Source organism: Delphinus delphis, chromosome 1 (genome assembly GCF_949987515.2).
Source record: "Delphinus delphis chromosome 1, mDelDel1.2, whole genome shotgun sequence".
NCBI classification, from domain to species: domain Eukaryota; kingdom Metazoa; phylum Chordata; class Mammalia; order Artiodactyla; family Delphinidae; genus Delphinus; species Delphinus delphis.
Window position 1 is genome coordinate 82,509,679 of NC_082683.1, and position 60,948 is coordinate 82,570,626.

Consider the following 60,948-nt stretch of genomic DNA (forward strand, 5'->3'; position numbering starts at 1 on the left):
GCTCGAACACAGTGCTCGACTCCTTGGCGTCCGTGAAGATGGTGGTCTTGTGGCGCCGGATCATGAGGAACACGTCCTGGGGGCAGCGGGCCGGCGTGAGCGTGGAGCCCGGGCCCCACCTCACGGCCCATCGCCCTCGCCGCCCCCGGCCCCGGCCTACTTGGCATTTCCTAACTTTCTGGTTTGTTTCCTGGTTCCACCTCTTACCAGTTGTGTGGCCTTGAAAAAGTAACTTTTCAAATTCTCAGTTTGCCTATCTGTCAAATGAAGGTAAAGGCACCAAACAGGTAGAGTTCTTTTGAGGATTCAGTGAGTCAGCCTTGGGTGGGCGCTAAGCCTGGGCCAGCAGAGAGTGGCCGTCAGTCGTTAGCCGCTTCTCCTCCCTCTTCTACTCTACCCTCTCAGCCTTTTTTTTTTTTTTTTTTTGCGATACGCGGGCCTCTCACTGTTGTGGCCTCTCCCGTTGCAGAGCACAGGCTCCGGACGTGCAAGCTCAGCGGCCATGGCTCACGGGCCCAGCCGCTCCGCGACATGTGGGATCTTCCCTGACCGGGGCACGAACCCGTGTCCCCTGCATCGGCAGGCGGACTCTCAAGCACTGTGCCACCAGGGAAGCGCCACCAGGGAAGCCCCCTCTCAGCCTTTTTGATGGGACAAAATTGAGATTCTTTGGTTCCAGGTTTCAGGGCTCTCTCTTACTTCATTTTTGTTCTTAAGCCTATTCTTTACATAAGTATGAAAGAGAGAAAGTGAAATAAGTTGAGAAAACAATCTCTAAGGAACTCTCACTATTCGAATAGTCCTATTGGGACATCTGAAAGACCTCGGGTTCCTTTTCTCTGTGGCTGTTATACTCGTAAAAGTTATGCACACGTGCTATTTTGAATGTGTCCCTCTTCCCCACTTCCTGGGGCCCAACCAGCCCGTGGGACTTCCTACTGCAGGTGCAGCTCCTCAGACCCTGCCCAGTCTCAGAGGATTGGCCCCAGGGCAGGAGACAGGGACAGGGCTGTGAGATTCTGTTAGCCCAAGGCCCTGCACGTCTGTCTAAAACCATATTTTGAGGTTTACTTTGAATACAGCCCAGGACTCCAAAAAGCCCTGCTACTGTGCTCCTAGAGTGCTTCTTTGCTCAGGTATAAATTGCAGTGGAAAAGAAACCGGAGTCACCAACGCAGCTCTTTCTTCACAGTAATCCAGCAAAGCTGGGACATGGGGCTTCGTATAGCAGATCCTAGGGACCCCATCCTTTCTAGGCGATGGGGCTGCTGAATCACCACCAGTGGAGTGTGATTTTTAAGTTTTTTTTCACTAAATCTTTAATAGATTAATAGAAAAAGAAAATTTTTCTCCAGGACTTTTCCTATGACCAGGATCTAGAACAGAGAAAATAGATTTGGTCTATGTTGAATTGAGATGTTTGCCCTTGACCTCATGTATTGTATTGGTCCAATTAAATATGATAACCATATATTATTTTTACCATGATTTAAACACCAAACGAATAACTGGCTATGTAGGTTTTCAAAAGAAGTCTTTGGGCACCATCCAGTGACTATTTTGGCTACAATATAAACAAAACCCAAACGGCCCGCTTAAGTTTTCAAAAGAAGTCTCTGGCACCCTCTTGTGGTGCATCACACAACTGGGAAAACAACAGCTTTGGGATAATGCCTCTTGCCTCAGAATTGTGCAGACATTTGCTCTCCTGTCATAACTGTCAGTGATTCCCTGAAGAAACACAGTGCAGCCAAACTTTTTAATTTGTGTCCATTTGAACTGCAATACAAGACATACCAACAAAGTCCTGCTTTAACTTCAAAAATGGAAATAATGAGAATCACGCCAACGTTTTGACATTTGTTAAGAAGCGTAACATTTTAAAGCTGGCCTGCCAAAGAAAATGTAAACTACCTTCAGGCCATTGTCATGCGCTGGTACCACTCTGACCAGTAAACAGAAGTGCCCACCGTTCTGGTAACCTTACTGAGTGATTTCTAATCGTTTTATATGTGTTAATAGTTAATTTTCACTAAGAGGTAAGTCTCCCCTTTAATCCTCATCTCCAAGGAGAAAACCGAAGCACAGAGAGGCAACTGCCAAAGGCCAATGCCAGGCCTGGGACGTGAGACACAGGCATGTGCCGGCCTCCACTCCTGCTTCCTACTACCTCGAACTCTGCTGAGACTCGGGGCATGATTTCAGTGACTACTGTCATCCTGTTTTAATCTTCACTGTTTTTATAGCCCTTTAGCAATGTCACCTAAGTACTTGTTAAACTAAACATATCTTAGTGTTAGCCCAAAAAGTACCCGAGGAATTCCCCTTTTTGAAATGGACTTCAGATTGATAAAATTTGAAGTGCTGTCTAAGCTATATTGATAAAGTGTCGTTTTAACCTCAGAAATGGAAATAAAGGAACTTGCTCCACATTTTCTGCATTTGTTAAGAACCACAAAATTTTAAACCTGGCCAGCCAAGGAACTGGCATAATATCTGTGCTGTTAATATAGGACAGACTCCACAGGACTTCCCAGCTTCAGCACTGTTGACGTTTGGGGCCTGATCATTCTTTGTGGTTGAGGGCTTTCCTGTGCATTACAATAGTTAGCAGCATCCCTGGTCTCTACCCAATAGATGCCAGTTGCAACAGTCAAAATGTCTCCATTTTGGGAGGAGGGCAGCGGAAAGGCTCAAATCTTCCTCAGTTGAGCTCCACTGAGACAGAGTACACTCTGAAAATGTTGATACAAAATGGAGAAAATAAAAGCGTCATTAGAGCTGGTATAACTTTAATTTTCCCAAATGGTCCTGAGGCAGGGGAAGAAGAATGGAAACAATGAAAAAAATGCCACTGGCCCAGCTGCAAGATCGGCCCCCAGAAAAATGCCACAAATCTATCATGTTTATACCATCTGCAGACTGAGAATGCACCAACCCCCTTTCATTGCATGCTGTGGAAATATCAATCTTGAGTATGTAAGACTTTCATGAGTGCATTGCTGCATCATAAAATGTCACTGTTATGTTTCCAGAAATTCTGAAGAAGACACTCTCATGATTTCCTGACCTTCAGGTTCTCTTTGGGCTCTACCTTTCGACTTAATCTAATATGTCATCTGGTTTTCTCTGCACATTTCTTCTTGAGATATTCTCAGGTAATGATCGTAATTCTTCTCCGTGTTGGTATTAGCTCAAAGATTTAGATCTCCTCCTTCCACATATAGAATCTTCTAAGAGCTTCCAAGGATAACCTCTTCTGTTCCACCATTCTCTATGAATGTCTCAATATCCTAACTTTAATATTTCAACATTTCACCCCCTTCTGCTACCACTTTTAGCCTCTACCTTTTTTTCCATCATCGATATTTTATTCAACCATTCATCACTCATTTGATGATTATATTGCAGGCACAGTGTTAAATGCCAGGGATACAAAATTATTAAGCTGCCCCTTAAGGAGCCCACCTGCCATCTAGTACTAAAGAGGAAACAGAAAAATGACAATGCATTGTATGTAGCAAGTGATAGGATGCAGATGTCAGTGAAGGGCTCCAGAAACCTAGAAAAAGAAATAATTCTGTCTTAAGGTAGTCCAAGAAGATTTCTTGGAGAAGGTAGCAATTAATCTGGGTATAGAGGGATGAATAGGAGTTTGCTAGGCAAAGAGCCCCCCAGGCAGAATGAATAACGTACACAGAGATCGGATCTGCGAATGAGTCTGAATAGTTTCTATTCTCGCTTTCTAGATACTCCTCCCAAAGATGGGAGGCTTTTCCCTCCCCCTACGTGTGGATGCACTCCTTGTCAGAAGGACTGCCACCACATCACTGAAGTCAGTTTCTCTAGCCACACTACTATTCTTGCTCCCGGCTCTGCCACTTTCCCCCCACTGCTTCCTCACCCCACTTCTCTCTCCCTTTCTGTTCATATCCCGTTGCCAGAACATGTCATTTCCACCTCTGTCTCGTCCACCCCTCATCTCTTGTCTTATGACCGTTATTGATATTCAGACACAACTTACCTCTGTCCTAGAATTGGGCAAAAGCCTCCTGACGGGCCCTTGGCTTGTAGTCTCTCCCCTTTCCAATCTACCTAATCCTAAACTACAATTTAGGGAAACAGTTTAGATTTTGGATCACTTGCTCACGCCCCAGCTTCAGGGCAGGCAGGGAAAACAAGTGTCTAGTATTTGCAGACATTAATGACAGATGAACTCTGCAGCCAGGAACAAGTAGAGATGGCAGTGACCTAGCAACCAACGGTCTGGCAACCATGGCTTAAAAATCAGGCCCTGGGACTTCCTGGTGGTCCAGCGGTAAAGAAATCCACCTTCCAATACAGGGGACGCAGGTTCGATCCCTGGTCAGGGAACCAAGATCCCACATGCCGTGGGGCAACTAAGCCCGCGCGCCTCAAAGAGAGCCTGTGTGCCTCAAACTACAGAGTCCAGGCACCCTGGACCCCACGTGCCACAACTAGAGAGAGAGAAAAAAAACCCATATACCACAACTAGAGAGAAAAAAAAAACCCCACATGCCACAACTAGAGAGAAGCCCACGTGCCGCAACTAGAGAGAAACCCGAGCAGACCGTGCCGTAACGAAAAGATCCCACATGCCTCAACAAAGATCCCGTGTGCCGCAACTAAGACCTGACGCAGGCAAAAAAAATAAGGAAAATAAATAAATTACATAAATAAATATTAAAAAAAAAATCAGGCCCCAAGCCTTGAAGACATGGTTCATTTCCTCCCTACTTCCCATTCTCAGTCTTTGCCATGGTCCACCAGGCCCCACATGTTTGACCCTCACTCCTGTGCTCCTCGGATGTGACAAGCACTCTCCCACCTCAGGCTTTCTGTGCTTACTTAGCGCTTCCTCCCTGATTTCTTCTAAATCACTTCTCAAATGGTCACCTGGTGGCTGGAAAGCTCAGGTGCTGGGAACACGGGAGCCTCGCTGGGGGGAGGGCAAGAGGGCCCGATGGGGTGGCAGGCAGGATGGGAGGGTTATTGGTTATTGGGGCTAACAGGCTGTAGAATGTTCCAGAAATTTGGATAAGTCTCAAAGAAAGGAAGCACGCCTATAGCAAATCAGGTGGGTGGGCTGGGAGCTCCCCCTTCGGACGGTCCCCTCATTGGGGGGGCTTCAGGAGTGCGGCCGGGCCTTGGGGTCACCCCTCGGCTGCCAGGAGAGGAGAGTCCACGTGCTGCTTTGTGGCTCCCAGTGTAGGGTCTGGGCCCCCCTCCAGAAACTCGGAATCACTGTGTCTCCAGAGGAAGCAAACTGGAGGCCATACCACCCACTGACGACGTGGTTACCAAAAGAAACAAAACGCTAATTGAATCGGCCTCCTCTGATGATTAGAAATTAGATTTCACACGTGGTTCCAAATTTCTAGCTGGGAAACAAGTGGCTCTACCCTCCGGAGCCCTGGGGCCTCTCAGCAGCGGTCAGCTGAAGCCCAGTCGAGGCCGCCTGTCAGGCCGACGCCTTTGCCACAGTCCCCACCCCTCCCCAGCGCCTGCCACCCAGTTGGCTGCCTTCAGCAGGTGCATTCTTAAATGGCCCTTGGCTCCTGAATGGGTAGATGGATGAAGGAGGGCAGAAAGGGACAGAAATGAGGCCAGAGATATTTTATTTATTTTATTTTTTCTTTTTGAAAAAAGGCTGCAATCTTTTTAAAGTAAGTTATTTATTTACTTATTTATTTATTTTTGACTGTGTTGCGTCTTCCTTGCTGCGCAGGGGCTTTCTCTAGTTGCGGCGAGCGGGGGCTACTCTACGTTGTGGTACGCAGGCTTCTCATTGCAGTGGCTTCTCGCTGCGGAGCACGGGCTCTAGGCTTGCGGGCTTCAGCAGTTGTGGCACATGGCTCAATAGTTGTGGCACACAGGCTCAATAGTTGTGGCTCGCGGGCTCTAGAGCGCAGGCTCAGTAGTTGTGGCGCACGGGCTTAGTTGCCCCGCGGCACGTGGGATCTTCCTGGACCAGGGCTCGAACCCATGTCCCCTGCATTGGCAGGTGGACTCTTAACCACTGTGCCACCAGGGAAGTCCCAAGGCCAAAGATATTTTAGAATTTAGAATAAGAAAAGGTGTCATTTCAAACAGTGGGACAGGAGGGATATCTGAAGAATGGTTGAGGTGGAGCAGCCCCTCGGAGAGCTGACAGCCGCAGAAGCTGGCCCATGGGAGGGCCCAGCATGTGCACAGGGCAGCAGGGGCTCCTTTTCCGTTCAGCCACCTCAGTGCACGGCCCCCACAATGTCACCTTTCCTGAGAGGTCTCCCCAACTACCCTCTAGAGAATAGCAGTCCCGCATCATTGTCCAGAGTTCTTACCCTACCTACTTATTTATGTATTTGTTTATTTTCTGTCTCCCCTCCCTGACAGCAGGGACTTTATCCATTTTGTCCTCTGCAGTGTTGCCAGGGCCTGGAAGAAGATCTGGCACACAGTCCTGACTGAATAAACACAAGCTGAATACCTGATAGAAGAGTCAAGTTCCCTTTCCTCTCTCCCTAGCATGCTCTATATGTCCCAGCTATGGGATATGAGTGAGACTTTCCTACCTCTAGGTGCTGAGGAAAGGGAGGATTTGACTGGCTTGGAAGCCCCTCCTCTTGGCAGCAGGCATTGGCTCAGAAGTGGGCACCTCCACAAAGCAAACAGGGCAGACAGTGGTTGGGTCATGGCTGGGAAGGCGGCCCAAGTTAGTCTGATCCAGCCAAAGCCCCTTCGGCTTTGTGCTTAAGGAACGGGAAGCTCCCCGTTCTCTGCGTGGGCATGACTTGCCTTGATAAGAGTGGAATGGCTGCGGGTACTTTGTTAACAGGAGAAACCCCTGCCTGAGGACCAGATCCGAAGCTGAGCCGAGACCATGATAGACAAGCAGAGCCAGAGCCCGTACCTCGATGTAAACCTCTCCTTCCAATCCTGTCAGATCTTTACAATTTCTGGACTCTTTGTTTTGTAAACTAATGAATTCCATTATTGTTTAACTCAGCTCGAGGTCACATTTTCTTTTTTGTGTAATCTAAAGCATCTTAACTAATACACTGTCCTTAAAACACTACCATGCCATGATGATGTTTTGAGAAGGACATTGATAAATTAGAATATTTATTACCAAATGAATGAATTCACCCATCAAGTATTATGGAGTACAACTACTTTAGAGAGTCACCTAATGATAAAGGATATAAAACCTATCTCATTTGAGGGAAAATGGTAAGAAACAGGGAGTGGTTAGCCTCAAGATGAGAAGACTTAGAAGGACCATGATGGATGTCTTCATAACATGTGTAGTCGAATGTATTTGAAGGGGGTGACACATTGAGACGTGGATTTAGCTCAGACCTGCTGGAATACAAGATATCTTAATTCTCTTTCAGATGCCAATCCCTTCTTCTAAGACACCAAGAGAAAATATAGTCACCGAGAACAAAGCAAGGAGAAACAAAACCTTGCAGTTAGCTTGGACTTCACCTCTAGACCACCGGTGTTTTCTCTCAAAAGAGAAGAGCTCTTATCTAAAGTAGCCTGGCCTGGAGAGGCTAAGATCAAGACAGGACAGAAGGCCTCCTCTGGTTCCTTCCACTATAAAGCCCAAACCCTTGTTCTGAGTCTTATTACTCCAACAGGAAGAGAGGATTCGCATGCCCATCCAAGCCAGGTGGGGAGCCCAATGCAGGAGTAAAAAAGGCTTATCTTGATCTACGTCTTATCCTCCCCCTTTCCCTTTTTGAGCCTTCAGATGGCTCACAGCCTTGATCAATAGTACAACTGCAACCTCATGAGGGGCCTTGAGCCAGGGGTACCCAGCTAAGCTATGCAGGGATTCCTGCCCCACACAAACTGTGAGAAGATAAATTTTTGCTGCTTTTAAGCTGCTAAGTTTCTGATGTTTCAGAAAATAATTTGTTACACAGCAATAGATAACCAGCACAAATGAGTACATAAAATTCCCTTATATAAATTCAGGTTATTTCCAACTTTTCCCACTTGCAATATGGCATTGAATATCTTTGTATATATAGTCTTATGAATTCCTGAAAGTAACTGTGTAGGATAAATCATTAGACATGGAATTGTTTACTCCTATTTTGAAGTACAATAGTGTCAAATTATCCCCCCAAAATGTTGTACACCAATTCATACTCCAAATAAAATGCCTCTGAGAGTGTTCTTTGCCCCATAACCTTGCCATTACCAAGTCTTACAGATCTTTACCATTTACCAATTTGAAAGGGAAAAAAATATCATGTATTGATTGCTAACCCCACGCTGACCCCCGGCCCAGGGCCTCACATACCTTTTTCCATTTGATCCCTACAGTAACTCTATGATATAGGTGCTATTATTACTCCATTTATTACCCCAATAATCAAAACAAGACCTGATCAAGATTCCATAACAAAGTAGCAGACCAGGTAGTCTCAGGAAGTCTGACTTCAGAATCTGAGCTTTTAATGACTGGTGAGATTGAGCCTACATCATGTGGCCAATAGGCCCTTAATATTTATTTCTTTTTCTGTGTATTTCATTTTCACATTCTTTCCTTCAGTGATGAATATCTTCTGCTTGCCACTCTTCCCCTTCTCCATTCTGCTCTCACCCTAGAAATTTGACCTCCATGGGTTTCATCAACATGGCCCTGGTGCCCTCTGGCTCCCTGCTGGGTTCAGCCGTGGAGAGGTTGGCAGGAGATTGGAGGTGGGAAGGGAATAGAGTCAAAGTGTTTACTCCCTTGGCCCTCTACTGGGAGGTTGCCTCTGACGGGTTGTGTCTTCAGAACAGAGTTCATTGCTTTGTGGGTACTCTGGAGAGAGGAAGATGATCTCCATGGCCTGGGCACGCAGGGCCGGAGCACAGAGAGAAATCACAGGGCCGTGTACAATATAAGGCTACAAAAATTACCTCAGCTAGGGAGTAGGCAGGGGGACTAGGTGGAGGCAGTTAATTCTTTAAATCAGCTTTATTGAAGTATAATTTATGTACAATGCAAGTCTCCCTGGGGGAAGAGGGAATGGGGAGTTACTGCTTAATGGGGACAGTGTCTTTTCAGAGTAAAGAAAAACTTTTTGTGATGGTTGTGCAACACTGTGAAGATAAGTAATGCCACTGAGCTGTACATTTAATGGTTAAAATGGTAAGTTTTACGCTATATATTTTACCACAGTAAAAAAAAAGTCACCAATTTTAAGTATACAATTTGATGAGTTTTGACAAAGGTATACGGTCTTTTAACCACTATCTTAATCAAAAAATAGAAAATATTCATCACCCCCAAAAGTTTCCTTTGCCCCTTAGGAGTAAATCGCCTTCCCTCATGGCAAACACCATCTACTTTTTGTCACTATAAGTTTGCCTTTTCTAAAATTTCCTGTAGATGTAATCATAAAGTATGTAGTTCTTTTATGTCTTGCTTCTTTCATTTAACATACTGCTGTTGAAATCCATCCATCCATCATATGGATGAAATCCATCCACGGCATCCATTGCCGTGTGAAGCACGAGTTTGTTTCTTTTTATCGCCAAGTGGTATTTCATCGTATGGATGTTCCACACTTTGTTTATCCATTTCCCAGTGGATGAATGTTTGGATTGTTTGTCGAGTTGTTTTAAATACCAGCATGGATTAAGTGCTAAGCTCCTGAGGAAAGAATTTTCGCCGTCACACAGGATGAGATGTAAATGCTGACCACCTATGGTTATGAATCAAGGTCCGTAGACAAATCCTTTGCATTTCTTATGACAGCTTAACATCTTGAACCTGCAATCACGGCCTGCAAATGATTGCCAAATCTCAGATTTTCCAGTTCCCTAGTTCCCAGATTTTATTCTATGAGCCATGCTCCACGTGGGCAGCTCTGTGGCTGGGGGTCTATGTTGACAGGCTCTAAGAACACTGTGTAGCAGCAAAGACGTTCTCCTGTTGGGACTTTCTACATTACTTCCCTAGTAATTTCGTGAAGATCCAAGGAGAAGTGCGCCAATAAAAGTTTACACCATATTATATGTGACATAATAAATTTTGTTTTATATAATGTGATATATAATTATATCACTTACCTACATACCTGATGCTCTTATTCTTACATAAGAAAAAATTTCATTGTATGTTCACAAAGCTATCATCATTTGTTCAAAATTACTTTTTTTTCCTATTCCTTCCCACTCACAGACTCCATAAATGACTCCCTGCCCTGGCTTTGGTGTCTCAAGAAATGTCTTCAGACTCTACCTGCAGGTACCTGGCCTTTAGGGGTCCTTGGCTGGGATCTGGTTTTAGAGTTTTGCTGTGACACCTCACCCTAGTTCCCACCTCCAGCCAGTCCTATGAACTAGACATTTTAGACTGAACTTTTTTTTGCAGAGTGGCCTGGGATGAGAGGAAGTCCAGTAAGCTCCTTGCCTGTTCTGGCCCTTTGGCCCCAGGTGCCAAATGGCAAACCTGGCTCCCTGACCCTGTCCACCTCGTAGATTTTCTTCAGCTCTCTGTTGAGAAGCTTGTGGCTTTTAATGGAAGACTCCTCAGCTTGGACTTTGTCTTCCAGTGGCCCCAGAAAGGTCTTAAGTACCCAGTGATGAAATGTCCAAGATCCCACAGCCTCCTGCTATGGCCCTACGCTGGCCAAAGGGAGAACCCATCCACCCTGGCCTGGGCTGCTCCTGTGAAAAGTCACCAGCAACATCTTTAGTTTTCTTTCTCCTACAGATATGCTCAAATCAGGACTCACAAGATTCGAGGCTGGAAGGAAGGATAGTGCAGGGTTGGTGACCATGACGGAAATCTGTTGTTTTCCTCGGCCCAGTATCACTCACTCCCTTCTTTTGGTAGTGACACTCCCATTCTTTAGGGAACTGTTCCCTCCTTATTTCTCTGTATGGTTCTGGTATAGGAACCAGTCCAAATGCCCTACCCCACACCCAAGCCCCACATGCAGAGCAGTGACCCAGCCTGGCCGTTCAGAGCTGTTCCCGTGATTCTTTCTCTTCCCTCACTCATAATGGAGATGTTAGATGTGATCCCAGAATTCCTAGCAACCGTGTCCCCCACAGTATGGAGAAGATTGAGAAAATGAATCTTATGAGCAGGGAAATGTCCTGATATTTCTTTGGGCACTCCCCCTTCACAATGAATGCAGTCTTGGTTCAATTATCTGTTAAGATCCCTACTCTCACCTGCCCAAGACATGGGTATATGATCCAGTAGAGGCCAATCAGACTCTCTCACAGGAAAATTAGAATCTTGAGCTGTGTGACACAAGAATTTAAATGTTGGAGCTGGGCCATCCTAACAGAAACACCCTGGAGAGACTGTCCATTAGTTCCTAGAGCTAAATCCCTAGATTTGCCCTGCTTTCTGACCTCCCAAAGACCCAGCTGTTCAACTTTTTTCTTCATTTCTCTGAGCTATTACATAATTTTGTAATAAATTATCCTTTTTACTTACATTAACCAAAGTAGATTTCTGCCATTTGCAACCCCAAAACCTTTAAACTAATAAATCTTGTGTTGCCTGTTGCCTCCATCTATTAATGTCTCCCCCAGTTACCACCATTGTGGGCTCCATGCCATCTACTATTATCCCATCACCAATCTGTGACAAACAGGGTTGGAAAATAGACGATGTCTCACAAGAGATCTAGGGGGAATGCTGTGACTCAGAGAACTAGTTGCTAAAGCTCATTTTTGGGAAGCACTTCTCCATGGATCTTCCATGTTTCTGTACTTCTTGCAAGCACAAGGACTGATTATTGTTGTTACGGATTATCCTTTTCAGGATGTTTGTATAACAAACAATTTTGGAAGATAGAGACAGTGCATGTTTGCTTTTGTCCATTATAAGAGGTCTGGGTGCCGTAAACTCAGGGTTTCTCTCTTGTAACACAATCTGTCACGTGTATAGGTAACATCTGACCTTCTTTGAATTGCCGTGGGAGCTGGGGCTTGCAAAACTGGCACAAGTGCTGAGATCTGGTGACTGCTAGTGCTGAGTAGCAAAATCCTTTGTCTATGATCCAGTCTTGTGTGTTCTCCCAGCATCCATGAAATTGTGGCAGGCTGGCTTAGATGGTAAGGATGGTAAAATCTCAGACTCTTCACAGTTCTTGACAGTCTTAGTGACCACAAGGGGTTGTAGAGAGAGATGTGAATGAGGAAGGATGAGAACCTCATAGGCCACTTGATATTGAGGAAGTCCCTGGGAATTAGGAGTGAACATGTTGACCAAATTTTATGATCAGTCAGGCATTTAATAATTCTCCAATGCTTTTGTTTTTTGTTTTGGTTTTTTGCCAATTATAAGGAGGAATTGAAGTGTTGCAGGCTGAGTACTGGGAAGTAGGTTAAAGGTCAACTGTGTGAAACAGTGCCTGGGGTGTTGCTAACTCTCCTCTGTGCAGGAGACTTTCTCATCATTCTGGTGGTCAGTTTCAGGTCTGCCCCCACTGTGATAATTAGGACTGATATTCACCCTGGACGGCAACAGCCTGACGGTTTTATGGCTGTCACTCCTACAGTCTCTCCTACCAACCTTAGACCCATTCAGACAAGAGCAAAGTGTCTCAGGGTGTTTTGCAGCTGGTCCTGGATGCTATAATGGAGCTGTGGCTCTTTGGGGGGAAACTCCCTTGGGAATCCATAGATGAGTCATTAACTAACATTTGAGTTCTTCCTGCCTGGGATTGGGTTTCTAATGCTGATGCAGGTGACCTATTGGAGAATGAGAAACTGACACAAAGAATTCTACATATATTCTTTCTGTCAATTCTCAGGCCTGGAAAATTTACATTGGAACTACATGAAGACAAAGGGATATTTTTTTAAAATGGGGCAGCAAATACCTCAGGTTGAAGTAGTCTCTTTAAAAAAACAAAATTGCCACTGTATGAGCCAAGCCCAAGTCAGCAGAAGGAAGCAAATCCAGTGACACCAGCCAGAAAAGAACATGGCCATGGCTGCTGAGCCAGAGGGTTCCCAAAGCCAAAGTAGGCAGTGTGGGACTCGAGGGACATTGTTCCAGCTAATGATTAAGAACTCTCCAGACAATAGGGGCTTCTTAGACAATGGGTGAATTTCCAGGATGTCCGGCCCCCTTCCGAGAAGGAGGGAGATAACAAAATGTAAAAAAGGTGTCTGTCAAAGACCAATCAGGCAGCTGGGGACAAGTTCCCTCTCTGGTCCGAGCCTAAGCCGGGACCAATCAGCAGGAGAACACAACCAAATCTATAATTTACATACGGGGAAGTGGGAACCTATAAAACTGACATATTCGCGCCCAAAAGGGTTCCTTCTTCGACCTCCTGCGTGAGGACCAAGGAACCCCGGTGCACCGGCCTTCAATAAACCTCTTGCGTTTTGCATCGACTTCCGACTCTTGTTGTTTCCTGGGCGAGTCGAAACTCCTAGGAGACCGCGCAGGTCTAACATTTGGGGGCTCGTCCGGGATTCCACTCGCCCCGGACCACAAGAACATCGGGAGTTGGAGGTACCAGGTAAGCTCGAGCTTGATTGTCTGTCTGTCCCTTGTTCTTTGTGGGCCATTATTGGAGGAAAGCCGTAAGAATCGGCTTATTATGGAATCTGTATCGGACCTCTGGCTAGGCAGACGTGCTAATAGCCGGCGTCCATGAGCCCTAGGGGACGCCCTGGTGGCTCATCTGGAAGGAGAGGCAAACTCTGTCTCCCCTTCACTCGGTTTCGGCAGTTCCCTTGGTGATAACTGCCATCTGAAGAAGTTTCGGTTTTGAAGCGAGCTCGCGGTGGCCCATGCGTATATGTGTTTCGTGGAGTTTTAACTGTTTCTGTATTGTGGTCTATTCTTCTTCTCTGACGGACGACAATGGGACAAACTATGACGACGACTCTTTCCCTTACCCTAAGCCATTGGACCGAAGTTCGGGCCAGAGCCCATAATTTTTCGGTAGAGGTAAAGAAAGGAAAGTGGCAGACTTTGTGTGCCTCTGAATGGCCAACATTTCAGATAGGATGGCCCCCCGAAGGATCCTTTTTATTAGACAAGATTAAGCTGCTGAAGTCTAAGATATTTAATATAGATCCCCACGGACATCCAGACCAAGTACCATATGTCTTGGTCTGGGAAGATTTAATTCTCTCCCCACCTCCGTGGGTCCGGCCCTTTGTTTCCTCAACAGGTACGTCCGCGCACACATCAGCAGCGTCGGAGATATTAGCCTTAAAGAAAAACCCCAACACGGAGAAGCTACCCGACGCCCCGGATCCACCAAAGGCGATTTATCCTGACCCGCAGTCCGATTTGCTTCTTTTGGATTCCCCACCCCCTTATCCTCCGGCCCCAAATCCCCTACCACCTAGAGGACCCCCAGCTCCACTGCCCTCGGCACCAAGGGAACCATCCATGATGGAAGAAGAAAGGGGTCCCTCAGCGGACACTAGGAGCCGGAGGGCTATCTCCCCGGACTCCACTGCCCTACCTCTTAGAGAATATGGCCCCCCCGACGGCCAAGGGAACAGACCTCTCCAATATTGGCCCTTTTCCTCTGCAGATCTTTATAATTGAAAAATGCATAACCCAACTTTTTCCGAAAATCCACAGGCCCTTACCGCTTTAATAGAATCTCTTGTTTTCTCCCACCAGCCCACATGGGATGATTGTCAGCAGCTGCTCCAGACTCTCCTAACGACTGAGGAGAGGCAACGGGTTCTTTTAGAAGCCAGAAAAAATGTATTAGGCACCAATGGGCAACCTACCCAGCTGCCTAACGAGATTGATGCTGGTTTCCCACTCGTCAGGCCAAACTGGGATTTCAATGCCCCGGAAGGTAGGGAGCGCCTGAAAATGTATCGCCAGGCTCTGGTGGCGGGTCTCCATGGAGCGGCCAGACGGCCCACTAATTTGGTTAAGGTAAGGGAAGTCACTCAGGGGCCCCAGGAATCTCCAACTGTGTTCCTGGAACGTTTAATGGAAGCCTTTAGACGCTTTAACCCTTATGATCCAACTTCGGAGGAACATAGGGCTACTATAGCAATGGCTTTCATAGATCAAGCGGCCCCTGATATTAAGAAGAAATTACAGAGGCTAGATGGCTTGCAGGGATTTTCGCTTCAGGAGTTAGTAAAAGAGGCAGATAAAGTATATAACAAAAGAGAAACAGAGGAAGAGAAGGAAAAAAGAAAGCAGAAAGAGCAGGAAGCCCGTGAAATAAGACGGGATAAGAGACAGGAGAGGAATTTAAGTAAGATACTGGCCACTGTGGTTGGAGGAAGAAATATAGGGGATAGGAATAGGCAGGAAGGGCGAACGGCAGACAGAAGGCGGCCATTAGACAAGGACCAATGTGCCTACTGTAAAGAAAAAGGACATTGGGCGAGAGAATGCCCTAAGAAAAAGAGTGGAGGAAGGCCAACCAGAAACAAAATCTTAACATTGGAAGAAGAAGACTAGGAAAGTCAGGGCTCGAACCCTCTCCCCGAGCCCCGGGTAACTCTTAAAGTGGAGGGGGAACCTGTTCAATTTTTGGTGGATACCGGAGCCCAGCACTCCGTCCTTCTCCACTCAAAAGGTCCTATCTCAGCTAGAAGGTCATGGGTACAAGGAGCCACTGGGAATAAACAATATTCATGGACCACACGAAGGACAGTAGATCTTGGGATTGGACGAGTAACCCATTCATTTTTGATTATTCCAGAATGCCCCTATCCTTTGCTGGGAAGAGATTTACTCTCCAAAGTAGGGGCTCAAATCCACTTTCAGCCAGAAGGTCCCGCCATAACTGATAATAAAGGAAGGTTACTTCAAATATTGACTATGAAATTAGAAGATGAATATAAATTATACGAGCAGCCTTCATCCTCACGAGTTAATGTTACAGATTGGGTAACTCGGTTCCCTCAAGCCTGGGCAGAAACTGCCGGAATGGGGATGGCCAAAAATCGGCCCCCGGTGCTAGTGGAACTCAAGGCAACTGCCACCCCAATAACGGTCCGTCAATACCCCATGAGTAGAGAAGCCAAAGACGGTATCCGTCCCCATATACAGAGGCTACTAGACTTGGGCATCTTAATAAGATGTCAATCAGCATGGAACACCCCTCTCCTGCCGGTAAAGAAACCAGGAACAAATGATTATCGGCCGGTGCAGGATCTACGAGAGGTAAACAAACGGGTGGCAGACCTCCACCCCACAGTTCCAAACCCTTACAACCTCCTGAGCACTCTTCCACCTCAACATACGTGGTATACTGTTTTGGACCTTAAAGATGCTTTTTTCTGTTTAAGACTCTCTCCCCTGAGCCAACCCTACTTTGCCTTCGAATGGAAAGATCCAACATCGGGAATGTCTGGTCAGCTGACATGGACACGGCTACCTCAGGGATTTAAGAACTCCCCGACCATCTTTGATGAAGCCCTCCATCAGGATTTGGCATTATATAGAGAATCAAATCCCCAGGTAACATTACTCCAATACGTTGATGATATTTTATTAGCTGCTGAGACCCAGGAAGATTGTATCAAGGGTACTGAAAAACTGTTAACGGAACTTGGAACCCTGGGATATAGAGCCTCAGCCAAGAAAGCACAAATATGCCAACAACAGGTCAGTTACCTGGGGTATCTATTAAAAGGGGGGCAAAGATGGCTCACGGAGAGCAGAAAGGATACGGTGGCCCAAATTCCGGCTCCCAAAAACGCCAGGCAGGTTAGAGAATTTTTGGGGACGGCCGGATTCTGTAGACTATGGATTCCAGGGTTTGCTGAGCTGGCAGCCCCATTGTACCCCCTAACCAAAAACAGCACTCCTTTCGTTTGGGGCGATAAGGAACAACGGGCTTTTGACCAAATCAAACGAGCTTTACTTTCAGCTCCAGCCCTAGGACTGCCAGATGTAACCAAACCTTTTCATTTATATGTGGCCAAAAATAAGGGCATTGCAAAAGGAGTATTGACTCAGAAATTGGGTCCCTGGAATCGCCCAGTTGCTTATTTGTCAAAAAAATTGGACCCTGTGGCATCAGGATGGCCCACCTGTTTAAAGATAATCGCTGCAGTGGCCGTTCTAGTCAAAGATGCTGACAAACTAACTTTAGGACAAAATCTAACCATAACAGCTCCTCATGCCCTGGAAAATGTAGTCCGTCAACCACCGGATAGGTGGCTAACTAATGCCAGGATGACCCATTACCAAACCCTGTTGCTAAACTCAGATCGCATCAAGTTTGCTCCAGCCACAGGACTCAATCCAGCCACCTTGCTACCTGATCCTGACTTGGAAGGCTCCACCATCATACATGATTGTCAGGAAGTACTGGCCGCAGCACACGGCAGTAGGCCAGATCTGATGGACCTGCCCCTCCCTGATGCTGATTTCACCTGGTTCACGGATGGGAGCAGTTTCCTGGAGGAAGGTAAGCGTCGAACTGGGGCAGCCGTGGTAGACGGAAAACAAGTCATATGGGCAGCGACGCTACCACAAGGGACCTCAGCCCAACGAGCTGAATTAATTGCCCTGACGAGGGCATTAGAGATGGCAGAGAATAAAAAAGTAAACATCTACACAGACAGTAGATATGCGTTTGCTACCGCTCATATCCACGGTGCCATTTACCAACAGAGAGGGCTACTAACTTCAGGTGGCAAAGAAATTAAAAACAAAGACGAAATCGTGGCTTTGTTGACTGCACTCATGCTTCCTACTAAAGTCAGTATCATCCACTGCCCTGGACATCAAAAAGGAAATACCCCAATAATTAGGGAAAATAATATGGCTGACCAAGTGGCCCGAGAAATAGCATCGGGAGAAGTCATTCTAGGACTGTCAGATAAAGTTCCTGAAAAACCAGGCCGCGACGAAGAAATCATCCCGGCCACAACAAAAGGAACTTTGTCCCCTCAGCAAGCAGAATCCATGTTACAACAGATGCACAGATGGACACATTTGGGGACTAAAAAGATGGTAGCCTTGTTACAAAAAGCCGGGTACGAAACCCCTGGAATGACAAAATTAGCTGAACAAATTGTACAGGAATGCGTCCCATGTCAACAGGTAAATGCTCACAAAGGGAAACTTGAAACTGGAAAGAGACTCAGGGGGGACCGCCCAGGAACTTACTGGGAGGTGGACTTTACCGAAGTGCGTCCTGGAAGGTATGGTAATAAATACCTTTTAGTTTTTGTAGACACTTTTTCAGGATGGATAGAGGCTTTCCCAACAAAGAAAAAAAACAGCTGCTGTAGTAGCCAAGAAGATTTTAGAAAAAATTTTTCCTCGATTTAGAGCACCAAAGGTAATAGGGTCTGATAATGGTCCAGCCTTCGTCGCCCAGGTAAGTCAGGATGTGGCCAGATATTTGGGGACTGATTGGAAATTACATTGTACATATAGACCCCAGAGTTCAGGTCAGGTAGAAAGAATGAATAGAACTCTAAAAGAGACCCTAACCAAATTGTCCTTGGAGACTGGCGGTACAGATTGGACGGTGCTCCTTCCTTTGGCCCTATTCCGGGTTAGAAATACACCTTCCCGATACCATCTTACTCCTTTTGAAATATTATATGGTGCCCCGCCTCCCCTCCTTACTTTAGGAAAAGAAATAAAACCTAATTGTCAAAATAACACTGACTTATATGCTAGGCTACTGGGACTCCAATTGGTCCAGAAAAAAATATGATCCCAACGCGCCGAGGCCTACCAACTGGGAACACCGGGAGAAACTCATCCTTTCCAAGTCGGAGACCCCGTATACGTCCGTTGGCATCGAACCCAGACGTTGGAACCTCGATGGAAAGGACCATACACCGTCCTCCTCACCACCCCAACGGCCATAAAAGTGGACGGCATTGCTGCCTGGATCCATGCTTCACATGTGAAGGCTGCACCAGCGACGGCATCATCAGGATGGCGGGCCCAAAGGACCGACAACCCGCTCAAACTCAAGCTTCTACGAACCTAAGACTTATAATTTTGGTTTTACTACCTTTACTGACTGTAAGTGATTTTAGCCCTCAGCTCCCCCAACGTTTAACTTGGCAGGTAATTTCTCAGACTGGAGATGTAACCTGGTCCATTAGTCATACTGCACCCCCCTGGACCTGGTGGCCAGATCTTTTTCCTGATGTTTGTAAATTGGCTATAGGAGCACCTTATTGGGATACAGAAGATTCTCATGATATGAACACTGCCCCTTCCAAAGTTTCGGAAACTGGTTTGGGCCGGGTTGCAAAAATGCAGGCAAAAGAATGATGCTTGGTATCCTCACTTTCTACGTATGCCCCGGGTTCCACCGCCCTTGATCTCTGAATTATAAATGTGGTGGAACTAAAAACTTTTATTGCAAAAGCTGGGGATGTGAAACTACCGGGGATACTAATTGGAAACCCACCTCAACTTGGGATTTTATTACTGTAATGGCTAATTATTCTCATAATGAGGATACCGGACACCGGAGTAAATGTTCAGGATGGTGTCATCCCCTTAAAATTTCCTTTAGTAATCCCGGAAAAAGAGATAAAAAATGGATAAATGGTCATTCTTGGGGCGTTAGATTTTACATGAGGGGATATGATTTAGGAATATTAATGACCCTTAAGCTAAAGATTGAGACTCCTGCTCCTATATCAATAGGCCCAAATCCCGTACTTGGCCCCCCTTTGCTTCCCCCGGCCCCTTCAACTACGTCAACAAAAAATGAGACTAATGAAACCTCTGGATCCAAAGAACCCACAGTTAAGCCTGGGACTCCTCAGGATAGGATGCTTTCTTTGGTGCAGGCAGCCTTTACGGTTCTCAATGCTACAAACCCAGAGGCTACAAAATCATGTTGGCTTTGCTATGCTGCCCCTCCCCCTTATTATGATGCTATAGGATATAGCTCCAACTATACTAATTCTACCTCCTCAGACCAATGTCGATGGAAGCAAGAAGAGAACAGTAAATTAACTCTGTCTTCGGTTTCTGGAAATGGTACTTGTATAGGAACACCTCCCCAGTCCCATCGACACCTTTGTCATGATTTCAGCCTCCCTTCAGGCTCGGGATATCTTGTACCTCCCCAAGATGGATGGTGGGCATGTAACACGGGGCTAACCCCTTGTGTCTCTCTAGAGGTTCTCAACAATTCAGCTGATTTTTGTGTGCTAGTGCAATTAGTTCCTAGACTTATCTATCATTCAGATTCGTCCTTCTTAAATGAATACGAGGGAAAAACAAAAAGGAAGAAAGAACCTGTAACCCTCACATTGGCTGTCCTTCTAGGACTAGAAATATCTGCCGGGATAGGAACAGGAACCACAGCCCTCATACAACAACCCCAGTATTATGCAAGTTTAAGACAGGCTGTAGACATCGACCTTCGAACATTAGAAAGTTCCATAACTCAACTAAAGGAATCACTCACCTCACTTTCAGAAATGGTGTTGCAGAATAGAAGAGGCCTAGATTTGCTGTTTCTTAAAGAAGGGGGATTATGCGCCGCTCTAAAAGAAGAATGTTGCTTTTATATTGATCATTCAGGAACCATTACCAAAACCATGGATAAACTAAGGGAACGCTTAGATAAAAGGCAAAGGGAGAGAGAAAACGAAAAAGGATGGTTTCAATCATGGTTTGATAAGTCCCCCTGGTTTACCACCTTAATCTCTACTCTGTTGGGACCTCTTATTGTTTTATTGTTGATTTTAACTTTTGGACCATGTGTTCTAAATCGCTTGATAGCATTTATTAGAGAACGTATCAGTACTGTACAAGTTCTAATGTTAAGACAACAGTACCAAAGTTTACGAACAGAAGGTTGAGATTCCATGATTGGAATCAATAGTCACAAGAAAAAGGGGGGAATGTGGGACTCGAGGGACATTGTTCCAGCTAATGATTAAGAACTCTCCAGACAATAGGGGCTTCTTAGACAATGGGTGAATTTCCAGGATGTCCGGCCCCCTTCCGAGAAGGAGGGAGATAACAAAATGTAAAAAAGGTGTCTGTCAAAGACCAATCAGGCAGCTGGGGACAAGTTCCCTCTCTGGTCCGAGCCTAAGCCGGGACCAATCAGCAGGAGAACACAACCAAATCTATAATTTACATACGGGGAAGTGGGAACCTATAAAACTGACATATTCGCGCCCAAAAGGGTTCCTTCTTCGACCTCCTGCGTGAGGACCAAGGAACCCCGGTGCACCGGCCTTCAATAAACCTCTTGCGTTTTGCATCGGCTTCCGACTCTTGTTGTTTCCTGGGCGAGTCGAAACTCCTAGGAGACCGCGAAGGTCTAACAGCAGTATCAACCATGAGGGTCTTTACCCACTTTAAGTTGTTGAACCAGCCCAAAGCATTGCAAGTTGACTTGATGGAGCCATGAACAGCCACCGCTCTGTTTGAAACTAAAAATAAATGTAAAGCCTTACTGGCCTAGAAGGCTCCTTCCCTCTGTACCCCTCCTCCCCTCTTCCTCCTCTTCCCCCTCTACCCTCACCTCAGCTGCTGATAGTACAAATTTTTTGTGTGTGTGGTATTAATTTTTTTTAATATCTTTATTGGAGTATAATTGCTTTACACCAAAGAAGACATACAGAGTACAGATATTTGCTGGACCTTCCCTGCTCCCTACCATCCACAGACATCTAGCACTGGAATGACCTCCTCAAAAATTGACTCAAAAAATTTCTAATTCTACTTCCTTCACATTCTCCTGGTCCATGCACTTTAGTAAGGCAGTTTGGTCACTGAATGCTGCTATCCTCAGAAAGGGGTCACTTCCTCTTGGCTGCTTTCTGGGTAATGATCAGGACAAAAGGGGTGGGCGTTGATATAGACTCACTTTGAAAAACTGAGATTTTCTCCTGACCACTCCTGGGCATGATATGTCTTTCTCTCCCCTAATAGCAATCCCAGGCCAGCCTGGTTGGTACACCCTCCAGATGGCAGCTCAGCCAAAATGGAGCCTGGGAGATTCAAATTTAATTCTGATTCAGCCACCTGGATTCTGTAGCTGGATGGACTTGGTCCTAGATCATAAGGATAATTGCCACTTGGCTGATCACACTATCACCAAATCCCCCTGCAGTGGTCCACACAGGCCAATGCGGGGGCCATAATGCGTTTGTGACTTTGATTAAAATGTCCAAGTCTTGCACCTTTTTTTTTCTGAATGGAAGGTCTGGGTGTGATTAAGGGATAACTGCAAAAAAGGTGAAATTATCAGTACTGCAATTGGACACACTAATTTTGAAGCAATGGAGGGCTGACAACAGCAGCACTTGGGATTGGAAGCACTTTAGACCCCAAGAGACACAGAGCAGAGACGGATTTGAATGATATTTGTTTTTCAGAATCACCCCTGGAGGCTTCTTCATGAAGGAAAACTTCCTGGTAAGTTTCTCCCAAACCACTGCATGTGCATAGATTTTACTGACTCCTGGATCTGTCATCCTCTACCAGATGCCTCTGACCATGATTTGACCACCATTTCCTCTAACCTTACTGAGAAGTCAATCAGAAACAACAGAGGATATCCCCAGTTCCTGTATCTTTCAGAAAAAAATCTGTTAACACTTCCAGATATTTTCCCTACCCCAGTTTCTTAACTGAGCCATTTCCTCTGCTAGGCAAATGCCACCCAACTGACGGTGTGAACAAATGGGACAGCTTGTACTGACTGCCCTCAGGCAAAAATAAACAAATGAAACTACATCAAACTAAAAAGCTTTTGCACAAAGGAAACTGTCAACAAAATGAAAAGGCAGCCTACTGAAGATATTTACAAATGATATATCCAATAAGAAGTTAATTTCCAACATAAACCAAAACCTCAGTCAACTCAACATCAAAAACAAACAAACTTAATTAAAATATAAGCAGAGGACCTGAATAGACATTTTTCTGAAGAATATATACAGATAGACAACAGACACATGAAAAAGATGTCAACATCACCAATCATCAGGGAAATGCAAATTAAAACCACAGTGAGATGCCACCACTCACCTGTCAGAATGACTACCTTCAAGAAGACAACAAATAACAAGTGTTGGTGAGGATGTGGAGAAAAGGGAACCCTCATGCACTGTCAGTGAGATTGTAAATTCCATAGCAGCCACTGTGGGAAACAGTGTAGAAGCTCCTCAAAAAGTTAGAAATACAATTACCAGGGCTTCCCTGGTGGCGCAGTGGTTGAGAGTCCGCCTGCCGATGCAGGGGACACCGGTTCGTGCCCTGGTCCGGGAGGATCCCACATGCCGCGGAGCGGCTGGGCCCGTGAGCCATGGCTGCTGAGCCTGTGCGTCCGGAGCCTGTGCTCCGCAACGGGAGAGGCCACAACAGTGAGAGGCCAGCATACCGCAAAAAAAAAAAAAAAGAAAAAAAAAAGAAATACAATTACCATATGATCGAACAATTTCACTTCTGGGTATTTACCCAAAGAAAACAAAGACACTAATTTGAGAACATATACACGCTCCAATGTTCATAGCAACATTATTTACAATAGCCAAGACATGGAAGCAGCCAAAGACTCCATCGATAGATGAATGGATAAAGATGATGTGGTATAGGTACAGTAGAATATTACTCAGCCACACAAAAGAGAAAGCTTGCCATTTGTAACAACATGGATGGATCTAGAGGGTATTATACTAAGTGAAATAAGTTAGACAGAGAAAGACAAATACCATATAATCTCACTTACATGCGGAATCTAAAAAAACAAACTAAACAAAATGAAAAGAGACTCATAGGTACAGAGAACAAACGGGTGGTTGCCAGAGGGGAGGGCCATAGTGGAGGGGTGAAATAGGTGAAGGGGATTAAAAGGTACAAACCTCCAGTTATAAAATAAGCCATGATGATGTAATTTACAGCATAAGAAATATGATCAATAATATTGTAATAATTTTGTGTGGGGACAGACGGTTACAGGTGTTCATTTCATAATATATGCAAATGTCAAATCAATATGTAGTACTCCTGAAACTAATATAATATTGTATATCAACTATATTTCAATTTTAAAAAGCAACGTATGTTTAATGTAGAGAATAAAAAAACACTTCATTGAAACAAAAAATATTTCTAAGATCCTACTGCATTTATGCATTAGGAATGCAATACCAAACAAAAACAGACATGGTCTCTGTTCTCATGGAGTTTAGAATTGAACGGAAAGTACACAGAAGAAAAGTCATTCATTTATTCACCCAACAAATATGTGTTGAGCATCTGTTTTTATAGACAAGTGAAATTTGCTTATAATGCCAGTATTTACACTTCACTGTTACATTTTGTTAAGTAAGTAGGCAGACAGCACTTAGGTAGAAAGATAGATAGATAGATAGATAGAAGATGATAGATGATAGATACATAGAGTAAGCACATATTCAGATTATGTGGACAGCCACATTCTGGGTCCCAGCTAGCCCTAAAAGAGCTGTGTCAGGTCTGAGCCCTGAATCTCTTGTTTTCCTCTGGGTGCATCTAAAATGGTTGTCTCAGGATAGCCTCATCCACCAAAGGGTAGACAGCGGAAGCAAAAAGAACTACAGTCCTACAGCCTGTGGAATGAAAACCACATTCACAGAAAGACAGACAAAATGAAAAGGCAAATGACTATGTAGCAGATAAAGGAACAAGATAAAACACCAGAAAAACAACTAAATGAAGTGGAGATAGGCAACCTTCAGAAAAAAAATTCAGAATAATGATAGTGAAGATGATCCAGGACCTCAGAAAAAGAATAGAGGCAAAAATCGAGAAGATGCAAGAAATGTTTAACAAAGACCTAGAAGAATAAAAGAACAAACACCTAGAAGAATGAAAGAACAAACACACAGAGATGAACAATACAATAACTAAAATGAAAAATACCCTAGAAGGAATCAATAGCAGAATAACTGAGGCAGAAGAACGGATAAGTGACCTGGAAGACAGAATGGTGGAAATCACTGCTGAGAAACAGAATAAAGAAAAAAGAGTGAAAAGAAATGAAGACAGCCTAATAGACCACTGGGACAACATTAAACGCACAAACATTCATATTATAGGGGTCCCAGAAGGAGAAGAGAGAGAAAAAGGACCCAGGAAAATATTTGAAGATATTAGAGTGGAAAACTTCCTTAGCATGGTAAAGAAAATAGCCACCCAAGTCCAGGAAGCACAGTGAGTCCCATGCAACATAAACCCAAGGAGAAACATGCCAAGACACATAGTAATCAAATTGAACATAACTAAAGACAAAGAAAAATTATTAAAAGGAACAATGGAAAAATGACAAATAACATACAAGGGAACTCCCATAAGGTTAATATCTGATTTCTCAGCAGAAATTCTACAAGCCAGAAGGGAGAGACACAATATATTTAAATTGAAGAAAGGAAAGAACCTACAACCAAGATTCCTCAGCAAGGATCTCATTCAGATTTTATGGAGAAATCAAAAAAGCATTACAGACAAACAAAAGCTAAGAGAATACAGCACCACCAAACCAGCTCTACAGCAAACGCTACAGGAACTTCTCTAAGTGGGAAACACAAGAGAAGAAAAGGACATACAAAAACAAACCCAAAACAATTAAGAAAATGGGAAATGGAACATACATATCGATAATTACCTTAAATGTAAATGGACTAAATGCTCCCACCAAAAGACACAGACTGGCTGAATGGATACAAAAACAAGACCCATAAATATGCTCTCTACAAGAGACCCCCTTCAGAACTAGGGACACATACAGACTGAAAGTGAGGGGATGGAAAAAGATATTCCATGCAAATGGAAATCAAAAGAAAGCTGGAGTAACAACACTCATATCAGACAAAATAGACTTTAAAATAAAGAATGCTACAAGAGGCAAAAAGGACACTCCATAATGATCAAGGCATCAATCCAAGAAGAAGATATAACAATTATAAATGTATATGCACTCAACATAGGAGCACCTCAATACATTAGACAAATGCTAACAGCTATAAAAGAGGAAATCAACAGTAACACAATGATAGTGGGGGACTTCAACACCTCACATACACCAATGGACAGATCATCCAGACAGAAGATTAATAAGTAAACACAAGGGCTTCCCTGGTGGCACAGTAGTTGACAGTCCACCTGCTGATGCAGGGGACACGGGTTCATGCCCCGGTCTGGGAAGATCCCACATGCCGCGGGGCGCCTAGGCCCGTGAGCTGTGGCCGCTGAGCCTGTGTGTCTGGAGCCTGTGCTCTGTAATGGGATAGGTCACAACAGTGAGAGACCCATGTACTGCAAAAAAAGAAAAAAAAATATCTTTAAATAAGGAAACACAAGCTTTAAATGACACAATAGACCAGATAGATTTAATTGATAGTTATAGGACATTCCATCTAAAAACAGCAGATTACACTTTCTTCTCAAGTGCACACTAACATTCTCCAGGAAAATTCACATCTTGGGTCACAAATCAAGCCTCAGTAAATTTAAGAACATTGAAATCATATCAAACATCTTTTCCGACCACAATGCTATGAGATTAGAAATCAATTACAGGGAAAAAAAGGTAAAAAAACACAAACACATTGAGGCTAAATAATACATTACAAAATAACCAAAAGATCACTGAAGAAATCATAGAGGAAATCAAAAAATACCTAGAGACAAATGACAATGAAAACACGACGATCCAAAACCTATGGGATGCAGCAAAAGCAGTTCTAAGAGGGAAGTCTATAGCAATACAATCCTACCTCAAGGAACAAGAAAAATCTCAAATAAACAATCTAACCTTACACCTAAAGGAACTAGAGAAAGAACAGCAAACAAACCCAAAGTTAGTAGAAGGAAAGAAACCATAAAGATCAGAGTAGAAGTAAATGAAATAGAAACAAAGAAAACAATAGCAAAGATCAATAAAACTAAAAAGCTAGTTCTTTGAGAGAATAAACAAGATTGATAAACCTTCAGCCAGACTCATCAAGAAAAAGAGGGAGAGGAAAAAAAAAGAAAAAGAGGACTCAAATCAATAAAATTAGAAATGAGAAAGAAGTTACAATAGACACCACAGAAATACAAAGCATCATAAGAGGCTACTACAAGCAACTCTATGCCAATAAAATGGACAACCTGGAAGAAATGGACAAATTCTCAGAAAGGTATTACCTTCCAAGGCTGAACCAGGAAGAAATAGAAAATATGAACAGACCAATCACAAGTAATGAAATTGAAACTGTGATTAAAAATCTTCCAACAAACAAAAGTCCAGGACCAGATGGCTTCACAGGTGAATTCTATCAAACATTTAGAAGAGAGCTAACATGCATCCTTCTCAAACTCTTCCAAAATATAGCAGAAGGAGGAGCACTCCCAAACTCATTCTACAAGGCCACCATCACCTTGACACCAAAACAAGACAAAGATACTACAAAAAAAGAAAATTACAGACTGATGAACATAGATGCAAAAATCCTCAACAAAATACTAGCAAACAGAATCCAACAACACATTAAGAGGATAATACATCATGATCAAGTGGGATTTCCCAGGGATGCAAGGATTCTTCAATATATGCAAATCAACGTGATACACCATATTAACAAATTGAAGAATGAAAACCATATGATCGGGCTTCCCTGGTGGCTCAGTGGTTGAAGGTCCACTTGCCGATGCAGGGGACTCAGGTTCGTTCCCCGGTCTGGGAAGATCCCACATGCCGTGGAGCGGCTGGGCCCGTGAGCCATGGCTGCTGAGCCTGTGTGTCCAGAACCTGTACTCCACAATGGGAGAGGCCACAGCAGTGAGAGGCCCAAGTACCACAAAAATAAATAAATAAATAAATAACGAAAACCATATGATAATCTCAACAGATGCAGAAAAAGCTTCTGACAAAATTCAACACCAATTTATGATACAAACTCTCCAGAAGGTGGGCACAGAGGGAACCTACCTTAACATAATAAAGGCCATATACAACAAACCCACAGCAAACATCATTCTCAATGGTAAAAAACTGAAAGCATTTCCTCTAAGATCAGGAACAAAACAAGGATGTCCACTCTCACCACTTTTATTCAACATAGTTTTGGAAGTCCTAGCCACGGCAATCAGAGAAGAAAAAGAAATAAAAGGAATACAAATTGGAAAAGAAGAAGTAAAACTGTCACTGTTTGCAGATGACATGATACTATACATAGAGAATCCTAAAGATGCCACCAGAAAATTACTAGAGCTAATCAATGAATTTGGTAAAGTTGCAGGATACAAAATTAATGCACAGAAATCTCTTGCATTCCTATGCACTAACAACAAAAGATCAGAAAGAGAAAAAATCCCATTGCAACAAAAAGAAAAATATACCTAGGAATCAACCTACCTAAGGAGATAAAAGACCTGTACTCAGAAAACTATAAGACACTGATGAAAGAAATTAAAGATGACACAAACAGATGGAGAGATATACCATGTTCTTGGATTGGAAGGATCAACATTGTGAAAATGACTACACTACGCAAAGCAACTACAGATTTAATGCAATCCCTATCAAATTACCAATGGCATTTTTTACAGAACTAGAACAAAAAATCTTAAAATTTGTATGGAGTCACAAAAGACCCCAAATAGCCAAAGCAATATTGATGGGAAAAAAACAGAGCTGGAGGAATCAGACTTCCTGACTTCAGACTATACTACAAAGCTACAGTAATCAAGACAATATGGTCCTGGCACAGAAACAGAAATATAGATCAATGGAACAGGATAGAAAGCCCAGAGATAAACCCACACACCTGTGGTCAACTAGTCTTTGACAAAGGAGGCAAGGATATACAAATGGAGAAAAGACAGTCTCTTCAATGAGTGGTGCTGGGAAAACTGGACAGCTACATGTAAAAGAATGAAATTAGAACACTCGCTAACACCATACAGAAAAATAAACTCAAAATGGATTAAAGACCTAAATGTAGGACTGGACACTGTAAAACTCTTAGAGGAAAATATAGGAAGAACAGTCTTTGACATAAACCACAGCAAGATCTTTTTTGACCCACCTCCTAGAGTAATGGAAATAAAATCAAAAATAAACAAATGGGACCTAATGAAATTTCAAAGCTTTTGCACAGCAAAGGAAACCGTAAATGAGATGAAAAGACAGCCTTCAGAATGGGAGAAAATATTTGGAAACGAATCAATGGACAAAAGATTAATCTCCAAAATATATAAACAGCTCATGCAGCTCAATTAAAAAAAACAAACAACCCAATGAAAAAATGGCCAACAACCTAAATAGACATTTCTCCAAAGAAGACATACAGATGGACAAGAGGCATATGAAAAGCTGCTCAACATCACTAATTATTAGAGAAATGCAAATTAAAAGTACAATGAGGTATCACCTCACACCAGTTAGAATGGGCATCATCAGAAAATCCACAAACAACAAATGCTGGAGAGGGTATGGAGAAAAGGCCCTCTTGCCCTGTTGGTGGGAATGTAAATTGATACAGCCACTGTGGAGAACAGTATGGAGGTTCCTTAAAAAACTAAAAACAGAATTACCATGTAACCCAGCAATCCCACTCCTGGGCATATACCCTGAGGAAACCATAATTCAAAAAGACACATGCACCCCAATGTTCATTGCAGCACTATTTACAATAGCCAGGTCATGGAATCAACCTAAATGCCCATTGACAGACAAATGGATAAAGAAGATGTGGTACATATATACAGTGGAATATTACTCTGCCATAAAAAGGAATGGAGTTGGGTCATTTGTAGAGACGTGGATGGAGCTAGAGACTGTCATACAGAGTGAAGTAAGTCAGAAAGAGAAAAACAAATATTGTGTTTTAACACATATATGTGGGATCTAGAAAAATGGTACAGATGGACGAGTGTGTAAGGCAGAAATAGAGACACAGATGTAGAGAACAAACATATGGACACCAAGGGGGGGAAGTGGAGGTGGGGGGGTGGGATGAACTGGGAGATTGGGGTTGACATATATAGAGTAATATATATAAAATAGATAACTAATTTAAGAAAAAAGAAAAAGAAATAAATAAAATAAATTGGGTATCTCAACCCACAGTGAGAAATACATTTACTCAACCCCATACATGCAAGCACACACTCACACATGCTTATATAGATGAATTTGAAACAAAAGTTTCACAAAAGTTACCCTTAGTATAAACGATCCATACTGATACATTCTTTCTTTACTCTGTCATTCTATTAAAAAACTGATGGTGATCCCTTAATGGTTCAACACCTATAGTTTGAAAAACATTGATCTAAACTTTGTTCAGCTTTTCCTTTTTTTTTTAACATCTTTATTGGAGTATAATTGCTTTACTATGGTGTGTTAGTTTCTGCTTTATAACAAAGTGAATCAGCTATACGGATACATATATCTCCATATCTCCTCCCTCTTGCGTCTCCCTCCCACCCTCCCTATCCCACGCCTCTAGCTGGTCACAAAGCACCGAGCTGATTTCCCTGTTTGGCCAGCTTTTCTATTTAAACCTCAAAGTCACAGAGGGTCTGGTTATGCCCATTTCCTCGGACAACAGAAATAAGGTTAATCCTCTTTAGGTGGCTACATTTAGAGGCCATGGGCCCTGTTCCCAGAATCAGGAAGTCATGCTCAGTGGTTTAAAGTGATGGACTCTTCAGCAAAGCCCCAGCGTCACCCTTGCACAAGTGATTTCAAGGCACTAATACCCTCTCTTAGAGTGGGAGCCTACTTTCATTGATTACAAGTGATTTTCTGGCACAGCTGTTGCTAAAGAGAAAAAATAACATCAGATCTCTTCTGACCTCAACAACAACAATAATAGTCAGGCACTACTTTAAAAAATTATGTAGTATTTGAAATAAAAATAGCAGTTACCTTTGGGGCATGGTGACTGGAAGGGAAGAGGAAGAAGACTTCTGTTACTTGACTTCTGGTTACTTGGGTGTGTTCAGCGTGTGAAAGTTCAGTACACACCACTTAATCCCCAAAACATCTCTATGATCTCAAATGCCCATCAAGAACTGAATTTTAAACACACTGGAATATTCACACAATGGAATACTATACTGTAATGTGCGTGAAGAATTTATAATTACATACAATGGAAGAATCTCTGAACATAGTGTTAAGGAAAGATGCCAAATACAAAATAGTACGTGTTACATGACTCCATTGACATGAGGTACAAGGCATGCAGAGCTAATCTGTGCCATTAGGCATTAGAAAGGTCGGTACTTTGGGACGTAAGGACAGGAAGAGAGCACAGGAGTATGTCTGGAGTCAGGGAAATGTTCTGTTTCATGATCAAGGTGCTGGTTACATGGATGTGTTAAGTTTGTGAAACTTCAGTGTAGCTTAAAACCTGCAACAGCTTAAAGAGAAAATAGTTACTATTTCCATTCACAGATGGGGAGTCTGAGTTTCTGAGAGTCGATGATTTGGTCAAGGTCACACATTCTTTAAGCGGCAGAGCCGGGTTTCAATCCAGGCTACCTGCCTCCAGGCCCAGGTGCATAACTTTCTGAGGAATTCCCTTTACTCCACATGCTCAGCAGCGTTTGGTGTTGTCAGATTTTTGGATTTGGGCCATTCTAATAGGTGTGTAATAGTATCTTTACCACTCTAGGTAGCATATATCTTGGTATATGTTCCATAGGTATTTGAAAAGAATATGTGTTCTGTTGTTAAGTGGAGTGTTTTGTAAACGTCTGTTTGATCTTGCTGGTTAATGGTCTTGTTGAGTTCTTCTGTATCCTTCCTAGTTTCCTGTCTACTTGTTCAATCAGTTGTTGAGAGACGAGTGTTGAAATCTCCAACTGTAATTGTGAACTTGTCTATTTTTGCAGGTCTAGCAGTTTTGGCTTCACATATTTTGTAGCTCTGACATTTGTGCCTGTGTTTGTTTTAATACACAGACTGTGAAGAGAGACTGAGTTAAAATGAGGACATGAACTTTGTTCTATGGAGTGATAAGCTGATATGACTATGCCAGGCACTTGGGAAGGACAAGCACTGAAAGTACATAGGGCAAGGGCAAGTGCATACTTCACTGGATAAATCTTCACTTCCCAGACACCTCTCAACATTGCTATTTTCTGACTGAAATCTCTGAAATGAATCTCTTATAATAGAAGTCTCCAAATTCTGCCATGTCATTTATTATATTATCTTTTTTTTTTTTTGGCTGTGTTGGGTCTTTGTTGCTGCGCACGGGCTTTCTCTATTTGTGGCGATCAGGGGCTACTCTTCATTGCGGCGCACGGGCTTCTCACAGCAGTGGTTTCTCTTGTTGCGGAGCACGGGCTCTAGGCACGTTGGCTTCAGTAGTTGCAGCACGCGGGCTCAGTAGTTGCAGCACGTGGGCTCAGTAGTTGTGGCTTGTAGCTCTAGAGCACAGGCTCAGTAGTTGTGACGCACAGGCTTAGTTGCTCTGCAGCATGTGGGATATTCCCAGACCGGGGTTTGAACCCATGTCCCCTGCATTGGCAGGCAGATTCTTAACCACTGCGCCACCAGGGAAGTCCCTATTATATTATCTTGAAATGGAGTCAACCCCAAGTTTCTTAGTAAGGGCTCTTAAAAATGAGTTTCTAAATTTATAATTTAAACAATCAGAAACTAATAAAAGAAGTATCATTGTCATATGTTATATACAACTTTCCCCAGACTACTTATCCTACTTCCACATAAGTATATTATCACTTACACTGAAAAAGATATAATCCTAAAGATGTGAACATATTTCAGAGGGGTAGATTTCCTTCCTTTCCATGTGTTGGGAAGAAATTTTCCTCTACCCTTTTAGGTTCTTCTGGCTGGTCTAAGAATTAAACTGACATAATACAAATTAACAGAAGAAAATCCCATAAAAGTTTAATAACATGTATACAAGGGAGAGACCCAGGAAAACTGAGTAACTTGCCAAAATAGCCTAAACTCTCACCTTAAATACCATCTTCAGTTAAAGACAAAAGGGGATGTTGGGGGTAGGGGTTTGGGGATTCATAGGGGAGGAAGACAATTCATATGGAGATAGAAAAGCAAATGTTTGGTAAATAAATGTTTGCTGGGCCATGCAGAGACAGTGGGACACAGCGTGGACTCTGATCTCTAGGCCCTGCCTAGTTTCCCCACACACAGTTAGCCCATATTCTTTGCAGATGTCTCTGGTGATAGCTCTATTCCAAAAACAAGCTCTTTATTTAAATGCCTTGGGCAGCTAAGGGGGAGGCAAAAAGAAAGACTAAGAAAGACTTCCTGAGTCTTCTGTTTTCTGATTGTCTTCGGCTCCAAAAAGTCTGCATGCCAAAGAGACATTTTGAGGGTGCAAATTTTTCTTTCCTATCCATGATCATGACACAATAAATGTCTTTCATACAAATGTGTATGTGCCATCTTTGTGACTTTTTTGCTTTCTCATTTACTATAATATTCTTTAGGAAATGAGTTTAAACTATGGATAGAGTATTTGTATTGAACTTGAAGTCAGAAGAAAGTTTTGGATAGCTGGGGTTGGAGGCCTTTGGTATCTACCTTAGTGAGGTCTCTCTCCCTAACTTCCCTTAGAAAAACCCATGTCTCTGGGCTTACTGTGGTCAAGGGGGCCGGCCTGGACTAAAAGAAGCAGATACGCTGTATCAGACACGTCTTATATAAACAGCCGTGCTGCCACGATGAGAGCCTTGCAAGCTTAAATCAGCTTTGTCGGGGCTTCTCTGATGCTGATACCCCTGGGGACTTGTTCCATGAAGGGCTGTTAACTCTCCAAGTGGCAACCTTTGTTCAGAAGAGGCCAGGAACCTATGGATAAATGCTTCCCTCTTCCTCCCCTGAGTGAATAGGGTTTTTTTTTAGCTTTTTAAAAAATTTATTTAGTTAATTAATTTTTTTGGCTGCCCTGGGTCTTAGTTGCGGGATGCAGAATCTTTCGTTGCAGCTTAGGCTCTTCATTGTGGCGGGCAGGCTTCTCTCTAGTTACGGCATGCGGGTTTTCTCTCTCTAGTTGTGGCGCGCGAGCTCCAGGACACGTGGGCTCTGTAGTTTGCAGCACGCGGGCTCTCTCGTGGAGGCTCGCGAATTCAGTAGTTGTGGTGCGAGGGCTTAGTTGCCCCACAGCATGTGGGATCTTAGTTCCCCAACCAGGGATCGAACCCACATCCCCTGCACTGGAAGGTGGATTCTTTACCACTGGACCACCAAGGAAGTCCCAAGTGAATAGTTTTGAGGCATGCTTCATGATTCTCAAAAGATTCTCAAAATAACTGGTCACCCTTAGGAGTAACCAACCCGTAGGGATAATGCATTCCTGTATTGGTTTTCTCTTCTTCCCTTTTTTACTCTCATCCCTCATTCCGTGCTCCTAAGTATCACATTTCTATATCAACTAAGGGTACACAAGCCTTTGTCTCAGGCTCTACTGCTAGCAACAACCTTCCAGCACCCCTCTTTAGACCTGTAACTGAGTAGCTATTAATGTGGTAGCAGTGATGATTGTCATAGGTCTTATTTACTAACATCATCTCAGCTATATTTTCTTCAAATGAAATTATCCTATTTTTAGCAAAGTTCCCAATAGATTACCATTCACAATCAATGTTCATTTTTACTGCATTTCTTTATATTGTGTTTCATTTCTACACCTCAAACCGAAGAACCCCTCACAAATGGAATAAGTAACATAAAAGAGGTCTGAGTAATGCCTGGTATGGTGGGTTTGTTTCTGCAGGGATGTTTGTGCATGGACCCTCGTGAATATCCTAACTATGTGGACACAGAAAGTCTGAGTTTCTGGGTTGCATGAAGACCACAGTGGGAGCAGCAGACTTTCAGGGACCTACCCTACAAGGCTTCCTGCTCACCTCGCTCTGCTCTGCCTCACTTGTCTGCTCCTCTTGGGATCTAGCTGTTTTTGAAACTTGCCTATTTTTGTCTCCTGTTTATCTCTCCTCTACCTTATAGCACCTGCTTGCTCACAGTTTCCATTTTATGATAATAGCTAGGGCTTGTTCTGACTCAAGGCCTCTCTACTCTTGTTTCCTCCCTTGTCGCCCTGACAGTTACTACATCATGGCTGCTCCGTGTGCTTCCTTTCAACATCTACTTCTGCTGTCCTCAAAACCTATTTCACTATTTCCCAATGAGATGGGAGGGGAGAGGGAGAGGGAGAGAGAGGGGGAGAGAACGAGAGTTCCATTTCATCTTTTTGTGCTGAGTCATGTCGTAAGCTGCCGATCAGCCCATAACACAGCTCTCTCTGATAAAGCTTAGAAAACCCCAAATGTTATATTTGTAATCCTTATTATAATCTCAAAAGATTCAGAAAATATACAGTTTGTATAGGCATCCTAAAGCATTTTTTTATTGTGGAAAAATAGACATAACATAAAAATTACCATCTTAACCATTTGTAAGTGTACGGTTCAATGCCATTAAGTACATTCACGTTGTTGTGCAATCATCTACCCCTTGTCGGCGAGGGGGAAATTCTCCCTCTACCTCTCTTGCGTTCTTGTGGTTGGACTAATAATAAAATTAACAAAAGGTAGATTAACAGGAGAAAAAGAAACAAATTTTAAATTTATGCACATGGAAGTCCCATAGAAATGGACTTAAGAAGTGGCCAAAGTAGGCAGCTTTCATGCTTTTTAGAAAAAATTTTTTTAATTTGTGAGGACAGGACAAAGAAACTTAGGTTTTGGGTGGTTAATTAGTGAAGAATCTAAATAGAGTTTGGGCTTGAGGTAGTAAATTAAAGTAAGTAACAATGTTTGTTATTAATACAGGTTTCTTGGCTCCAAATTCCCTATCTTTGGTGATAAGGGTATCCTCCTACCTCCAGATGTAGAGGATACACCCTTCATATGAGAGATTTATTTCCTGCTTTTTTTAGCTGGACAGAGGAGGGTCAGAGTCTCCTTCTTGAATTGGCTGCTTTTCAAGCAACTTCAATTCAAAGTAATCAATATGCCACTGTGGCATGTTTTGGGGTGGCCCCCCTGAGTCCTAACACCATCTTTAGAGTTTCTTCATTAACCCAAACTGAAACTCTGTACCCATTAAGCAATAACTTTCCATTTCCCCTATCCCATAGCATTTTGCCTGCCTTAGCTGAGTTTATCCCATTCTGACTTGGGATAGCGTTAGTCTGTCATTAACCATTTTTGTGTGATTGCCTGAGCGTTCTCCCTTTAGGAACTAGCTAGCTGTGTTGGATTGGGCCACTGGTTTCTCAGTGAGTGGGTAGACATCTAAGCTGAGGAATCATGGGCTGAAAAAGAAAAGAGAAACAAAAAAATATTTTTATTCTCAAACACTGGCATGATGATTTCCATTTTTCAACTAAGAATACTGATGTCCAGAACATTTAAGTAATTTGCTGGTGGTCACAATGTCAGAGTGGCTGAGTCCAGACCAGGGGCTTGTTTCCTTTTCACTCCAAGCATCCCTGCCTTTTGGTTCCATTCCATCCAAGAGGCTGTATTTTCAAAGTTTCGGATGACTACTTGGTGCTGGGCTCCAAGGGAGACAGAGATAAAAGAAGCCAGAGATTTTGCTTTCAAGGAGCTCAGTCTTAAAGCCTCATTTAAACATTGGTGGCTCCAGGCCAATTCTTAACTGCTCCTGCTGTCATCTACCCAGACCTCAGTTGGAAGAATCACTGGAGGAGGTAAAACAGTGAAAAGGTGGATTGTCTTTAGACAGTGTTGATGAATGACTCCGTGAAATATAACGTAAGGAAATGGTCTGTACTCCACGCTACAATAAAAAGGAATGACATATTTAAGAGCCAGTCTTTCTAGTGCACTTAAAATGTCATTTGATTTAAAAAGTTAAATGTACTACAGGTTTTGGGGGAAATGTATATTCAGCTTTCAAAGCCCTTTAATCCTCTAGACTCAATGGCTGTGTTTAAGGAAGTGCAGTCCTGACAAGGCTGTGTCTGCCAAGCAGGCTGTGGGGAGCTGCTTGGGTCACTGCTTGCCTTACTTTTTCAGCAGGTGTTTTTCTTGGCACACGGTCTCCCTTGTGGAAAATGACTCACCCTGCAGGTCCTTATGTAACTCTTCCCCTCAAGGCAGACCCTGTCCCCACCTTTTCACACTTTGGCTCTTGTAGCCCACGGTTTATTTCGATCTTTCACTTCCTATAGGGTTCAGAGCCAGAGCCACAGCTGCCATGAAGAGCTCTCTCCCAATCCAACCTGTGGGGATTTCCTCCTTAGACGTACTTTTAAGTTAACTGTACCTTTCACTTAAAAACATAGGGACAGCAGAGCATAACGGCTAAGACTTGAGGCTCTTTACTCAGGCTTCTGGATTCAAAGTTGCTACTTACTGGGCAAGTTCTTTAATCTATCTCAGCTTCAGTTTTTTCATCTGAAGATGGGGATAATATTAATAACCTCAAAGGTTAAGTTAACCCTTGTAAAAGTGCTTGGAACAACCCAAATGTTCACCAACAGACAAGTGGACAAAAAAAATGTCATAGAAACATATAATGGAATATATATTATTCAGCCTTAAAAAGGAATGCAATTCTGATGCACGCTGCAACATGGATCGACCTTATTTCACTCAGTGAAATAAGCCAGACACAAAAGGACACATATTGTATGAGGTCCTAGAATAGTAAAATACATAGAGATAGAAAGTAGAGCAGGAGTTACCAGAGGCTGGAGGGAGGAAGGAAAGGGGAGTTATTGTTTATTGGATACAGAGCTTCAATTTGGGTTGATGAAAAAGTTCTGGAGATGGAAAGTGGTAATAATTGCACAGCAATGTGAATGCATGTAATGTCACTGAATTGTACACTTAAAAATGGTTAAAGTGGTGAATTTTGTTATGTATATTATACTACACAAAGGTTAAAAAAAGTATATTATACCACAATAAAAATGTTTTTAAAGGAACAGGGTCTGATACATAGTAAACTTTCTGTTTTATTTGCGGTATCTCTTACATTGTTGCCTAATGTTCTCTTAACGCTTGCGTTTTGATTCTGCACTCAGTTTGATGCCACCTCTCCAACTTCAGAGCAAGGACCGTGTCATACTTTGGCTTGTCCTTCACTGTACCTGCTGATGTATCTTGCATATAGTTGGACCCTGTGAATCATTGACTGATTAGTGCAGATTCCAAATAACCTGTGTTAAAATAATGTGACCCATGCTTTCATGCTAATGGAGTGGATCTCAGTGTTTTCTCTGTGGGAGGCTGTTAGTATGGTGACTAAGAGCCAGAATTTGGAGTCAGTCTATCCTAGATTTGAGTTTCAGTTTTGCCATTTATTAACTCTGTGCCTTTGGAAAGTCAATCAGTCTTCTCAGCTTCTGCTCTCCTGTGATAGGATAAATAATATCTATTTTCCCATATGTTCTGTGATGATAAAAATGAAATAACATATGTGAGAACATGGCCCAACCTGAGAACCCAATAATTAGCAGTTAATACAAATATATATATATATATATATATATATATATATATTTTTTTTTTTTTGTGGTACGTGGGCCTCTCACTGTTGTAGCCTCTCCCGTTGCGGAGCACAGGCTCCGGATGCACAGGCTCAGCGGCCATGGCTCACGGGCCCAGCCGCTCCGTGGCACGTGGGATCTTCCCGGACTGGGGCACGAACCTGTGTCCCCTGCATTGGCAGGCGGACTCTCAACCACTGCGCCACCAGGGAAGCCCTCGGTTAAAGCAAATGCCAATCCCTGGACTACTGTGGGCATTTCTGCAATGAAGGACAATGTCTTAAGAGCATAACATCTCAGGAGGATTGTGGGACTTTCTTTGCTCCCCAGGCCCAGCAGTCTCAGATATACCAGGAAGATTCTAAAAGCCCAGCAGAGTGAGAAAAGAGGCTTTCTCAACTCAGAGGTAGCTGCCTCTTAATACAGGCAACCACTTTTCGGAGTGAATGGTTGCTCAGAATCCTTAGTGGAAGCAATGCAGGCAAAGATAGAGCCAAAAGCCTGGGTCTCTCTCTAAAGTCCGGAGTGGATTGAGAGACAGGAGCAGTAGAGCTATTGGCCCACCCAGCATTAAAGGGCAGTGAACACGTAAAGACCAGGTACTTTGCTCAGAGACTGAGCTTGGTTAAAAAAATGGTGGCCACTGTGGATGACGTTGAAGACATCCAGGAGAAGAAGCAGAGTGGAAGCCACAAAGATGAAGCCCTGAAAACTGAGTTTTTTTCTGTAGCAGGAACCAGATCTGGGCAGGTTGAATCTTGTCCTCCCTGAAACACCTTAGGGGGTTTATTCCAGAGTGAGCATTGAGGCATTCTCTCTTAGCCCAGGGGAAGGGCAAGTGGTCATACCTCAAGGTGAGTGTTGGCAAACAAAGGAAATTCTCTTGGAATTGGCATTCCAGGATGTCTAGAAGTCTTGACCAACTAAAATGTAATCGTGGACTGGAATGTGAGACCTTGATTTTACAGCCCCTGATGTGACTCCAGAGTACAAAGCAGAGAGAGAGAGAGCAAGCCAAGAAGGAAGGAGGGTAGCAAACACCCTTGTGGTTCAAAAGACCACACGTGAAGTGGAGCAGTTGTGAAAAAAGAGGGCCGGAAAACTATAAACACGCTCTTACACAAAGTACTTACCACCTGATGGGCAGCCACTGCCACCCATCCTCTGCCATCTGTCAACATTCCTTTCACTGTCATGCACCTGATGGTACAAAGGTACTCTGTTATGTATCAGTTACTGCCTCAAACAGGGACAAATTCTATTTTCCTGCCCATGGAAAATATTTGAAACTAATCTTCCAAATAACTTTACATTTCAAAGCCTCTTTGTCTGAGTTATGAATCTTCTATCAGTCATTACCTACAACTTGAGAAATGTCACCCTAATCCAACTTCAGGAGATGTTTATCTGTGTCACTAAGGACTTGTCTTGAACAGTGAGGAAATACACACACACACACACACACACACAGATACCAACAGACCATATAGTATATAACTGTAACTATGAAATAAAAGTTCAGGAAAAAAGAATCTTAAGATTCATCAAAATATTTACAAAGGTTATAATCATTTTCTTCTTCGTATTTAATACGTATTTGTATCCCCACCACCGCCCCTCCACCCCCCAATGCAGGAGCCGCTTCTCCATTCCAAGCAAAACATCTCTCTCTGAGCCAGGGGTGGCAGAAGTCTTTGTGGGATCAGCAATGGCTGTCTATTACTTAAATGGTGGCCTTGAAGCCCACGGGGAGCAATGAGCTCCTTAGAAGAAAGGTGTGATAATTCAGGTGATCCTAAATTATGTTTTAATTTCATAATAGAAACAATAAAATTCTAAGAGTTTCAAAAACACATCCTTATCCTTTTCAAGCAAATGTTAAATTACTAAGATAACTTAGGTTTTATTCTCTTCTATTACATGTGATTAGCACTGGGAATACTGTCAATTGAATTCAGCATCTATTCATCAGTTACTATATACAACACAGTTTGAAGGAGTGCAAAGCTGAACTGAAATCTAGTGGAAGAGAAAATACAAGTACATAAATAACAATATCATAGATCAGAACACAATCAATTCAGCAAAGGCAGTTATAATGTTATAGGATGCTCATAGTAACTTTTTATACTTTCTGAATCCTTCAGAGTCATTAGGAGGTTTACAAATATAACTATTTGGATTTTCTAAGCAGTCAAGTATTTTATCATTACATTAAAGAAATTCACGAAGAAAATTCACTGGAACAGTTAAGGTTTTCTATGAGCAACATTTCTTTTATTCGATTTAATTTTCAGAGTTCAGTGTCTCAGAGAGTCTGTGATGATCATTTTGAGCTGCTATAAGAATTTTAACTAGTTCTTTGATGTGCTAACATTTTCTTTTCAGTCATTGTGCTCAGATATACTATTTGCCTTTGGTTCTATACCTGCAAACTTTTTTTCTATGTGAAACTTATCCTACTAAGATATGCTTGAACCTCCATTTCACAATTTAAGGAAAGTCTGATGCCCTCCCCAATGTTTCTGTCAAGTCCTGGAGTAAGACAGCCTGGGCATGCTACTGACAACACCACTTAACACTGTCATCTTGGGTGGGTCACTGCATTTCTCTGAGCCTCTATTTAACAATAGGCCTTGGCAAAAAACAAAAAACAATAGGCCTTGAGTGGTTTGACGTTGTTCATATTATTTATTTACTATTGGTTGGTTGGAGACCTGAAGTGGTGGTGGTGGCTTCACTGGGGGAAGTACAACAACAAAAAAAGATGCAAAGTCAGCAATTTCTGTCCCTACAAGTTCTTAGAGCTCCCTCTTCACCCTACATGGCACCAGGCTATGACCATTATCTCGCTGTCTCTCTCTCTTGCTCCTCCTGTTTCTCATCCTCACCCCACCCCTCCCCTTCTGCCTTCCCTGAAGAACTCCAAACTCTCCTATTTTGAAGAACAATTCCATTTCTTGAACACTTACCACAAATTCAGTTTTGAATTTACCTTTGCAAAGCAAAACCCATTAAGGTACTTAACTCACACAAAAAAATTCAAATACAGGATCAAGTATTCATAAAACATTGTTGCAGGAGAAAAAATAGCAACTTTTAATCTGCATGGGTGAAGGTGTCAAGTGGACATTGTCAAGTGTGTACAATATTCACTTTTTGTAGAGAATCCATGTTCATAAAAGGATATCTGCAAAATAACTTGTAAATAATTTATCCTAGATATATCTTAAACTTTTCTAAAGATGTTTTCCATTTAAAAATAATTTTAAAGGAAGAATTTATTACTAAAAGATCTCTTATTTCAAAGACTTTCAAATCTTGACCCCAGCCACACTTCTAGACTTATCGTCAGTCAATTTATTTAACAAATATTCATTAGGTCCACTCTGTGCCAGGTGCTTGTTGCTCCCTGAGGTCACAACGGTGAGCAACACCAGATCCAGTCACTGACCTCGCTGAGCTTCATCTGGGACATGCTTTCTTGCCCCCCCACTGAATTCTGAACCCCAAGCCACTCATCACTCTCCAGATAGGCTTTATGCTTTCTTCTCTCTAGGCTTGTCCTCAACTGGAATGTATTTTCCTTCCCCATAGTCACCTGTTGGTTATTTCAAAAGGCCAGATGTAAGGCTTGCTTCCTCCAAAATGGTTCCCAGATTCCCCCAACTCGGATTAATTCACTTATACTCCAAAGGCCATTTGTACTTCTGTAATAACTCATCATGGTACAGAGAAAAGACCATAAATTTTGAAGCTAAAAAACACTGGGTTCAAGGCCTATTTCTGTTCACTTACCACACAAACGAGACCAAAATACATAGTTCTTCAAAGCCTGTTTCTCCGTCTGTAAAATGGAGATAATAATGTCTATCTCACAGATTAAATAATACCTACAGCAATAATATAATGGCACAAAAGATGATCCATCTTTTATGTTACCTGTTTATAGAAATGGCTGATTATTTTATCCCTTTAGAATTGTTAAAGGGAAATAGGCCATAATAGATATAGTCTCTCCCCATGGCAATGTAGTTTTTCCTGTTTTTTGAGTTGAATTTGCTGTCATATATTTAATTCCTACCCTGAACCAGCCATATGCATATAATCTCATTTAATCATTCCCAATCCTATGAAGTATACACTATCTCCCATGTTGATACTCTCTATTAGCAATCGACATTGATTTCTACCCTCTTCTATGCTTTCAAGTGACTGGAAGCTCAAGAACTATATTTCTGGATGTAATTTAAATGCCTCAATAAGATACACTCAAAATATTTTGGAAAGGGAGGGGAGATCAAATGCATTCTTCCAAAAGAGGTGTAAACAGACATGGCGGCTTTAGCAGATACGAGATTTTGCAGGTGTGGCCAGACTCTTTGTTCTGCTAGTAGTGCCCAGGCTTGAGGCTATTTTTTCCAATAACTCCAGATAGAGAAAATTTGGAGAAGAACTCTACTTGGCCCATTTTGTGTCCCATATCCATCCCTTGACAAACTACTACGACCAGGAAAACAAAGTTCCCTAAGAATATGACAGCTTCCATTCAAATAACGTGGCCACCGAAGGTAAAGGTATAGTTCTGCCAAATAAGTGGAATAACACAGACAAGGCCACTGAGGAATCATCTTATCCCAAGTCTCCCCCAAATCAGTCTTGTATGCAGGTAGTTTATTTGAGAAGTAATCCCAAGGAGCAAGATTGAGGGTCTGGAGGAGTAAAACAGGGAAGGAAAAAAATAACCCCCAAATTCCATGATGTATTATTGATTTAGCAACCACACTGGGTAGCTGGTGCACGATTCTGCCAGTGTGTATTATTATTTTAGCATGCTAACTTGCCTGAGGGAAGGGACAGTTTCAAGTTTCTGCCATAATGGCTCTTCACAGGTTGGGAAACCAATGTGAGGGTTCTCCCAGCTACTAACTGTATACATCCCAACTGCATACTCAGAAACCGGAGAAATAACCACCGGGTAGATCCAATAGATCCACTGAACCCATCTGAGACATACTGAACCCCATTTCTAACCTGGCCTCCCTATGGCCCCTTTCAACTGGAGGATAATGAAGGTACTTCAAGACCCTTGAGTCAGTATGAACCATAGTCCCTATATCCAGCAGTTCTTTAAAAGTCTGAGGATTCCCTTTTTGTCAGTATATATTAACCCTGATAAACCTTAGATCCCCTTTGGGAAGGATCATGGGAATGTTTACCATATGTACTTGCAGTAGCATTGCACTGTCTTTCCTCAAGGGGATCCACCTCTCCTTCAATGAGTGGGCTTTGGGTCTGTGAAATGACATATTTGGAAACAGGGTAAGGGACTCTTTTCCTCTGAAGTGAAAGCTGGTGAAGCTTTTTCTGTTCACCCGTTTTTGATTTTTTCTTTTTTTTGCAAGTCAAATAACATTATGATTGGCTCTCCGTCTCCCTCTCCCCAGGGAATACCATGACTTATTAGTTATTGCTATCGATTCCTGAGGGTCAAGGCATATTGACTCCTATTACAGGTAGCCTTGATGCCCATTAAGGTTTATGTCCCCTTTATTCTGAGTTAAGTGCTGTCATTGGCCTCTGCCATTCCAGAATCCTATCATCTCCTTGATATTAGTAATCTCAATTCCCTCGCAACACCTTCTTCTCTCAACCCCAGCCTGAATGGGTTTGTTATCGCAGAGCTTCTTAAATTAACCGGTGCTTCTTAGCAATGTATTCCTCATTGCTTTAGTGAAAGATGTGTCCTCTCGGTTCTCTCAGAGAACATTGTCAAGGGCCAGTTTTTCTGATCATATATAATAAGTTTATTCTAATATTTTTACCTCTTTGAATCTTTGGCTTCTTTCCTCAGTACTTTGCCAAGGCGGTTTCAGCATCTCCACCTCATTTATAGTAGGCTCTTATCGTGCACAAGCTTCAAAGATCCATCTTAGCAGCTTGTTAGATGGGCTCCTTGTGTCGTTGCCAGAACCTTGAGCTCTAAGTCATGGGGGAGTGCTCCCATGTCAATAAACTATACTCCACGCAGCTTTATATCCCCACCTGCCACCACCATCCCAGATCCAGTATCCTCAAGATCCCTATACATGTGTTCTCCTGAAATATTCATACTCACCAGGTCCTGAAACTTCTTTCGCACGTAGACTACTCCCTCCCAAAGCAAGAACTGTATTTCTGCTCTGGGACTAGCTGAGCTCTTACTACAGTCATCGGTCTGAAGGCAATGAGGGAAAGCAGATCAGACCTTGAGGAAGATAAGCGTAACGTTGAGAAGAACCTGCCTCAGGTATGATTTTTTTCAAGTGTCTCCAGACAAGGGAATGTTGCTTTCTTCTACAAAGGTCAAGAACTAGTGAAGAGTGGGTTGGTGCCAGTTGGCACTATGGAAAAAGCAGTCTATCCCATTTACTGTAGATCTGTGAGAAGTCGGTTAGGCTGTCTAGGACATTGGCATGGACATCCAATACTCCTGGTAAGGTTTGTGTCATGTGGGAAGTTAAAAAAAGAATATAAAATCCTAACATAAGAACAAACTAAATATATATAATCAAGCTTATAAAATACTCCACAAAAGAGAGGACACCAAACAGATAAGACTAAAATATACCTTGCAGTGGAGTCATTTTATTCAGACATGGGAGTCAAGGTGAAGACCCTGAGTAAGCGGAAGGGTTTGACTACATTTTTTACATTTTGGTTAAAGACGGACTCTTGGAAATGGAAGTGCTTTTCATTGAAATTACAGTCAAAGTTTCCTTGACAGCACTTCTAGAAGCAGTCCCCCTTAATAAGCCCTCTAATCTATAGTAACTCCCAACCACGTGGAGAAGGCAATGTGTTTGTGGATGTCTATGTATGTAAACAGGTGAGCAGCTATGAATAAAATTTAGTGAATTTAGAATTCCGTGTATACGGTAATTTGCTTGAAGTCATTTAAAATCTAGCTTAAGGAAGAATTTGTATACAATTTTTATACACAATCTGTATTTTAACTGAAAGCATTCAATATTGAGGAATTTGCTGACTTTGCCTGAAAACATTCTTTTCAATAATTTAGTTGTATTGAAAGCAGTTTAAGAAAAGCTATTTGGACTTACTGTTTTGGGAACATTTGTGCCCTCCACAGAAGAATTCAGTATTGTGATGCCATCTTAAGCCTTTCCCTGCTAGGAGGGAATCAATTCCCTACTGTGTGACACTGGGGGAGGGCTTACCTAGGTAATTAAATTTTTTGCTTGGAGCTGGAATGGGGTGAAATAAGCTTTAAGTTACAGAATTTGGAATAAAGAGGGGAGCCAAGACAGTGTCTTGGACAAAGATGGGTCTAGGAACCAAAGGAAAGACCTAAATATTAACACATACTAAAGGAGCAATCTTGCTTATGGTAAAGGAGGGAGTTTGTAAGGTCACCCGTCCGATTGGAACAGAAATACCAGAATTACTTAATCTGGTTTGTAATACAATGTAAATATTATCTTCTCTTTTAGTGAAAGCAGTTTGATCGGAGATCATCCAAGATGTCTAATCACTGACATCTGCAAACGGTGAAGAGTTCAGGGACAACAATCAGTATTTGCCCTATAATCTTGCATAGTTTTGTAACATGCTTTATATATGTTTCTCATTGTTCACATATATATATACTACATGTCTCCCAACTAATCTGAAAGTCTTTCAAAGGGAAGGACCAGAGTACTAATTTTTCAATGAACAACCCCATGCCTATTACTGTCTCTTATAAAAAGTCATTTGACTAAATATTTTCCATAATTCATAATATTACAGATATGTTCTAGTTTTGCTTTTAGATTAAAGTTGATCCTGTTGCTAAGAATTGTAACAGACATTCTGCATTGAAGTTAATTTGCCTATGTGTCAGAAAGTGTGTCTTGACTTTGGAGCAGACAGACCATGGTATTCGTTTACTTATCAGGCATATAAATTCAACCTCTATAAGATCATCTTAAATGCACAAGGAGAAGAATACGATTTACCTTGGAGGATTATTATGACTATTCAATGAGGTAAATGCTGATTAACAAACACTTTTTAAATACCTATTATGTGTTAGAATTATTATACTGGCAGTGGGGATAGAATGAAGGGAACATTTTATAAGGTACTTCACATTCCATAGCACAGGGATTTAGAACCCTTGTACCTCACATGGTCTAAAGAATTTTAGAGCTCAGAGGGAATGAAAAGATCATCTTGATAAGTATCTTCACCTGTCAGACAAGTAAACAAGGCCAAGGGAGGGTAAATGAATTGAACAAAATTACAAACAGTTCAGCTGTAGGGTTAGAATTATTATCTAGGTCTCCTTGCTCCTAGTCCTTTGTTTGTTCTGCTATACCTTGTCAACTTTAATAACATAATGGCCAGTTATTTTACCAGCAAAAGTAAGTTTACTTGGGAATTGAAAGAGGAATTGCAATTTGGGATATGAGAACTATGGCAGACCATAGGCAAATCCATAGAACAAGGAAGGGAATCTTGCTTTTATAGGGAAAAGGGGGAGCTGGGATGGGCTGTATAACCAAAGAGTCCATTGGAGAAAGCTGGGAGTACAAAGTTAGAAGCTTCTCACTGGTTGGGCTGCTATAGCCTCTGATTGACTGGGCTGTTGGGCAGAGAGAAGTTTTCTTCTGCCTGCTGGGTAGTAAAGTAGTCAACACTTTCCTGTCAGAGATGTAGCTGTACATCTTTTCCTGTTTGGAGTAATTTATGATGCATGGTTGAGAGTGAGAGCTCACCGTACAGGCCTGTTCCAACTCCAATTTTAGCTGAAGTTTCTTTAATTAATTCTACATTTCCTCCTTTTGGTCAAGATCTTTCCTCTCAGGATTGCTGACTGAGTCAGGACCTCCGCAAGTAGTGAAGGAAGGACCAGGAAGGTCCTTCGTGCCAGGAAGGACCTTCCCTAGTATCATGTCCCATATCAAAGGGAAAGTACACAAGTCAGAAACCTCATTAGCCTGCATCTGAGTAACAAGGAAAGTAGTAGGGAGAAGTCTTTGGAGGTTTTTGTTAAAAGTCCATTTTAAATCAAGGTTGTAAATGTTAGAAATTATCTCAAAGCGATGAGCTAGCATCACTTTATTAGGCATGTCATTTTTACAAAGGCTTGACAAGCAATAGATGCAGAACTTAACAAGTATAGACAGCAGAATTTAAAACAACATAATAAACCCAGTTTGCAAGATGGTTCTAAACTGGGAACCCAGACCAGAAGGTAGCCAGGTGAATAAATCAAAAGACAGTAGGTTGTCTGGTAAAAGTTGCTGTAACCAGTGTGTTTGCTCTTTAATTTTATGTAATTGGGTCTCTACTACCTCAGAGGCTTTTATCCAAGTGCAACAAAAGGTGTTTGCTATTGCACAGACACCTCCTTGCTCAGCAGATAGGTTATCAAGGGCTATGTGGGTATCTAAAACCACTTTAGCCAATGACTTAGCAAGGATCATTGCTGAGCTGAAACTGCGTTGGCTACAGAGTAAGCTAACTTTCCTAATATCAGGGAGAGGCTCTTGATCGTTTGTTCATTGGCACTCACTCCAATCCATGGAAGAAAGCTCTCCCTGTGGAGACAAAGCCAGAATTATGTACACCTCCCAGAAGTTCTCACTTAAAGCAGTTATAGAGGCTTAATGGTACAGACCAATGAGAGGCTTCTGTTCAGTTATGTAGGGAGAATAAGACAGTGAATACAACAGAGGCACATTGTCCTTGTATTCTCTAGCTATCAAGGCAATGGGTTGCCCAAGCATAAAGACCACTCCCCAGACTTCCACCTGTGAAGGTATAACCAGCGGGGGTACATAAGATGCCTGCATAAGGGATAGTACCTATGGATCCATTCACTGGCATAGAGGGATTAACATTACTTAACCAAGGCTTAGACATTATGTTGTTATACTCTGAGAGGTTACCTAGATGTACAGATATGTCAGCAAGTTTACAAATAATCCAACTTGCGTTGCCAACTCTGGAGAACCTTTCATATAAATATTCAAAAGATCTTGTTTTCCCATTCCAGGATTGGGTCAAGTTGAAGCAAGGAATAAGTTTAGGCAGGCACTGACTCTATAAAATGCGACCACAGAACAATCTGCACAGATAACAGCCTCTGAAACCCCAGCGAAATTACTTCTAGGGTGAAGCAAAGGGTCATTGCAATCTTGGACAGAGTGAACCAAAGGGTCATTGCTATCTTGGATGGACTGAGGTTTCCAATGGCAGATCCAGCAATTGGAGAGGTTTCCCTCTTTCAGAAGGGACTGGGAAATAGGGACAAGGGCCTTGTCCTTCCATGGAAGGGAGTGAGAAAATAAGTTAAAAAAGATTATTGAAAGAAAGGTATACAGGCCTGGTACGGACATCTTGGGAAAGCTGTCAGCCTCAGATGTCATCTGCTTCAGATCCTACTGAGCTTTATCTTCAGGTTGCCATGCAGTGTGCAGGTCCAGTTGGGGTTTGGTGTCTCCTTTGGTGTGACACGTGGATCTAGGAGTCTACTCCCTGGAGTTTGGTGGCATAGGGGTTAGTTAATGGAACCTGATAATTGCCCTTGGAGGTGCCTTTTCCAGTACACAAAATCTCTAGGTTATAGGGTGGATGTCTGGGGTCTTTGTCTTCTGGGAGCATGTTGCAAAAAGGGTGCTCTACTGGAGCAAGATGGTTTTTAGTAGAAGCAATTTAGGCATTTACAGTGTAGAAGTCTGTCTCCCCTTAACAGTTGTAGATGAAAAGATGTAGAGCTAAGTGCATTGGGCACCCCATTACAAGGAGAACAGCCTCCCATTGAACCTATGTATGTAGGTTGCAATGTATGCAAATACATACATTGTCATGAAAAACAAGAATATTGAACAAGAGCTTCAGAACTCTTGAGAGATCAGGTAGGGAGAAAAAAATAATTGCTTCAACCTTTGTTGTGAAGATATAGTTTAGCAAATTGCTGTAAGTTATAGATAGCTTACAGGAGAAGAGAAAGAGGGGTCCTTTACATCTGGAACATAAAACATTAAGGTAATCAGTTTTCTACTGGAGTTTTAGAAATTCTTACCCAGTTCAGTGTTATAATCTTAAAGTTATCAAAAAAAACCCTATATTCCAGAATGTCTCTCAGAATCCTTTCCATGAATTTTTCTGAAGATGAAACCCATTTGCAAAAGCATCTGAGTAAAGAAATAACTCTGTGAATGACAAAAGGACTTGAAGATGCCCATTATTAAAGACATGTTGAGAGTTCATTATAATGAGATTGACAAGGGGATCTGCTTATTTCTGTGACATACATTTTAAAATTATGGCCAGTAAGATTATATCAGGACAAATTAAAGTTTCAGGGATTTCACACAACTTTAGAACACTTATATTGACATGTACCTATACAAATATAAGGTAAAAAGTCCTAGGAGGACCTTCAAGATGACAGACGAGTAAGACGTGGTGATCACCTTCCTCCCCACAAATACATAAAAAATACATCTACATGTGGAACAGCGCCTACAAAACACCTACTGAATGCTGGCAGAAGACCTCAGACTTCCCAAAAGGCAAGAAACTCCCCACCTACCTGGGTAGGGCAAAAGAAAAAAGAAAAAACAGAGACAAAAGAATAAGGATGGAACATGCACCTCCGGTAGGGAGCTGTGAAGAAGGAAAAGTTTCCATGCACTAGGAAGCCCCTTCACTGGCGGAGACGGGGTGGGGTGGCAGGGGGAAGCTTCAGAGCCATGGAGGAGAGCGCAGCATCAGGGGTGCAGAGGGCAAAGTGGAGAGATTCCCGCACAGAGGCTCGGTGCCGACCAGCACTCACCAGCCTGAGAGGCTTGTCTGCTCACCCGCCGGGGCGGGCGGGGCTGGGAGCTGAGGCTCGGGCTTCGGAGATCAGATCCCAGGGAGAGGTCTGGGATTGTCTGCGTGAACACAGACTGAAGGGAGCTAGTGCACCACAGCTAGCCAGGAGGGAGTCCGGGAAAAAGTCTGGACCTGCCTAAGATTCAAGAGGCTATTGCTTCTGGGTGTGTGAGGAGAGGGATTCAGAGAACTGCCTAAACCAGCTCCAGAGATGGGTGTGAGCCGCGCTATTAATGCGGACACCAGAGACGGGCATGAAACGCTAACACTGCTGCTGCCGCCACCAAGAAGCCTGTGTGCGAGCACAGGTCACTATCCACACCTCCCCTCCAGGGAGCCTGTGCAGCCCGCCACTGCCAGGGTCCGGTGATCCAGGGACAACTTCCCCGGGAGAACACACGGTGTGCCTCAGGCTGGTGCAATGTCACGCTGGTCTCTGCCGGCGCAGGCTTGCACCACATTCCATACCCCTCCCTGCCACTGGCCTGAGTGAGCCAGAGCCCCCTAGTCAGCCGCTCCTTTAACCCCTTCCTGTCTGGGCAAAGAACAGATATCAGAGGGCAACCTACATGCAGAGGCAGGGCCAAAACCAAAGCCGAACGCCAGGAGCTGTGCGAACAAAGAAGAGAAAGGGAAATTTCTCTGTGCAGCCTCAGGAGCAGCGGATTAAATTTCCACAGTCAACTTGAAGTACCCTGCATCTGTGGAATACCTGAATAGACAATGTATCATCCCAAAATTGAGGCGGTAGACTTTGGGAGCAACTGTAGACTTGGGATGTGCTTTATGCATCTAATTTGTTTCTGGATTTATGTTTATCTTAGTTTAGTTTTTAGTGCTGGTTATCATTGGTGGATTTGTTTATTGGTTTGGTTGCTCTCTTTTTTTTTCTTCTTTTTTTAATTATTTTTTATTTTAATAATATATTTTTAATTGTTTTTAATTTTAACAACTATTTTATTTTATTTTTTCTCTTTCTTTCTTTTTTACTTCTCCCTTTTTTTCTGAGCCGTGTGGCTGACAGGGTCCTGGTGCTCCAGCCAGGTGTCAGGCCTGAGCTTCTTAGGTGGAAGAGCCAAGTTCTGGACATTGGACCACCAGAGACCTCCCGGTCCCCTCTAATATCAAATGGCGAGTCTGTCCCAGAGATTTCTGTCTCAATGCTAAGACCCAGCTCCACTCAATGACCAGCAAGCTCCAGTGCTGGACGCCCCATGCCAAACAACTAACAAGACAGGAACACAACCCCACCCATTAGCAGAGAGGCTGCCTAAAATCATAATAAGTTCACAGACACCGTAAAACACACGACGGAAAGCAGCCTTGCCCACCAGAAAGACAAGTTCCAGCCCGACCCACTGGAACACAGGCACCAGGCCCTTCCACCAGGAAGCCAACACAAGCCACTGAACCAAACTTACCCATTGGGGGCAGATACCAAAGACAATGGGAACTACAAACCTGCAGCCTGAGAAAAGGTTACAAACACAATAAGTTAAGCAAAATGAGAAGACAGAGAAACACTCAGCAGATGAAGGAGCATGATAAAAACCCACCAGACCAAACAAATGAAGAGGAAATAGGCAGTCTACCTGAAAAAGAATTCAGAGTAATGATAGTAAAGATGATCCAAAATCTTGGAAATAGAATGGAGAAAATACAAGAAACGTTTAATAAAGACCGAGAAGAATTAAAGAGCAAACAAACAATGATGAACAACACAATAAATGAAATTTAAAATTCAATAGCAGAATAACTGAGGCAGAAGAATGGATAAGTGACCTGGAAGATAAAAATAGTGGAAATACGGCTTCCCTGGTGGCGCAGTGGTTGAGAGTCCGCCTGCCAATGCAGGGGACACGGGTTCATGCCTCAGTCCAGGAAGATCCCACATGCTGCGGAACGGCTAGGCCCGTGAGCCATGGCCGCTGAGCCTGCGCGTCCGGAGCCTTTGCTCCGCAACGGGAGAGGCCACAACAGTGAGAGGCCCATGTACCAAAAAAAAAAAAAAAAAAAAAAAATAGTGGAAATAACTACTGCAGAGCAGAATAAAGAAAAAAGAATGAAAAGAACTGAGAACAGTCTCAGAGACATCTGGGACAACATTAAACGTACTAACATTCGAATTATAGGAGTTGCCGAGGAAGAAAAGAAAAAGAAAGGGTCTGAGAAAATATTTGAAGAGATGATAATTGAAATCTCCCCTTACATGGGAAACGAAAGAGTCAATCAAGTCCAGGAAGCACAGAGAGTCCCATACAGGATAATTCCAAGGAGAAACATGACAAGACACATATTAATCAAACAATCAAAAATTAAATACAAAGAAAAAATGTTGAAAGCAGCAAGGGAAAAGCAACAAATAACATACAAGGGAATCCCCATAAGGTTAACAGCTGATATTTCAGCAGAAAGTCTGCAAGCCAGAAGGGAGTCCAGGACATATTTAAAGTCAGGAAAGGGAAAAAACTACAACCAAGATTACTGTACCCAGCAAGGATCTCATTCAGATTCGACGGAGAAATTAAAACCTTTACAGACAAGCAAAAGCTAAGATAATTCAGCACCACCAAACCAGCTCTGCAACAAAAACTAAAGGACCTTCTCTAGGAAGGAAACACAAGAGAAGGAAAAGACCTACAATAACAAACCCAAAACAATTAAGAAAATGGTAATAGCAACATACATATCGATAATTACCTTAAATGTAAGTGGATTAAGTGTCCAACCAAAAGACATAGACTGGTTGAAGGGATACAAAAACAAGGCCCATTTATATGCTGTCTACAGGAGACCCACTTCAGACCTAGGGACACATACAGACTGAAAGTGAGGGGATGAAAAAAAGATATTCCATGCAAATGGAAATCAAAAGAAAGCTGCAGTAGCAATTCTCATATCAGACAAAATGGATTTTAAAGTAAAGATTATTACAAGAGACAAAGAAGGACACTACATAATGATCAAGGGATGAATCCAAGAGGAAGATATAACAATTGTAAATATTTATGCACCCTACATGGGAGCACCTCAATACATAAGGCAAATGCTAACAGCCATAAAAGGGGAAATCGATAGTAACACAATAAGAGTAGGGGACTTTAACACCCCACTTTCACCAAAGGACAGATCAACCAAAATGAAAATAAATAAGGAAACACAAGATTTAAATGATACATTAAAAAGATGGATATAATTGATATTTACAGGACGTTCCATCCAAAAACAACAGAATACATCTTCTTCTCAAGTGCTCATGGAACATTCTCCAGGATAGATCGTATCTTGGGTCACAAATAAAGCCTTGGTAAATTTAAGAAAATTGAAAGCATACCAATTATCTTTTCTGACCACAACAGTATGAGACTACATATCAATTACAGGAAAAAAACTGTAAAAAATACAAACACATGGAGGCTAAACAATGCGCTACTATATAACCAAGAGATCACTGAAGAACTCAAAGGGGAAATCCAAAAATACCTAGAAAAATATCACAATGAAAACATGAAACCCAAAATCTATGGGATGCAGCAAAAGCAGTTCTAAAAGGGAAGTTTATAGCAATACAATCCTACCTCAAGAAACAAGAAAAATCTCAAATAAACAACCTAACCTAACACCTAAAGCAATTAGAGAAAGAAGAACAAAAAAACCCAAAGTTAGCAGAAGGAAAGAAACCATAAAGATCAGATCAGAAATAAATGAAAAAGAAATGAAGGAAACAATAGCAAAGATCAATAAAACTAAAAGCTGGTTTTTTGAGAAGATAAACAAAATTGATAAACCATTAGCCAGACTCATCAAGAAAAAAAGGGAGAAGACTCAAATCAACAGAATTAGAAGTGAAAAAGGAGAAGTAACAACTGACACTGCAGAAATACAAAGGATCATGAGAGATTACTACAAGCAACTCTATGCCAATAAAGTGGACAACCTGGAAGAAATGGACAAATTCTTAGAGAAGCACAACCTTCTGAGACTGAATCAGGAATAAATAGGAAATATAAACAGACCAATCACAAGCACTGAAATTGAAACTGAGGTTAAAAATCTTCCAACAAATAAAAGCCCAGGACCAGATGGCTTCACAGGTCAATTCTATCAAACATTTACAGAAGAACTAACACTTATCCTTCTGAAACTCTTACAAAATATAGCAGAGGGAGGAACACTCCCAAACTCATTCTCTGAGGCCACCATCACCCTGATACCAAAACCAGACAAAGATATCACAAAAAAAGAAAACTACAGGCCAATATCACTGATGAATATAGATGCAAAAATCCTCAACAAAATACTAGCAAACAGAATCCAACAGCACATTAAAAGGATCATACACAATGATCAAGTGGGGTTTATCCCAGGAAGGCAAAGATTCTTCAATATAGGCAAATCAATCAATGTGATACACCATATTAACAAATTGAAGGAGAAAAACCATATGATCAGCTCAATAGATGCAGAAAAAGCTTGTGACAAAATTCAACACCTATTTATGATAAAAACTCTCCAGAAAGCAGGCATAGAGGGAACATACCTCAACATAATAAAGGCCATATATGACAAACCCACAGCCAACATTGTTCTCAGTGGTGAAAAACTGAAACCATTTCCTCTAAGATCAGGAACAAGACAACGTTGTGCACTCTCACCACTCTTATTCAACATAGTTTTGCAAGTTTTAGCCACAGCAATCAGAGAAGAAAAGGAAATAAAAGGAATCCAAATCAGAAAAGAAGAAGTAAAGCTGTCACTGTTTGCAGATGACATGATACTATACACAGAGAAACCTAAAGATGTTACCAATAAACTACTAGAGCTAATCAATGAATTTGGTAAAGTAGCGGGATACAAAATTAATGCACAGAAATCTCTGGCATTCCTATACACTAATGATGAAAAACCTGAAAGAGAAATTAAGGAAACACTCCCATTTACCACTGCAACAAAAAGACTAAAATACCTAGGAATAAACCTACCTAAGGAGACAAAAGAGCTGTATGCAGAAAACTATGACACTGATGAAAGATATTAAAGATGATACAAACAGATGGAGAGAAATACCATGTTCTTGGATTGGAAGGATCAACATTGTGAAAATGACTATACTACCTAAAGCAATCTACAGATTCAATGCAATCCTTATCAAACTACCAATGTCATTTTTCACAGAACTAGAACAAAATATTTCACAATTTGTATGGAAACACAAAAGACCCCGAAGAGCTAAAGCAACCTTGAGAAAGAAAAACGGAGCTGGAGGAATCACACTCCCTGACTTCAGACTATACTACAAAACTACAGTAATGAAGCCAGTATGGTACTGGCACAAAAACAGAAATACAGATCAATGGAACAGGATAGAAAGCCCAGAGATAAACCCATGCACATATTGTCAACTAATCTATGACAAAGGAGGCAAGGATATACAAAGAAGAAAAGAGAGTCTCTTCAATAAGTGGTTCCGGGAAAACTGGACAGCTACATGTAAAAGAATGAAATTAGAACACTACACATCACCATACACAAAAATAAACTCAAAATGGATTAAAACCCTAAATGTAAGGCCAGACACTATAAAACTCTTAGAGGAAAACCTAGGTAGAACACTCTATGACATAAATCACAGAAAGATCCTTTTTGACCCACCTCCTAGAGAAATGGAAGTAAAAACAAAAATAAACAAATGCGATCAAATGAAATTTAAAAGCTTTTGCACAGCAAAGGAAACCATAAACAAGACCAAAAGACAACCCTCAGAATGGGAGATAATATTTGAAAATGAAGAAACTGACAAAGGATTCATCTCCAAAATACAGAAGCAGCTCATGCAGCTCAATATCAAAAAAACAAACAACCCAATCCAGAAATGGGCAGAAGGCCTAAATAGACATTTCTCCATATAAGATATACAGACTGCCAACAAACACATGAAAGGATGCTCAACATCACTAATCATTAGAGAAATGCAAGTCAAAACTACAATGAGGTATCACTTCACACCAGTCAAAATGGCCATCATCAAAAAATCTAAAAAACAATAAATGCTCATGAGGATGTGGAGAAAAGGGAACCCTCCTACATTGTTGGTGGGAATGTAGATTGATGCAGCCACTATGCAGAACAGTACAGAGGTTCCTTAAAATACTGAAAATAGAACTACCATATGACCCAGCAATCCCACTGTTGGGCATATACTCTGAGAAAACCATAATTCAAAAAGAGTCATGTACCACAATGTTCACTACAGCACTATTTACAGTAGGCAGGACATGGAAGCAACCTAAGTGTCCATTGACAGATGAATGGATAAAGAAGATGTGGCACATATATACAATGGAATATTACTCAGCCATAAAAAGAAACGAAATTGAGTTATTTGTAGTGAAGTGGATGGACCTTCACTCTCTATCTGTCACTCTGTATGACAGATAGAGAGCGAAGTAAGTCAGAAAGAGAAAAGCAAATACCATATGGTAACACATATATATGGAATCTAAAAAAGAAAATGTTTCTGAACAACCTAGGGGAAAGACAGGAATAAAGAAGCAGATGTAGAGAATGGACTTAAGGACCAGGGGAGGGGGAAGGGTAAGCTGGGACGAAATTAGAGAGTGGCATGGACATATATACACTACCACATGTAAAATAGATAGCTAGTGGGAAGCAGCTGCATAGCACAGGGAGATCAGCTGAGTGCTTTGTGACCACCTAGAGGGGTGGGATAGGGAGAGTGGGAGGGAGACACAAGAGGGAGGGGATATGGGGATATAAGTACACATATTGCTGATTCACTTTGTTATACAGCAGAAAGTAACACAACAATGTAAAGCAATTATACTTCAATGAAGATGTTAAAAAAAAAGTTTTAGTATTCCTTCTTGACAAGCTTCCCATGTAATTCTGTATATAACATAATATTAATTAGTTTAACATTTTACAGGTGAGAGACAAATTCTTTAAGATTTTTGGCCCTCTGTATGAACCCAAAGTTAGTTCAAGGAGAAGAAGACTTCGTTTAGAACCCAGCTTTTGCGAAATTGGTCAAAAACATCAAAAAGTTTTGGACACTTGACCAAACAGGACCATAGATCATTATGAAATGGTACTTAATTTATCTATTTGACGAAAGTAACAACAAAAGATTTCAAAGGCAAACACAAATAGCTTACATAGTTGTAGCAAAACTTAGCTCTTTGAATATTGAGAAGATTGTTTTCCTTTAGTAATCAAACACCTGATTAAGACCACATGAAGGGTGGGAATTCCCTGGCAGTCCAGTGGTTAGGACTCTGTGCTTTCACTACTCAGGGCTGGGTTTCAATCCCTAGCTGGGGAACTAAGATCCCACAAGCCATAAGGCCCGGACAAAAAAAGAATACCACATGAAGGGCAAGAAATTATTTTCATAAAACACAAATCTTTGTTTTCTAAGCAGATTACTTAATAGGTAAAGAAAAATCCTTCACAATCTGTCATCAGGAGTGGGCCAGTATAAAAGTATATTTCCTTCATAGTAAATTTTCCAATGTGGCACCAAAAAACCAATAAACCCAAATACCTTTAATTTCTTTGTAAAGAAAGCCAAAAGTTGATGAATCTATTTTTAGTAACGTTTCAGTATTTTAACTTATTTGGAAATGATCTAGATATTTCCATATATAGAGATCTAGACTACTCATCATTTAATTTAATCTTAGCTAGACTCCAAAGCTTCAAGTTACCAAAAAGGTTTCAGGAATTTACTTTTCAAGCACATATATCTCAAAACATAATTATTATACCAAAAACTCTTATTCTATTTTCCTCTACCTAAATCATTTGTTTCCAACAATTATGTTTAGATTATTCACAAAAACTTTCACATGACATTCGAACAGCTAGCCATCTTAAGTTATTTTTCTGGCTGACAAATTTTGTAAAAAAAATAACATGAACTTCTCTGGTCAATACATCCAGATAGAATTAAAATTGTATGCCTGCAATTACTTTCAGATTTGATAACTCCAAAGACATGCTTGTTTTTAATTAAACCAACAACTAAATTAAGTTTACTTGCCCAGGTGGTCAAAGTTTTTTGTTTGGTTTTTGTTTTTGTATGCTGTAAGGATCCTTTTAGAGCTGTTTTTTGGAGTCAGTTTGTCTTTCAGAAGCTTCTGCATAAAAATTAAGAAATAGATTCCATTGTCTCCTCTCTTTTAAGGATGTCCCTTAAGGTAGACTTATTTAAAACAAAGTTTCCCCCTTTTGAAAGGAATGGGTGACTTGCCAAAAGCCTTCAACAAACAGACTGACAGAAACAGAAAGCAAGCTTTCTCCTAGGAGTTTTGGAGCTTATTTGTCTATTATGAAAAATCAAGGGTAATTGCTATTTTAATCTTTCCTTCTAGTTGTTTATTTGCTCCAGTTAACTTAGAAACAGAATTAGGGGTTGTGCATTTGGATTCTCAGAGGGTCCGATTTTAAGGTGTCAGGTTTTCACAGAGGAGGAGAGAGGAAGATGGCACGGGGGTAGAGTTTGAGCACAAGATGCCTTCTGGGGAAGACACACAAGATGTCACCTGAGACAAAGAGGTTGGGGAAGGGGATCACAAGAAGCATGAGGCTTTGAACACCATTTTGTTCTTCTCTAGGTTTTTAGATGTTTTGGCCAGTTTAGAAACAGTATCTTGCTGGCAGGTGTGAGAGCAGCAAACCACTTCCAGATACCACTCTGTCTTGGTGAAAGAGTTCCCAGTCACTATCCAACCAGCTTTTTTTTTTTGCGGTATGCGGGGCTCTCACTGTTGGGGCCTCTCACTGTTGTGTCCTCTCCCGTTGTGAAGCACAGGCTCCGGACGTGCAGGCTCAGCGGCCATGGCTTACGGGCGCAGCCGCTCCGCGGCATGTGGGATCTTCCCGGACCGGGGCACGAACCTGTGTCCCCTGCATCAGCAGGCAGAGTCTCAACTACTGCGCCACCAGGGAAGCCCCCCAACCAGCTTTGACTCTGCCAAGTTCAAGGCCCTCACAGGATGGAGCCAGATGGAAGGTTGGCCCTAGAAAAGGAGAAAAACTGCTTCTGTAGGTGTGTGTGTGGTTACATGTGGTGGCTCCAATTCCACATCCTCTGTGAGGCTAAGATTTCTGTGTGTGTGTGTGTGTGTGTGTGTGTGAGTGTGTGTGCGTGTGTATGGGAGAGAGCGAGAGAGAGAGAGAAAGGGAGCATTTTTACGTCTCTACGTCCACTGACATTTCTTTGTTTGTGCCAGTGATAACCCAGCAACCTGGAAAATCCAGCAGCCATTAGAAGTGAATCTCAGGTATTTGAGGCAAACGCTAAACTCTCTCACATTATTCCTGTCCAGGCTTTCTTTCTGTTCTTTGTTTCTGTGTCTGCTCAGCTATTGACTCCTTTTGTGTTGTGGTTAAGAGCTCCAACTCTGAGGTCACATAAACCTAGGTTCCAGTTCTGGCTTTTCCAGTTACTGTGTGACCTTGGGCAAGTTCCTTATTGTCCCTAAGCTTTAGTTTCCCTAAAAATAAATCAAATGAGATATGTTCCTATAAGTGGAGGCTCTAGTAATTACTCAGTCTTTCCCTTTTCACCCCTCAGACCAGACAACAAAATCTTGATAGTGAACGTTAACACTCTTCTTTACCAGGACACCGACTGCAGCTACTCTCAAGGGCTGCTTCACATACACACCTCATCCAACCTCATTCTCTAGGGCACCACAAGAAGTTTAGCCATGAAGTCAGTGCCCATCTTGGGGTAGCAGGTAGCTAATCCTCATCTCCCTTCCTCTCTCCTTTCCTTCTCACTCCATACACTGTTCCTAGTGTGGATAGAAGTTTGTTTGGTCATTTCTTTCTACATTTATGGAACAATTTTATGTAAACTCTTCTTAATTTTAGATGCACATGAATATAATGTTACACATTTCTATCTCTAAAAAAAAACAACTAACAACTGAAATAGCATTAAATTGTTTTGTCCTAGTGCTTATGTTTTTCTATGGGTCTATGCGTGTGGATGGGAATGAAACGGTCTCCCAGCCTGGGACTCAATGATCTCCTGAGGTTCTTTTAGAGATATGAAAAGCAAGCTTATGACAAAATAATGAGTTCTAGCCTTACATGATGTGCAAGGTATGTGCCCAGGCTTTGTTGATAAGTCCAAGATGTTGTTGGCTGGTATTCCAAGAAAAAAGAGTGTAGTCGTCTATATTTCTTTACATTTAACATTTTTTTAAGGATTTTTTTAATGCTAGTTTCTTTCTTGATTTCTGGGTTCAACAGTAAGGCTCCTGATTAGACATGTGTATTTTGTATAGCAACACTGAATGCATTTTATCATGACATTTTTCTGAACTTTAATTTTGAAACAATTTAGATTTACAAATGTTACAAAGATAACTTACGCAGTGCAGAGATTAAGTTACAAAGATAGTACAGAGAATTCTTGCATATGTTTCACCCAGCTTCCCTTAATGTTATTACATTGCATATTCTATTTATCAAAGCCTAATAAATCAACCTTGGTACAGCATTATTAACAAAATCACAAACTTCATTTGAATTTCACCAGTTTCCCCACTTCTGCTTTTTCCGCTCCAGGATTGAGTGGGATTCTATACTGCATTTAGTCATCATATCTCCTTA

At 42.1% G+C, this 60,948-nt stretch overlaps 1 long non-coding RNA gene and 1 pseudogene across 1 annotated transcript; both read right to left on the reverse strand.

Moving 5' to 3' along the window:
- Positions 1–78, reverse strand: part of LOC132421296 (elongin-B pseudogene) — a 359-nt pseudogene extending 281 nt beyond the window's left edge.
- Positions 79–42,257: 42,179 nt separating this feature from the next.
- Positions 42,258–44,358, reverse strand: LOC138414005 (uncharacterized). Its single transcript, XR_011246382.1, has 3 exons — positions 44,259–44,358; positions 43,653–43,728; positions 42,258–42,280 (listed from the first exon to the last, which is right to left on the reverse strand). It is a non-coding gene; the product is annotated as an uncharacterized lncRNA (long non-coding RNA).
- Between the last annotated feature and the right edge of the window lie 16,590 nt (positions 44,359–60,948).